This window comes from Peromyscus maniculatus, chromosome 20 (genome assembly GCF_049852395.1).
Source record: "Peromyscus maniculatus bairdii isolate BWxNUB_F1_BW_parent chromosome 20, HU_Pman_BW_mat_3.1, whole genome shotgun sequence".
Taxonomy (NCBI): domain Eukaryota; kingdom Metazoa; phylum Chordata; class Mammalia; order Rodentia; family Cricetidae; genus Peromyscus; species Peromyscus maniculatus.
Window position 1 is genome coordinate 72,491,169 of NC_134871.1, and position 71,477 is coordinate 72,562,645.

A 71,477-nucleotide genomic window follows, 5' to 3' on the forward strand; every position below is an offset into this window, starting at 1 on the left:
TGTAGACCAGGCTGGCCTCGAACTCACAGAGACCCACCTGCCTCTGCCTCCTGAGTGCTGAGATTAAAGGCGTGCACCACCACACGCTGGACGTTCCACTGCAGCTTTTTCATACATGTGTATCATCATCTGTTCGTGTCACCCCTCCCACCCCCAACAGTGCCCCCCATTCTGCTGTCATGTCCTATGTGTATCAGTGTGTTTGTAGTTAAATCTAGGTTCTGCGTAGGAAAGAAACATTTGATATTTGTCTTTCTTTCCCCGTTACCCTCTCTTGTCCCCTCCCCCTCTTCTCTTCAGTTCCCTTGCTTCCTGCAGTGAGTCTCCTGCCTGCCTTCATGTCATACATGCAGTTAAGCCCGGATTCTACAAATGAAAGGAAATGTGATCTCTTCTGAGTCTGGCATATTTTGTTTAATATGATGATCTCCAGTTCTACCCTTTTTTTTTTTTCTGAAAATCTCATAGTTTCATTCTTCTTTATGGCAGATTAGATCATGTATGTATACCACATTTTCTTTATCCACTCATTTCTTATGTGCATCTAAATTAATTTAATATTTCAGGCTATTATAAATAGTTCCCCCAGGTCTGGGGAAATGGCTCAGCAATATAAGAGCACTGCCTGTTCTTCTAGAGGACCTGGACTTGATTTCCAGCCCTCACAGGTAGCTCACAACCCCAGTTCCAGGAGATCCGATGTCCTCTTCTGCAGGCACCAGGCACTCAAGTGGTGCACACACATACATGCAGACAAAACACCCATGCACATAAAATAAAACAAAACTGAATAATAGATAAGTAGTGCTTCAATGCCCAGGAATGGAGCCGCTTACCCTCTGTCTTCTCAAGGTCAGCCCTTGACCCACTTCCCTCTGAGGACTGGAGTTTGAACAGTAAGCCAAGAGACTTGGGTCTAGCAACAAGTGCCATCAGAGGCTGTGCTGCTGTCACACTTCAGGCCCCCAGGGTGCATCACGCTTACACTTATGTCTGGGAAGGAATGGTGTTGAGAGAAGGCATTCTTCAGGACATTCCTGCTTGCCACCCACCGCACTCCTGTCCCTTTATTCCTTTGCTCCTGCACCTCTTGTTTTACGCAGCGGGTGAGGAACTGTCCACTTAGGATGAGCTGTTTCCAATAGCAGGTGCCTTTCTGCACATCTCCCTTGAAGTCTGTTCTCAAGGAGTTCACTGTACTTACCCCTGGCAGCTTTGCTTTGCACAGTCTCTGCAAAGACCTCCACGGCTTCAGTGTGTTACTTATTTTTCTTGGCATTGTGACAAGATTTGTGTCTTAAACAACTTAAAGCAAGAAGGATCCATCCTCGTTCATGATCTCAGGGATGTCAGTTCATCATAGTTGGGAGGGCATAACAGAGCAGAACAGTTCACATCTCTGCCAGAAGGCAGAGAAAAGGCCCTTTAATGATTTGCTAGTGAAAAGTTCTTTCATTTTTCATTTATTTAGAAATGTCTCTGGGCTCAGGTGGTCAAGTGCTTGCCCTATAAGCACAAGAACCTAAGGTCCCTATGGCCCATGTAAAAAGTCAGGTGTGTGTCCTGCTTACAGTCTCAGTGCCAGAGAGTGACAGACAGGAGTCCTGGGCTTTCTGGCTAACCATTGTTGTCTACTAGTAAGCTTCAACCAGTCAGAGGTCATGTCTCAAAAAACAAGGTGGAAGAAGGCTCCTGAGGAATAACAGGCGCATGCCTTTAATCCCAGCACTCCGGAGGCAGAGGCAGGATTTCTGTGAGTTTGAGGCCAGCCTGATCTGCAGATCTACTTCCAGGACAGCCAAGGTGTGATGATATTTTGTTTGTGCTCTAACAAATAAATCTTGCCTGGAGATCAGAGTGCGGACCTAGCCACTAGTAACCATAGAGGCCAGGCAGTGGTGGCACACACATTTAATCCCAGCACTTGGGAGGAAGAAGCAGAAGGTCAGGAGTTCAAGGCCACACTGGGCTATATGAGATTGATCCAGTCTAAAAGAGAAATAGAGCCAGGCAGTGGTGGCACACACCTTTGATCCCAGCACTTGGGAGGTGGAGACCGGAAGTGATAAGACTAGAGAGGAATATAAGGCAGGTAGAAACAGGGGGCAGGGCTCCTTCAGGCTGAGGAATTGGTGAGGTAGGAGGTGGTGGCCGTGGCTTGCTCTTTTGTCTCTCTGATCTTTCAGCATCTACCCCTATATCTGAATCTGGGTTTTTATTATTAAGACCAATTAGGATTTGTGCTACACCAAGGCTATAAAAAAGAAAAAAAAAGTCCTGTCTCAAAAAAAAAAAATCTACTTTAAAGACTTTGGGACTAAAATCATGTGCCACCATGCCTGGCTAATGTTTTTAATTTTTCTTTTAATTATGTGGGAATCTATATTTTCTTTGCATGAATGTTTTCAAACATTCTGTATTATTTCATGTTTATGCCCACTGAAGTCTCTGCTCAGTGAGCTTGGTGGTCAATGACTTATTTCACAGAGATTTCCTTAAATGCCCAGAACCAAAACGTCACCCAGTCTCTGCCAAGGGACTCAGTACTTGTTGAGGCATGCTTTCAACTTCCAGCCAGGTAGTTTATGCTACTTCACTTCCTGCCTGGGTAGAGCCTCGTGTTTGATCAATGGTAAGAAAGTAAGAATTCCTCCTGTCTTTCCTGCCCCCCCCAGCCCTGAGGATGCACATACCTAATGTATCTGTATGTTCTAGATTCCCAGGAACACCCCAAAACTCCAAAGCCCCATACAGACACCACACTCCCTAACTTTTCCTTGTAAGCAGTTTACTTAACTTATCCTTTGTCCCAGTTGTTATCTACCACCACAGAATGCCAACACGTTCAACAGTGGCCTCTCATAGTTTAGACAAATGTCTCTGCCATGTCCAGGTCAGTGAGGGAATGAAGACAAGACAAGCACACACGTGGGAAATCTGGAAACTGGTGGGTTGGGTTCTGTGATGAAAGAAGCTCAACATGTTTATTATATTATATTATAATATTATATTATATGTATATAATATATTATATACAGTTGAACAAGGAAGCAGAGTACCACCTGCAGATAAACAAGGAGGCAGGGTTTATGGTGTACAGCTGGATCCAGGAGGAAGGTTTAGCTAATCTCTGTAGTAGCAATTTCTACAGGGAGCCGTCTTTAGGTATTGAGTCTTGCAGGGGTTTTGAATCTATAGTGGACATTTTCTGCAACACTATCAGCATGTACATATGGACCAGAGGAAGGCTTCCCGTTCTTCTGAGCCAGGATGGGGGAGGTTTTACCACAAGTCTGAGGCTATGGGGTCCTTGACATGGCTGTACCTCATGTCAGTAACACACATTTACTCAGGACTTCCTCCACTCCCCACAGTCCCTAAACAAAATCTGTTCTCTGCAAGCTGCAAGTCAGCTCAAATAAAGATGGCCTTCTCTTTTTTAGACTTCACGTGGACTCTTTTCTTTGGCTTGTTGTATTTGGACGGGGGGTACACAGGGTTATTGGCATGAACTGGCATGATCCAGAGTTGGTTTTGAAAGAGTTACTTCGGCAGCTGGCATGGTTACTGATCTGCATTCTTTTGGAACAACTCTGCCAGCAGGGCCGGGTTCTGCCCCCGTTCCAGTCTGTATTGCTGTTGCCGTCCATATGGCAAGAAGAGGAAGAAAGCAGTTCCAGTCTAACACAGGATTGCTGGAGGTGTTATTGGAAATCAGGTGTGTATTTCTGGTGAGTCTGCATTGCCACCATTTGCCAAATGCTTCCAAGCTGGAGGTAAGTGACTCGGTGCATTTTTAGCCAGTGCAAACAGCACAGAGCTGAAGACAGAAATGTGGCAGTTGAAGCCGCTGGTTTGGTGAAAACTGTTTCAGAGCTGCAAAGAACACTGAAAGGCAGCCTTACGTACGATCTTCCAAGAAGCCACTAAATGGATCAAATAATGAGTTTGCTGTGAACGTGGCTTCACAGCACGTTGAAGGAACTTTGAGCCCATTCTGTCCCTCACAGAGCTGCCAAGCTGCTGGCTTTCATTGTATCTGCCACAGGATGTTGGTTTCCAAGGCTCCTACAGAACTTTGGAGGAGGGAAGAGGAAAGGATGTTAACCACCGGACACACGCCTTTAATTCCAGCACTCAGGAGGCAGAGCAGAACCAGGCAGATCACAGTGAGTTCAAGGCTAGCCTGGTCTACAGAACAGATCCAGAACAGGCACCAAAACTACACAGAGAAACCCAGTCTTGAAAAACCAAAAAATAAAATAAAAAAGTGAAAGGGATGTTAATCTTGGCTGGTCTTCAGAATGCCTTGGAATCCTGAAGAAGTAGGTCTTCCCTCAGGAGCAGGATAAACCTGCCATAGAGAGAGGGGCAAGCAGGCAAAAAGAAAAAGCTTCTGTCTAGTTAGGTTTCTATCGCTGTGACAAGACACCATGACCACAGCAACTCTGATAAAGGAAGGCATTTAACTGAGGTGCTGGCTTACAGTTCAGAGGTTCAGTCCATTATCATCATGGTGGGGAGCAAGGCAGACATGGTGCTGGCTGCATCTTGATCAGAAGGCAACAGGAAATGGACTGGGACACTGGGATTGGGGAACTCTGAGACCTCAAAGCCCATCCCCACAGTGACACATTTCCTCCAACAAGGCCACACCTACTTCAACAAGGCCACACCTCTTATTACTGGCACTCTCTCTGAGATTATGGGGGCCAATTTACATTCAACTACCACACCTTCCTTTTCCTTGTCCTTTATTTCACCCGTGGAATGTGTCCAGGATCACCGGCTCGTCACCAGGCCTCACCACTGGCGTTGCTGCCATCCCTACCTACACCACAGTTCTCTAGTCACTTAGCACTTTCAAAAGAAACCTTCCCTTCCCTCAGACTGCCCTCCGTGGTCCTTGATATGGTTCCGCGTGGTTTGAGTACATCACAAAAAAAGGTTCATGTACTAACATCCTGGTACTTAGGGGATGGTGAAGACGGTGGAACCTTTGAGAGGAGAGGCCTCAAAGGAAGGTGATTAGGTCTTTGGGGGCATCACCCTTGCAAGAGATTGACATAATGATCACGGCCCCTTGCTAGATAGAACCTGTCTAAGCCTGATTTCCCTTCAGGTCACTGATCTGACCTGAATGACATTCCCTGACCACCCTACACTTCACATCTCACCACTCCATTTTCTTCATTGTGCCTCGTTATTCCTCAGCACTCACGCTATCCGACATGTTGTATTTGCTAATGTCCATCTGTCTCCTCACATCATAATGTAAGCTCATGAAGACACTCTGTGGTTTTATTTGTAACTACCTGGAATTTTGACCTCAGGACAGGAAGAACTGTGCCATTATTATCCCAGGTTCTCCTTAAAGACCACTCCTATATCTTTGTAAGCGTATCCTTCCTGCTTGATCCTAACTTGACATCTATTCATTTTGAAATCTTACTTAGCATAAACAAATAACTTTTTTTCCTTTTTGGTTTCTCGAGACAGGGTTTCTCCGTGTAGTTTTGGTGCCGACATTTGCCTGAGATTGAACAGCAGCTGGTTACTAACAGAGCCAAGGTTTTACCTTAAAAAAAAAAATGTGGTAGAATATTTTAATGATAGTAGGATAGAGAAAGATCCTAAAACAAGAATAAAAAATAATATTCATGGACTGGGGCGTCTATCTCAGAGCACTGGCCTGGCATTCATGTGGACAGAGTTCCCCAGATGACTTTAAAAAGTCATAAAGGAAAAAATGGAAAGAGTTGAAGTTCTTTGCATCAAAAGATACCATAGGACCCCAAAAGATAACTCAGTTGGTAAATACTCACCACACACCAAAGAGAGCCTGTTTCATCCCTAGCATCTACATTAGTTACATAAAATAGGCATGGTGGCACATGCTGATAACACCAGCGTGGGGGAGTGGAGGAGGTTGGGGGAGTCAGTTGGGAGACAGAAGACGGCTCAGTGGGTCAAGGCGCTTGCTGCCAAGCCCGATGGCCTGGGTCTGATGGAGGTCCCACAAGGTGGAGGGAGAGAACTAACTCTTGTGAGTGGTCTTCTGACCACTATGTGTGTGCTCTGTCACACGTGCATCCAAACGCTTACACACAGACAAACCAATGTAAAAAAGGACGCATGGTAATGAGATGGCTTGGTGAGTAAGGGTGCTTGTTGCCAAGCCAGAGGATGGGAATTCAAACCCAGGAACCACCTGGTGAATGAGAGAACTGATTCCCACAAGTGGTCCCTTAGCCTTTGCGTGAATGCCATGGCATGTGCAAAGGGCCTGAACATGCACAGACACACAGACACACACACAGACACACACACAGACACACACACAAATAAATAAATAAATAAATAAATAAATAAATAAATAAATAAATAAATAAGCAAACAAATGTAAAATCAAAATTTAAAGAGAGGGGAGGGGCTGGCTAGATAGTACAAGAAGTACTTGCCTCTCAAGCCTGACAACCTGAGTTTGATCCCTAGGACCCACATAAAGATGAAAGGAGAGAACAACCCCCCCAAAGTTGTCCTCTCACCTCCACTTATGTGCATGGCATGTGTGCGCTTGCGCTTGTATAGACATACACATGCTAGTAATAAATAAATATATATATATTTGAAAACCTAGATGGATGGATCCTGAACATGAGGTTGACCTCTGACCTCCACATGCCTGTGTGTCCCAACATAAGATAGAGAATTTACAGAGGAAGAAATTCATGTGGTTATATATAAAAGCTGCCTAGAGATGAATGTTTTCCACAGTACATGGTAGTAGAGTACTTGCTTGGGCATGTGCCAGGTTCTGGCTTGGGTTCCCAGAAACCCCTAAAACTCAGCAATTAGGAAAGTGGAAGTTTAAGTACGAGATCCTACAATGTAATATTTGGCAATAAAAACTGTCAGGTATAGTAAGTGTTAGAAGGATGCAGCTAGAGGAATTATTAATTCAGCTATTTTGTTGCTACAGAAATTAATGACAGCCCATAAAACCAATGCTACACAAACCACACACCATATTACCTAGTTATTTTCCATGGAGGACTCCTCCCCTGAGAAACGTTCATATGTTCACAAGCAGACATGCAGACAATGTTTATTGCTTCATTTCAGTATAATAAAAGAAATAAGAAACCATCCAATGTTTCTCACTAGGAAAATGGTCTCCCTTACATATGCATTTATCTACTTGGATCCAGCTCAAAAACACAGCATTAAGTCAAAAAAGCAAGGTGATAAAAAACAAAATATTGGTGCTTGGTGTGCTTGGTGGGACACTTGTAGTCCCAGGTACTGGGGAGACTGAGTTGGGAGAATAATATGAACTATGAGGTGTTGTGAACTAGAATATTTGTTTAACTATGTAAAGATGTGTTACTGTTTCACCTTGCCTGCCTAAGGCACATGATTGGTCTAATAAAAAGCTGAACGGTCAATAGCAAGGCAGGAGAAAGGATAGGTGGGGCTAGCAGGCAGAGAGTATAAATAGGAGAAATCTGGGAAGAGAAAATTGAAAAGAAGGAACAAGAGGAGGAAGAGGACCCTAGCAGCCAGCCACCCAGCTACACAGCAAGCCACGGAGTAAGATTAAGATTTACAGAAGTAAGAGAATGGGAAAGCCCAGAGGGAAAAGATAGATGGGAGCCGGGCGGTGGTGGCGCACGCCTTTAATCCCAGCACTCGGGAGGCAGAGCCAGGCGGATCTCTGTGAGTTCGAGGCCAGCCTGGGCTACCAAGTGAGTTCCAGGAAAGGCGCAAAGCTACACAGAGAAACCCTGTCTCGAAAAACCAAAAAAAAAAAAAAAAAAAAAAAAAAAAAAAAAAAAAAAGAAAAGATAGATGGGGATAAATTAAGTAGCTGACTAGAAACAAGCCAAGCTAAGGCCAGGCCGTCATAATTAAGAATAAACCTCCATGTGTGATTTATTTGGGAGCTTGGTGCCCCCCCCCTCAAAAAAAAAAAAAAAAAAGAGAACCAAAACAACCAACAACACAGTGAGGGTTTTTTGTTTTGTTTTATTTTGTTTTTCGAGAAGAGTTTCTCTGTGTGCCTCTAGTTGTCCTGGAATTCAAGCTGTAGACCAGGCTGGCCTTGAACTCACAGAGATCCGCCTGTCTCTGCCTCCCTAGTGCTGAGATCAAAGGTGTGCGCCACCACCACCCGGCTGAGCTGTGAGTTTGAGACTCGCTTGAGACTAGTCTGAGAAAATAGCAAGACTCAAAGCAAAACAAAAATGGTATAGTTATAATTATTGAATAAAAGTATGCAGAGTGATATGTACTTTACAGAATTGTAGTTTATGGATTTCACATATGTTGTAAAAATGTAAAACATGCACAGCAATGGTAAGCATCAACTTTAGATGTCAAAAGGAGGGGAATGACTAGTGGATAAGGCTGTGCCTAAATCTAATTAAAATTACTTATTAATATTTTTATTTTATATCCATTTAAATCCTAATCAAAGTATATTTTTTAGATCTATTGAGTTGTAATTGATAAAAATTAAACTACATCTATTTGAAGTATAAAATCTGATAGGTTTAAAAAAATCTTTTAGTTTTTGAGATTATATCTTTTTCTCCTTCCAAACCCTCCCATGTCTCTCCTTCCAAATTCATGGCCTCTTTCTCTTTAATTGTTGTTACACATATATATTCCTAAATACATAAATATAACCTGCTCAGCCTGTATGATGTTACCTGTGTGAATGTTTCCAGGGCTGACCATTTGATATTGGATAACTAATTGGTGTGCTCTTCTCTGGGGAAGACTGTCCTGCTCTCAGCTTTCCTTAGTTGCCTATAATTCTTCATCTATGATTGAAGCATCCTGGGCTTTCCCCCGCTTCCACTTTAGCATATTTATTGGTGTTGTCCTTGTTCAGGTCTTATTTAGACAGCCATGTTGGTGAGTTTCTGACATTTCTAGGAGAGACAATCTCACAGTAAACTCACTGTTCCTCTGTCTCTTACAATTTTTCCACCCCCTCTTCTGCAATGATCCCTGACCCTCTGGAGCAGGAGCTGTGTTGTCTTAGCTGGGGCCGGGCCCCACAGCTCTTCATTTTGATCTGTTGTGGTCTGCTAGGTTTTTATGTGTGTACACTCATGGAACTTTGTTGACCATTATTCCTAGAAGTGAAGTAGATAGGAAGTCTACAAAAATATCTTTTTCAACTTTGTTTATTTGTGTGTACCGTGGCACACATATGGAGGTCTGAGGACAACTTTTGGAAGTTGGTTCTCTTTCTACCATGTAGGGCTGTGAGATCTCAGGTCATAAGATCTGGTAGCCCACACTTCTATTTGCTAAGCCATCTTGCCAGCGTCCAAAATCCAGATCTGTATCTGTAGAAATGTTCTAGATCAAATGAACAGAAGTCTAGCCTGAGTCATTTAAAAGTCACAGCCCCCCAATTAATTTCTAGACCTGAGCCAGATGATGGACCCAGAAACCCTTGAATGATGGAGAGTCCCCGACACTAACAAAAATCTATGCTTTTGACCTTTGACCAGGGTAACTATACATAGAGGAAAGGGGAATAAGAAGACCTTTAGAGAATTCTGCACACTGTTTCTGAGCTGACACTGATTGAAGGAGGACCAAATGTCACTGTGGCCAAGCAGTCAGAGTTAGAGCTTATGGAGGTCAGGTGATCAATGGAGCTCTAAAACAGAGGTCTCATGTGTATCTAGGGTCATTAAGCAAGGTAGCAAGCTTACTTACCTAACAAGCCATTTTATTTGCTCTCTTTCTTTGTTTTTGAGACAGTCTTATTTGTTTGTTTTTGGGTTTGTTTTGTTTTGTTTTTTCAAGACAAGTTTTCTCTGTGTAGCCTGGCTATCCTGGAGCTCACTATGTAGACCAGGCTGGCCTCTGACTCAGATCTACCTGCCTCCACCTCCCAAATACTGGGATTAAAGGAACGTGCCACCACCACCTGGCTGAAACAGAGTCTTATGTATCCCAGGCTGGCCCCAAACTCACTATGTGTCCAAGGAGGGCCTTGAATATCTGATCCTCCTGTCTCTGTCTTTGGAGTGCTGGTGAGAACACTGCCATTCTCTGCATCAGAAGATGGAGTGGGATGAAGTCTTCCAAGACTCTTTCTAGTACTAGACTCCAGAGTGGGTCTCTAAAATGGTCTTCTGGTTATTTTTCCCCATTTTGAGGATGTGTAATTAGAGCAGATATTCTTAGCAGCTGGAAGGTCAGGTTTCCTGACCTGTGAAGTGAGGACTGTTATGCTGGGAAAGGTGGAGTGGAAAAGCCGGGGATGTAGTCAGATGATAAATCACACACTCAGAGACCTGAATTCAAACCCCAGAATACACACACACACACACACACACACACACACACACACACACACACACACACACACACGCCAAATGGAAGTCACAAGAACACAAGAACTGCTTTTGTTCTAAAAAAATCACAAATCAAATGTAGCACCATACTTCTAGAAGGATTATAGAGATTGGTGCCGTCAATCAAAAGCAGTTGGCCTCTGCAGAAGAGAATGGATGATCTTGCAGAATGACAATGGATGGCTGCAAGTTTAACCAGGTGTAGACGCCAGTTGTAGCTGCTATGCCAAATACAACTTCATTGTCTGGGAAAATGAAAACTTATCTGGAACCTGTGCAGCTACTGGCTTAGAAAGAGGATTGATTGCAAGGTCCGTAATATTCTCTCACTGTACTTCCTCAGGGGTAAATTGTAGGGGCAAGTGAAGTCCTGAGTGAATGTGTGTTGTTGACATGGGCACAGCCATGTCAAGGACTCCATTGCCTCAGCCCCATGGGAGTGGCAAATCCTTCCCTGGGTGAACCTCAGAAAGATGGAAATGCCTTCTGGTCTGAGTGCAAATGTTGACAGTGTGTGCAAAAAACGTTCACTGAAGCTTTCTCTGCCTGGATATTTGTGTCCAGAAGACTGCTGCCCTACTGAGATTAGCTAAACCTACATCTTTGATTTCGTTGTGTACCTGAAAGCCTGTCTCTTTGTTCAGCTGTATTCAATAACCCCACCTCCCTGTTCAACTAACTGTATATAATATACACACCATGTTCCAGAGTACTGCAGTTTCTCTATCAGAGAGCCTAGTCCACCAGATCCAAGCTTGTCTGTATGTCCTTATGTTTTCTTTATTCCCTCATTGTCCTAGTCGGGTCCATCCCTGGAGTGCAGCAGGATGTAGTAGTGTATGAACTTGTATACCAGCTTATCCTTGGACTTTCTTAGGAGCACCAGCTACCAAATAATGACATGGAGGCTTCTTATTATGAAAGCTTGGCCTTAGCTTAGGCATGTTCCCAAATAGCTCTTATAACTTAACCCATTTATGTCAGTCTATGTTCTGCTACATGGCCCCTTACTGCTCCTCTATACTGTAGGTCCAATTCCCTCTGCATCTCACTGGCAAATTCTCCACCTCTCTTCTACCCAGAGTTCCTCTCTCTCCTCAGAAGTCCAGCCTAGCCTCTCCTGTCTAGCTATTGGCTATTCAGCTCTTTATTACAGTCTCAACAATGTTTAAAAGTCCAAAGTTCAAAGTCTCCTCTGAGATTCATGCAATCTCTTATGGAATAAAAATTTAAAAGCATGTCAGATACTTCCAACATGAATGGCACAGGATATATATTACTGTTCCAAAATGTAGGGAAGGGAGCATAGTGAGGAAATACTGGACTAAAGCAAGACCAAAAAACCAGCCGGGCAAACACAAAACTTTGCATCTCCACGTCTGAGGTCAAAACGCTCTTCAGACTCCAACTCCTTTCAGCTTTGTTGACTGCACCACACTTCTTTCTCTTGGGCTTGTTCCGCTCCCTGTTAGCAGCTGTCCTTAGCAGATATCCCACGACTCCAGCATCTCGAACACTTTGGGGTCTCTAAGGCAATCCAGGCTTCAACTTCAGAGCTTCGGGAAATGGCCTCCCTAGGCCTCCATTCAGGGACACCTTTGACACATGCCTGGCCTCAGGGGCTTTCCTTAGTCACAGAGGTAAATTCCATAGCCCCTTTCTTTTATCCTTAACTCCAGAACCATGTGGCCAAAGCTGCCAAGTTCTGCTGCTTACTGGAGCTGGAACATGGTCCCCTTGTTCAACTACATCTTCACCAGCTTTCTGTCCTTCACTACCTAAGCTTGGCTGTCCTGAAACTGGATCTCTAGACCAGGCTGGCCTCAAACTCAGAGATCCACCAGCCTTCCAAGTGCTGGAATTAAAGGCATGCACCACCGTACCCAGCTCTAAGCTTTTCTTTAGCTCCTTGTCACAAGTTGGAAACTTAGCTGGGTGGGATCTTGCCTTGAGATCACCACTCCCTTTATTCCTTTTCTTAATCCGTTTATCTCCTTGACCACAGGATTTAGCTCTATTCTACTTCCTGGTGCCGCTTTTCTCAATCTGTACATTTTGTATTTTTATTTGCTCAGCTGGCTCCTACATCTTTCAGGCAACAGGAAATGGTCTGAGGATCACACTGAACAAAGCTTGAACAAAAGAGACCTCAAAGTCCGATCCCAAAGTGACACACTTCCTCCAACAAGGCCACACCCACTTCAACAAGGCCACACCTCCTAATAGTGCTACCTGTGAGCTTAGGGGGGCCAATTGCATTTATACTACCACAGGGGCCTTTTTTAAAAAAATGAAGCAGAGCTAAAGGTTTAAAGGTATTTTAATATAGGCTTAAGCCTGAGGGTTATGACAAAGAGAGGTGCTGAGAAGAAAGTGAGACGTACCAGAGAGCATGAGTGTGGATTTCTCTGAGAAAGAGTCACAGAAAGTCAGACATACCCAAACGTAGGTACTGGCTCTTTAAGGGAGAGTCATCAGTCCTCAAGAATGATACCACCAACTTCCCTGGGGCTCCAAGTTGCAGATGGCAGATTGTAGGACTTCTCCGTCTCTATAATTGCATAACCTACAGCTTATTGTGTTATATTGCACAAGCTTTTGCTGGGGAGATGAGCAAATGCCTATTCACATGCCGTGACAGAACACCAATGACAGACCAAAGAAATGATTCCACTCAAGGGTGGCTTGGTGAATCAGCGAGTTTAACTGAGGTTACTTACAGGAGCGTGAGGGGTTCACCTACAAGGTGGGTGTGGTGACAGCACTGAAGGAGAATGTCTCTGCCCTCCAGCACGTGATCTACCTCAGGACCCCTTCTCTGCCATAGGACTTTAGAGGACTCAGCCTTGTCCAGGGGAAGGACAGCTGTTCCACACATGCCGGGCACCTTCCTTGTTGCTGTGTTCAAACACCTGACAAAAAGTAGCTCAAGGGAGGAAGGATTTGTTTTAGCTCACACTGCAGGGAAGTGAGGTCCACCTGTGTTTCAGTGAGGGTTTCTATTGCTGTAGAGAGACCATGACCACAACAACACTTATTAAGAAAACATTGAATTGGGCTGGCTTGCTTACAGTTCGGAGTTCAGTTCATTATCATCATGAGCAGCATGCAGGCAGACATGGTGCTGTAGCTGTAGCTGAGAGTCCTACATCTTGCAAGCAACAGGAAGTCAACTGAGACACTGGGTGGAATCCTGAGCATAGGAAACCTCAAAGCCCGCCCCCATAGTGACACACTTCCTCCTACAAGGCCAAACCCTACTCCAACAAAGCCATACCTCCTAATAGTGCCACTCCCTATGAGATGATGGGGGCCAACGGCATTCAAACTACCACAACCTGCAAGGGACGGCATGGTGCCAGGAGTGGGAAGTGTCTCAGTACATTGTGTCTTATAGTCGGGAAACATGAATGTTGCTGCTCCCCGGCTTCCTTTCTTCCCTTTTTATTCAGTCTGATACCAGCTGTACTATAGTGCCCCCTACATAAGGGTGGGCCTTCCTCCTCAGATGGTTGTGAGCTGCCTGACATGGGTGCTGGGAACTGAGCCTGGGTCCTCTGCAAGAACAACAGTTGCTCTGCTAAGCCAACCCGCCAGCCCCTTTTATTTATTATTTTTAACTGCGTATGTGTGGGGGTGGGGGGTGGGGGGTGGGGAAGTTATGCACATGTGTGTGAGGGTGACCAAGGAGGCCAGCAGCATCAGATTCCTGGAGCTGGAGTTACAGGCAGTTGTGAGCTGCCTGACTTGGGGGTTGGAACCCAAGCTTGGGTCCTTGGCAAGAGAAGTATGTATGCTTAACTGCTGAATCATTTCTTGACCTTGTTTTTTGAGACAGGTTCTCTCACTGATTGGTTAGGCTGGCTAGCCATCAAGCCCAAGGATCCTCCTGTCTTTGCCTCCCCAGATCTGGGATTTAATGCATGAGTGTGCCTGGCTTTTTCTGTGGGTGCAGGGGATCTGAACTTGGGTCCTTAAGTTTGTGTCACAACCACTTACTAACTGAATCATCTCCATAGTCCTCTTTGTGTTCTCTTTAAGAGATCTTTGCCAGGGTCAGCTGTGTGGCTCAGCCATAAAGGCCCTTGATGCCAAGTCTGATGACCCGAGTTCCACATGGTGGAAGGAGATAACTGACTTTATAAAGTTATCCTCTGACACTCACACATGTGCCAAATGTGTGTACATGTGTGCACACAAGCACACCTCTTCACACAAATAAATAAACAACACTGCCAAACCCAAAGTTACTAAAAGTTTCAATGTTCTAGCATCTTTACAATTTAATTTTTACCTATATTTGTGTTTAATCATCTTTGTTGTTTTGGGGGGAGGTGTGACAGTTTTTCTATGAAGCCCTGGCTGTCCTGAAACCATAACAGAGCAGGTTGGCTTTGAAGTTTCAGTGACCCTGCCTCTGCAACCTAGGTCTAGGGTTATAGGCATGTGCCACTCCGCCTGCACAGTTTCTTTCTTTCTCTTTCTCTTTTTCTTCATCTTTTAGACAGAGTCTTGATATATAGCTTAGGAGAGCCTTGAACTTAGGATCTTCCTGCCTCAGCCTCCCAAGTGCTGGGATTACAGGCATCTGCTGCCACACCTGGCCCCATCTTGACATTTTGAAATAACTTTTGTATATATCATGAGGCACACAGCAAGGTCATTTCATTTCACATATTGCTCCAGAACCACTTGTTGAGAAGCACATTCTTTGTTCCATTTTGGACTGCTCTACCCACACATAATCAATTAAATTTCAGCAAAGGCAATTTAAACAGGAGAAAGAGAGGGTTAGAGAAGTATTATTGTTAAACACTTACCCAGCACGTTGGGTATTGGCTTCCCAATACCACACACACCAGTCCAAAATAGTGTTGAACTCAGGGCTTGCTCAGCAAGTGCCTTTACCCACTGAGTCACCCCACTGGCCTGTATTTAGGCCTTTAATGAATCACCAAGTCTTTATATATTTCATTGTGTTTTTTGTCAAATTCAATCCTAAGTACTTTGAGACAGGGTCTCATGTAGGCCAAGGGTGGCCTCAAACTGAATGTGTAGCTGTTTAAGGATGATGACCTTTTAAGCATGACCTTAAACTCCTGGTCCTTCTGCCTCTATCTCCCAAGTGACTGGGTTATAGATAGGTAGTACCACCATTTTATGCCTGGTTAATTCAGTGCTGGAGACCAAACACAGGCTTTGTGCAAGCTAACCACACCTAGCTCAGAAGTGATGTTCTGATTATATCCTTAACACTATAAACGATTTTGATAGCTGGGCAGTGGTGGCACATGCCTTTAATCCCACACTCTGGAGGTAGAGACAGGCAGATTTCTGTGACTTCAAGGCCAGCGTGGTCTACAGAGCAAGTTCCAAGACAGTCAGGGATGTTATATAGAGAAACTCTGTCTCAAAAAAACAAAAATAAATTGATGTGTCAGTCCCATTGCTGACTTTGATCCACAAATAATGTCCGACAAGTTTCTCTGCTATAAAATTACTTTTTCCTTGGTAATCAATGAATACTTTATGATAAAGTACTTTGAGACCCAGGTTTATCCAATTTGTCATCACATTTTCACTTACTTGGTTTAATATTTGTAGGTTTTTGTGGCTTCTAAGATTATGTTATTACTATGATTATTACTAAATGATGTATCTGTGGGTAACTATGTGCCTAATGCCCACAGAGGCCAAAAGTAGGCATTAGATCCCCTGGAAACGGAATTACAGCTCATGGTGAGCCGCCATGTGGTGCTGGGAATGGAATCTGGGTCCTCTGCAAGAGCAAACAGTGCTCTTAACCACTGACCATCTGTCCAGCCCCTAAACACTGTATTTGAATTCCACCGTCTCCAGTACATTGATTAGTTGTCACTTTAGAGGGGAAGCTTTATCTCCTTCAGTTTATCACTGTTAGAATGACTTACAGATTCCTGTGACGTCCTGTGGGTTATCATTGTTGACTGTCATTATCCCACTTGATGTTTGGATCATTGCAGGTTTGGTCAGCCCTCAGTCTGGCTCCTGTCTGGACATCGCCATTACTTTTTAAGTAAGTACTGTGCTATGTGGCTCAACCAGGTGTTCCAGGTTCACCTTGCATTTCCCACCCCAGTCTTGGAATCAATCTCTTTCAAGGGGCAATGCTTCTTTTTAATGGAGCAAGTGGTTTAGAAACAATACCAGGTGTGATGGATAATATTAAGGTGTTAGGATTCTTAAGCCCTCAGTAAACAGAATTAGAGGGAAGAAATGTATATTACATAGTATATTTCATTATATATCACATTGGTATTTCCAATTCTATTCTGACCTAAGAGTACATAGTTCATTCCAATTTTTTTCAATGGTTGAGATCTTTGGCAGGAAGAAATCTTACTTATTTGATCTTTAGTGTTCAGTACCCTCTCATGTGCAAATAGTCTCTTGATTCTCTTACTGTTGCCCCTTCCCCTGCCGTAGATGTCGTTCTTCATCTCTACCCACAAAGCCGCACGACCCCTACAACCCCCACATGCTGGAGCTAACCCCATAAGTATTTAGAAACCTTGCAGTCCTTCTCTGTCTCTGATACCCACACAAGTGAGCTTCTGTTGCTGCTCATCTCACTGGGCTCCTATATCCCTGATAGCGCGCTCTCTCTCTCTCTCTCTCTCTGTGTGTGTGTGTTGCTAGGGTTTGAACCCAGAGCTTTGTACATGCTAGGCAAACACTCTACTGTGGAGCTATATCCCAGATCAACCTGACGGCTTTTAAACTGAATTATTCAGGAGGGACAAAAATAGGAAGGGATAAAAGGAAGGAAGAAAGACAAGCAGATATGTTTGAAACTGTTCCTTGGTCAAAAAAAAAAACAAAAACATGGCTGGCTGGAGAGATGATTCAGTGGCTAAGAGCACATGATCTTTCAGAGAATCTGGTTCGGTTCCCAGCACCCATGTCAGGGCTGACATCTCTAACTCCAGTTCTAGAAGATGCTCTCTTCCGCCCTCCTCAGGTACTGCATGAACATGGGATAGATAACAGATCCATGCACATAAAATAAAAATAAACAAATCTAAGCCAAGCATGTTGGTGTGATCCTCAGGGTTAGTGTCATCTCGGTGTTTGTGATGCTAAAACAGAGGGTCATGAGCTGAAGACCACTCTAGGTCCTGGGTCACACAGTGAGTTCATGCCAGCCTCAGCTGTGTAGCAAGACCTTGACTTAAAACAAGAAAAAAACATCTTTTTCTTTCTTCTTCTAGGCTGGCCCTCCAAGGGCTAGGATTGAAGGCATTCACCACCATGCCCAGCCTCTTTTTCTTTCTTCTTTTGAAATCTATCTGTTCAGTTCATTTGCCTAAAACACCCACTTTTCCATTGCGATTGCCATTCATACAGTATTGCTGGCTACTGTTTTGCTCATGGTGGGGTAGAAGATCAGGGTTCATCATTAGAGCAGGTGTGGCCAGTCTGTGTCCATGATAAAATTTCCAGTAGCATACAAATTTGATAGAGAATAGTCAGACAAGACTGGCCTTTCATGAAGCCTACATTGAACATGAAGTAGGGTGATGTGACCAAGTTTATATCAGGGTCTGTGTGAGAAGGCAAACCCAGGGCTTTGAGCATAATAGGAACGATATCACTGAGCTACATCCCAACCCCTTGTATGCTCATCCTTTCTGATTTTTCATCTGCTTGTTTTGTGGTGCTGGGGATTGAGTAGAGAGCCTTGTCCATGCCAGGTGAGCATTCATGAGTTGCAGCCCCAGGCCTGTGTGTGTCCATGTTGAACTAAATGGTAAGAGGAAGCCTTTTCTTCCTTCCTCCCTCCCTCCCTCCCTCCCTCCCTCCCTCCCTCCCTCCCTCCCTCCGTCCCTCCCTTTTTTCTTATTTACTTTCTGTGGATAGGTAGGTATGTGAGCATGTATATATGTCCCATGGCGCTCATGGGGGAAGTCAGAGGTCAACTTATTTCACTATAGGAGGACTGAGAATTGAACTCAGTCAGGCTTGGTAACAGGCATCACTGAGCCATCACTATGATCCAAAAGTCTTTCTTTTCTTTCTTAAAATTAAGTGTTATTATGAATCTGTGTGTGGAATGTGTGGAGATCAACCCAAGGCCTTGTGCATGCTAGGAAAGTACTCTGTCAACTGAGCCACATCCCTAGTTCCTCAAAATAGTTTCTAAAAAGACATGTCTTAGGCTGGCAAGATGAGTCAGCAGGAAAAGGCACCCACCACCAAGTCTGGGGACCCAAACGCAATCTCTGGAACCCATATGGTGGAAGGAGAGGACCAACTCCTGCAAGCTGCCCTCTGACAAGTACACCATAGTACTTGCACCTCCCCTTAACACAGAATAAACACAGTCTTGGTGAATTCACACTACCTGATTTCAAGATTTAGAACAAGTTATAAGAACAAAGTCAGTGTGGTGTGGGCACAGGATAAACATTTATATCAATGGATGCATGTGGAGACTTGCATTTCGACAAAGTTATCAAACTAATTCAATGGAAAAAGACAATCTTTGCAAAAAATAGTGAAATAATTACATAACTGAATGCAAAGAAAAATCTTAATTCATACTTTGTTCAACATTAAAAAGGCAACTTGAAACTGATAATAGACTTACATATGAAATCCAAAACTACAAAACCTTTAGAAGAAAATAGAACTTAACTCTTTTTTTTTCTAACTTTTGTTTTGTTTGAAACAGGGTCTCAGTGTGTAGCCTTTGCTGGCCTAGAACTGTATATAGACCAGGCTTGCCCTGAACTCATAGAGATCCACCTGCCCCTGCCTTCCTAGTGCTGGGATTAAAGACGTGTACTATTATGCCCAACCAGAACTAAAAATCTTTGTAATCTCCAATAAAACAGGAATTTCTTAGAACACAAGAACATAAACCATTTTAAGAAATGGATATACATATGAAATTACTGTGCTTGAGAGACTAGGAATAACCTGGGCTACATAGTGTGTCAGACCTGTCACAAACAAACAAACAAAAAAACTATCATTACTTAATGATAAGACTAGCCTTAAGTATCAACAAAAAGATTTGAATAGACACTTCACCAAATTAAAAAGAAAAAACAGAGTGGATAATTATCTAAGAGGCTCAGAATGGCTAAACTTTAAAATATAGACCATCTAAAGAAGTGCTAAGGAAGGACCCACAGCAGCTGGAGCTCTCACATACCAGAGGTAGGAATGCAAAGTGATATACCCCGTTTGCAAAATAGTTTGGCAATCTTTTGTAAAGGTCCACCTACACTTAGCACATAAGCCAGAAATCCCAAGGGAAATAAAAACATATCCACACAAAGACTTGCACATGAATACTCATAGCAGTCTTGTAACAGCCTTGAATTGTAACCTGCCTGAATGCTTATCAACTGATGACCAGAACAGGCGTTACAGAGGACGGACGGTCCGGTGAGATAGCATTTGCAATAAGGAGCAATGCATGCAAAAACATGGATGCATTACCTTTCCATGTATGACTTTCAAACACCTTTAAGAAAGAAACTTCAGGGACAGAAATTAGATCGGTGGCTACTGAAGGCTGTGATGGGTAGGATGGGACCGCTACAAAGGGCTTCGAGGGAACTTGTTGGAATAAAAATGTCTAAATTTAGCCGGGCGGTGGTGTCGCATGCCTTTAATCCCAGCACTCGGGAGGCAGAGCCAGGCAGATCTCTGTGAGTTCGAGGCCAGCCTGGGCTACCAAGTGAGTCCCAGGAAAGGCGCAAAGCTACACAGAGAAACCCTGTCTCAAAAAACCAAAAAAAAAAAAAAAAAAAAAAAATGTCTAAATTGGGGCTGGAGAGATGGCTCAGTGGTTAAGAGCACTGGCTGCTCTTCTAGAGGTCCTGAGTTCAATTCCCAGCAACCACATGGTCGCTCACAACCATCTATAATGACAGCCAGGGCTACACAGAAAAATCCTGTTTCAAGAAGAAAACAAAATAAACAAAAAAGTCTAAATCATACAGTTGTGATGGTAACAAGACCTGTGTGTATATGTGTGTATGAGTGAGTGTGTAAGCGTGTACACACAGCTCTTAGATTGCAGATGTGAACTGCTACGTGTCTGGCTTTTTATAGGAGTACTGGGGATCCAAAGGCAGCAGCTACCTTTGCTTATCCTGTAAGCATCTCACCAAATGAGCATCTCCCCAGCCCTGTCATTGGTAGCTTTATTCTGAACCACACAATTTTGCTATGAGTGATGGCTGTACTAGGGAGCAGAAATGGACAGAAGCAGGGAGACCAGGAGGGAGGGTATTACAGTACCATGTGAGTGAGAGACTACAGTGGCTGGCAACCCACATGGCTGGGTAGAGTGAGGAACCGAGGGTGCCTGCTGGATTTCATTTGAATCTCTAGAACGAGATAAGTATGAGAGGAACTGACTGGGAGAAGTCATGGAGGGAAATGAGACCTGAAGGAGCATGTGGGTACAATGTGGAGGAAGGAGAGGGACTTGGGGTTTGTGGTGACTGGACAAGAGAGTGAAATGAAGTAGACAGAAAAGCAGCAAGAAAGAAACCCCTTGGAATACCACTATTTCCCGCTAAGAGGTACCTGGACTTTGTAGTCTATTTTGTCACTGGAACTCATTAAGTGATTTTTCAGTAGGAGGGTAATTGATCAAGTTCATGTTTCCAAAGATAATTAGAAGCAGTAATATGGAGTGTGGATTGAAGAAGGGAGGCCTTAGAAGTCAGAAGACCCTGCATAGTTGTCTGGTTTTAGGAGACGGTGGAGTGCAGTGGATTCAGCTAAGCGTAGACCTTCTCATAGCAGATTACCACTCATCATGGATTGACCTGCACACACTTCACAACTCATATGTTGACGTATTAACCCTTTGTGCCTCCAAATGTAAGTGTACCTAGATAAGCACTCGGGAATGATCTATGCCAGACGAAGACGTAGACCTACTACTGCAACTGCCAGTGTCAAGGGTGATGGCACCTAGAAATCACAGGGTGGACAAGATGACCCAAGAATCCCCCTCTTTCATTTTTAGTTTTTTTGTGTCATGGTCTCATGGAGTCCAGGCTGGCCTCACATTCGCAATGTGAACTCCTCTTCCTCCTGTCTCTACCTCTAGTGCTAGGATTCTAGGTGTGCGACACCACGATCAGCTTCGAATCCCCTTTTATTGGTAGACTCCTTAGGGGAACCCTGGCATCATTTGCTCTATCAACAGTTAGTGTTGTTTTTGGGGGTGGGGAGGCAGTAGTGAGGTGGTGATGTTTGAGGCAGGGTCTCTTGCAGCTAGGCTGGCTTCAAACTCTCTAGGCAGCCAGGCCTGGCCTTGAACCTCTGATCTTCTTGCTTCTGCCTCCTAAAAGCTGGGATTGCAGCCACCGTGCCCAGCAAAGACATAATTTCTTTTGGGATTGAACATTAGTAAAAGAACCAAAAGCACCCTCAAAGACAGGAAGATGGAAGTCAACTACACTAACACACTGTACTGGGAGGAGGGTCAGAAAGACGGCAGTGGACAAAGCTGGAGAATGTGCCAGAAGCCTCTGGCGGGCCTCTCCCCAGCTACTTCCTTAGGTAGAGGCTTTAAATCGGGGATTGTCTTCTTCCCAGGACCACAAGGAAACCCGACCGAGGCCTCACCAGTCCTTCCAGGCAGGGAGTCCCTTGCCAAAGCAAACAATCCCAGCTCTCCGATTGTGCTCCGCCTGGGGTAGGGGAGAACAAAGATCTCTTTCTTTTCTTCCCCAGTGCTATGGCTGCAGCCAAAGACGCTGTTTACACAATCTTCCCTGGTGAAGAATTTGTTCCTTTTCTCTCTAAGTTGCAGCTGGAAAAGATTGAGTTCCTCCCTGCCTGTTCCTTATTCCCGTGTCCCTGGGCAGGAAAAGTGCCCACACTTGACCTTCCCACCCCTAGAGATGTCAGCACGCTCAGGAATAACTCTAGGCCTTTTATGATATGATGGGGAGTTCAGTTCTAGTGGCAGAAAGCCTTTCTTATCTGGCTGGGAAAGGGGGTGGGGGAAGTCGGAGGACTCAGAAGCCCAGCTTCCTTCCCGGCATTCAGATTCTCTTGATTCCATCCTCTTCCATTCCCTAGGTTTTCTCAGGCACATTTCTACAAGAGGTCAAATCATCAAAACCCAGGGCAGATTTGGATTATTTTGAAAAGATGATTGCAGGTTGGATAAAGTGTTTTCTAGAACGTTTTCTTTGGTCTGCAGCGTATTACTAACTAGATCTGGGAGGGCAGATGTCTCTCCCACATCCCCTAAACAAAAGCAAGAAGGGAAAAGAGGAGTGCTAGAGTCTAATTTTAGTACTGGCAGAGAATCCTAGTGTTAAGTTACTCTTGGTAAATTGGTAACTAAGAAACAGCAGAGAGAGAGAATTTACAGTCTAGCTTTCCAACAAGTCATTTTAAAACCTAAATTTGTGCTGGGGCTGTAGCTCAGCAGTAGGACATATGCTTAGCATGGGGATGCCCTGGGTTCAAGCTCCAGAACAAAAAATTAAAACAAAGCAAAATGAAAAACAGATTTAAGAAAATACTACTAATTTCATTTATTTCTGTGGTATCACAGGGAGGCAGATGCAATCTCATTTTACTAGGAAAGGAACACGCAGCACATAAAGTTAACCAAAGCTCAGTGAGTAACCTGAACCCAGGATTCTGGAACTTTCTATCCAGACTATTCCACAGGGTCAAGCTATTTTCTGAAAACAGTGTGAGTCTTTTATGGTTTTAGTTTTCTGCATTTCTGGGGACTGAACCCAGGGCCTAGTTCATGCTATATAAGCGTTCTACTACTAGAGAAGTCCCCTAGCCCTTGAGTCTTTTATACTGGGTAAACTTCCTCTGCTGTAGACTTTCTCAAATCCCTATTGACTGCTCCCCTGTTGCTAAGGGAGCGGGGCTAGCTGTTTGTTACTTTGCAGCTATGTTTTGGAAACTTGAAGTTCCTGCTCCAGGTGCTGGAGATGTGGCTGGAGAAGCCATGGGGAGTGGAGAGGGGCCACAGGTCGGCCTAACTCAGAAACCATCCCTTCACAGTATACAAACACCTCACTCCAGCCAAACCCCCACCCCGCCCCGCCCCCACCTCAGCAAGATGTGCAGAGTGACTGCTGTAAAAGCAGCTTTGCAGTTCCTGGAAGGCCATAATCCACGACGGTTAAAAATATCTATCCCAGGGTCAGAGCTGTGCCAGCTGCACTGAGCCTGCTCAGAACCCCCAGACAATTATCAGTGTGGTAAAACGGACCCAGGAGCAGGGAAAATGTTTGCAAGACAGCAGCGGGGACAGTGGATTAGGAGACGCTTCACTGCGAAGCCTCAGAAACTACCCAGACTTCTCTTCCTTGCCTCCAATGACTTCCTACAGGCAGAGGTGTATAATGCAAAGACAGGCATGTGCCATCAAGCCTGGACAAGTCTTGATTCTTAAACACCAAAGAAAAAGTACCTATGTCACACAAATGAAAAGGCTCTGAAGCATGCATGCATGCCCCTCTGGGTTAAATGTCATTTCTGTTCGGCTTTCCTGAGCTCCGTCAGATCCGATGAAGTTGGACGACAGCTTGCTGTCTGGGCTGGGCCTTTCTCTGGAGATTCTGAGAAGCAGGAATTTGATTGACGTGTTGACAGAGTCTCTTCTTGAAGTTGTGAGATGAGTTCTCTGCTTCTTCCATCTGCTAGTTAGGATGTCAGTCTAAGCAGAGACTACTTTCTATCTTTGCAAATGACTCTCTCTAGCTACAAAGCAGCAACAGTCCATTAAATCTGTTCTCAAATCTCATTTCCTCTAACGCTCACAATATGAGAAAGCTCTCTGCTGTTGATGCCATTGGATGTGGCCCATCCAGTCTCCCAGTACCTGAGTCAACAGTGCCACGCACCCTAACCAGGGAGTGTCAGGTCTTATAGCAGGGCATATCTTATTTTGAGGTACTGGAGACTGGAACAAGGGGCCCTACATTACATACACTGTATACTTACTCCACCTCAGAGCTCCATTTTTGAAGCAGGGTCATACTATATACCCTAGGCAGGCCTCAAACTCAAGATCCTTCCATTTCAGCCTCCCAGTGTGTGCCAGGACGCCTGGCTTAGCTCTTTTTAAAGGTTCATTTAAAAGAATTTTGCTTAGGGCCCACAAGATGACTCAGTGGTTAACCGAACACCTTTGATCCCCAGAACCCATGAGGAACAGCTGGATTCAGGAAGATGGCTCAGGGATAAAGACGCTTGCTGCCAAACAAACTTGATGACCTAAATTCCATTCTAAGGCACCACATGGAAGAGAGCAAGTTGTCCCCTGACTCCCACATCGGTACCATGGTACACACTTCTTCCTCACCACCGCATTCAAAACAAAACAAAAAACTAGTAGTAGCGTGCACCTTTAATCCCAGCTCTTCTACAGCCTGGAAGCTTGAGGGCCAGCCAGACTGGAGTGCAGCAGAGCAGCACAACAAGAGACATGCTGCCTCAACAAGGCGGAGGGAGAGAACCGAGACTCCACACGCGTGCTACAGCAGCACCTAAGTGCACACCCACACAATGAAAATGTAAAATTTCTGCCTGTCAAAGCAGTTATTCAAAAGATGAGAGAAGCAGGACAGTGGTGGCGCACGCCTTTCATCCCAGCACTCGGGAGGCAGAGGCAGGCAGAAGAGCTCTGTGAGTTCTGGCCAGCCTGGGCTACAAAGTGAGTTCCAGGACAGGTAGGGCTGTTGCACCGAGAAACCTGTCTCAAAAAAAAAACAAAAAACAAACAACAACAACAACAACAACAAAAACCCAAAACAACAACAACAAAAAGAAATAGCAAAAGCCATTTAGAATCCCAGGCATGAGGCAGGACTTGTTTGGTCTTAGTATTCTAAAGTGAGTTAGAGATGCTTCATTCCCATTTCTTCCTTTCCCACAGGGATCATTCTCTCTCTTTGCCATTTCTTTTGTGGCCACTAGATCATAATGTACTAATAAACACCGTGTTTTGAAATAAATGTTCAAAAAAATAAGGAAATTTTAAGGAATGCCTGGAAACTAAAAGGTTTTCTCAGACTTTAGTCTTCTCTTACCAAATGGTGAGAATACCAGGTAGACGGACCAGTGGTGTGTACTCAGAACACAGATTGGGAAAAGGCAAGGTATTTTGAGATATGGCTCAATAAAAAGTTTTATTGCTCAAAACTTGGAGGACTACAACAGTGAAATTCCCTAACTACTGCTGTTCTTTCCTCTTACAGAATTCAACTAGAATGTTCTTCCTCTCAGCTCCCTGGCAGAAGGTCACACACAGCTGCCCTAGCCTCCTGGATATCACCTCAAGCCAAATCACAGTGGTGGTGGTTGGTAGTTTTCTCACGCTGCCTACCTTGACAGGGTCTTACACTGATAAAGCCACCCTGAGACGGGGTGGGGGCGTGGGGGATGGGGGGTGGGGCTCCTCCTTACTGCTTTGTAGCATTTGGATGGTTTACTTTCTCTCTCTCTCTTTTGAGACAGGTTTCTCTGTGTCGTCCTTCCTGTCCTGGAACTCACTCTGTAGACCGTGCTGACCTCAAACTCAGGGATCTGCTGGTCTCTGCCTACTGAGTGCTGGGATTAAAGGCATGCGCCACCACCACCCAGCTTAACATTTAGGTGAGTTTCAAAGGGCATCATTTACTTCCAATTAGGAGGGCATAAAACTATGATCCTCCTCCCCTGGTGCTGAGGAAACACAACTGACTCTTGGAAAAAACGAGGCTTTAAGAACAGGAAAGCAGGTCTCTGCCTTCAGCATCTCTGGGTTCACTCCAGGAGCTTTTTTTTGCCAGATTAAAAATTCCCTTCCTTATGCCAACCAGAAGGGAAAGCTGCCTAGAAAATGGCTTAAATAGACGGAGGCCCGTGAAGAACGAGAAAACAAATTAAAATCAACATATATTGTATTTTGACAATGATGTCCTTTCTGAATACTCTGAGTATCTTTATATGTCCTTACATAATTTCTGGGATGAGAACGGCTACTCCTGTTTACAGATGGGAAAAACAGAGTCCTGGAAAGTTACTGGTTAGAACTGGTTAGTGTTGCAGAGAAAGCGGAGTTTCTGAAGCTTCTTGATTTCAAATCATGGGCGATTTTAAAAACCAGGCCAAGCAGAAACCAAGGTTGGAAAGATCTTCAGAAAATCTGCTCTTAAATCTGTTTCTCCACTAAGCACAACATGCCTTCACCCCAAGTTGCTGGCAACTTGGGGCGCCAATCAGTATCTCGTGGGGCCTCAGCTGAGAGGACCCCGTTGCCTTGACTCCTTCTGAATAAATCTGCTTCCAGGCATCTTACAGAACCATCATCACTCACCTTAGAAAAGCACACATGGGCCACCAAGCTTTGCGCTCTCCAAATGGTCAGCTCAGCTCAGTTCCAGGATCAAGAAGGGAAAAAAACCATTTACCCAGTGACCCCAAAGGGAAGGTAGGACAGGAGCTCCTCCCACCAGGGTTCTAATTCCAGGGACCAGAGCAAAGGGAGGGCTCTTGCTCACTTCTAAATATGCAGACACTACTGGTCAACTTTTGGTTGGACAAAAGTCAGGTCCTGTAGTGGTTTGAAAGAAAATGCTACCCCCCCCCCCTCCAATGGCACTATTAGGAGTGTGGCCTTGTTGAAGTAGGTGTGGTCTTGTTGGAGGAAGTGAGTCACTGTAGGGGCAGGCTTTGGGGTCTCATATATGTTCAAACTATGCCCAGTGAGTCAGTCCACTTCCTGTTGCCTGAAATCAAGATGTAGGACTCTCAGCTCAGTCTCCAGCACTATGCCTGTATGCAGGCCACCATGTTTCCCTGCCGTGGTGATAATGATCCAAACCTCTGAAACTCTAATCCATCCAATTAAATGTTTTCTTTTATAAGAGTTGTCAAGGGCTGGGTGGCGGCGCACGCCTTTAATCCCAGCACTCGGTAGGCGGAGGCAGGCGGATGGATCTCTGTGAGTTCCGAGGCCAGCCTGGGCTACAGAGTGAGTTCCAGGACAGGAACTACTACTCCAAAGCTACACAGAGAAACCCTGTCTCGAAAAACAAAACAAAACAAAAAACAAACAAACAAAAGAGAGTTGCCAAGGTCATGGTGTCTCATCACAGCAATAGAATCCCTAAGACAGGTCCATAGCCCAGAAAATAGTCACCTGCACAGTGTAGTCCTTTGGAACCAATCCTGGGATAGATTCCCCTCAGCTGTTGAACACAATATCAAACTCAAGGATGATGGGAAAGGATCTGCTGGTGGCCTTTTTGAGTACACTTGTATGTACACGCATGTAGAGGCCAGAAGACAACATCAAGGATTGCCCACCTTAGTTTCTGATACAGGTCTTATGTAGCTCAGGCTAACCTCAAACTCCCCACCCACATAGCTGAAGATGGCCTTGAACTGCTGATTTTCTTACCTCAACCTTCTGAGTGCTGGGATTATGGACCTGCAATACCATACCTGGCTTTCTGCTTATAGGCTTTAAACCAGACTAAAAAGTAAAAGCATTGTGGTCAACTAGGTTAGCATTCCTATTAAAAAATTACTTGTGTTGCATGAACACATAAGTAAGGTAAAAGTCCACATGCACACAAATCCACAACTTAGCACATTTAAGTATTATAAAGGGGATATGTGTGTTCTATAGCCCCTTATAGGGGTTCATGCTCATCTGACTAAGAGTAGATGGAACAGGAAACAACTTCATAGAGAAGGGAGCATTCAAGCCAAGTCTTTCATAACACAGCAAGTTTGAAAAAGAGGAAATTGTGCAAAGATCCAAAAAAGCAGAGATGAGCAGAGCAAGGGCAAGGTGTGGGAAGGCCAGGAAGACATTTTAAAGCACACTTGAGTCTAGTTCAGGGCTAGCTTGGGCAATGTGGCAAGACTCACCATTGCAAAAAACTAAACTAAAAAAAAAAAAAAAAAGAGGATGGGGATGGTAGATCACACCCATCGTCCCAGCACTCAGAAGGCAGAAGTAGGATTATTATGAGTTTAAGACTAGCCTAATCTACAAAGAGTTTCAGGCCAGTGGGGTATGTGATGTGTATGAATTTTGAATTGGTTTTTGAACTGGTAAATGACAAAATTGGTCCTGTCCTGAAAGGAAGATCTACATGGCAGTCAGTGTAAGTAAATGTTGGAAGAAACTGGAAGCAGGCCACCAGTTAAGAGGCTTTACACCAGGTAGGTGACAAGGAGAGCCTGAGCCAGGACTGTGGCACCGACAGGTAACGAACCCTCTAGTAATCATTTTAAGCACTGACCCCAATCCTCCAAAGTGAGAAGGTCATACCATGTGATAATTACTGAAAAATGTACTAGGCTTTTTCCTTTGGGCCACCAACCAGCTCCCAAATCATGATACAGAAACTTACTAATTTTGAATGCTTGGCCTAGCTTAGGCTCCTTCCTGGCTAGCTCTTTTGACTTGTTTCTCTTTATCCACCTTTTGCCTAAGGGGCTATTACTTTCTTGCTTCTGTGTATCTTACTTTCACTGCTTCACTGGCTGGCCTGGGCATCTCCCTCATTCCCTCCTCCTCGAGTTCTCCTGTTTATTCTCTCTGCCTGCCAGCCCTACCTATCCTTTCTCTACCCAGCTATGGCTGTTCAGCTCTTTATTAAACTAATCAGGTGCCTTAAGCAGGCAAGGTAAAATAGCTTTTCATAATTAAACAAATGCAGCATAAACAAAAGTACCACACTTTTACACAGTTAAAGTAATATTCGGTAGCATAAACAAATATAACACATCTTTGCCTAGCAAAATAATGTTCCACACCAGAAAAGCACAGCTATTTTGAACAGAACTTTCCTAAAACAAAGAATTAAAGAATGAACCCAAGGACTGGAGAGATGGCTCAGCAATTAAGATCACTGGCTGCTCTTCCAGAGATCAATTCCCAGCACACACATGGTGGTTCACAACTGACTGTAACTGTAATCTCATGGGATCTCCTGCCCTCTTCTGGTGTGCAGATGTACACACAGACAAAACACCCATGTACGTAAAATACATAAATAAATAAATCTTAAAAGAATGAGCCCGTCAGATCCCTGCAGAGTTTAGGCCATTACCACTGGGCCTTGTTCTCTCACCAAGGCACTCAGCCAACTGTGGAAAAGAAATACACACAGGAGACTCAAGAAACATCTTATTAATACAGTATTTATTTGTCTTCTCTCTGTCAAACCCTGAGCCAAGCACTTTCCCCAGACTTCCTGGGGAGGTACAGGAAAAGGAACACACAGGGCAGACGGGACATGAAAGAGCTATGGGAGGTGGAAGTGGAGACAGCTGCTTCACATGGCGAAGAGGATGAGAAAGGCCACCATTAGGCAGAAGAGCCCCATGGCCTCTGAGAGGGCAAAGCCCAGAATCGCGTAGGAGAAGAGCTGTTGCTTCAGAGAAGGGTTCCTGGGGAAAGAGGAGATAAGTCTGAATTTGTAGTCTACACAAAGAAAAGGCCAAACATCTAAGGTGGACTCTCAGAGAATTCACTTCAAGTTTATGTTATAAAAAGGTCCATCTAAGAGACCCCACGGTACCCATCTTCTCCCACTAAGATTTCAACAGGGGGTAAACAAGGTAGAGGTAGACAATCTACAATGCTGTCATAGGCCCATGTGCAAATATTACCTTCACAATGGATCTCTCCTACCATCACAGTAACTTAAAACCATAGGCCTGGATACTTAACATTCAGGGCCAGAAGAGGAAGGAGGGGTACTCAAAAGTCACAGTCTTTTTCAAGTATCAGAACTCTAACAGGACACAGAAGCAAAACTGCTGATGGGCTGTGGCTCACACACTCAGGGTCCCAGGACTCTATGGGTATAACACTGTTCCAGAAAGCAGGTATGAATCAAAACAGAACAGCATCCTAACTTTGAACGTCAACATAAACTCTTAGCAGAACTGTGGACACAAAAGTAATCAAGCTTCTTGTTTAAAGCAAATTCTGAAAGGGAAAAAAAAAAAAAAAAAAAAAAACCAAGACATTTCCCCAGACATTAGCATAACTTGCTGGCCTCTAGAGGATTAATTTAGCTCTTCAGTGACTTGTCCACAGGTAGTGGAGACCAAACAGTCCCAGGTGCTAGGGACCAGGATGGTTGGAAACAGAGGCCACTGTCCCAGGAGCAACAGAGGGAACTCCCAGAGATGGGGAAAACATCAGTGAAGCTGCCTGAGCTCTAGCCCAGGGATGGCCAGAGGGTTTTCACCTAAGGCTTTTTGGACCACAGAGTCTATTGTCTTAAATTTATTTATTCTAGAGTGCAAACAAAACTATGCATACAGTGGAGCACACTGTAAGAACACGGAAAACTTCTTGTTGCTTTGAAAATACTTTTTTTTTTTTTTTTTTTTTTTTTGGGTTTTTCGAGACAGGGTTTCTCTGTGTAGCTTTGCGCCTTTCCTGGGACTCACTTGGTAGCCCAGGCTGGCCTCGAACTCACCGAGATCCGCCTGCCTCTGCCTCCCGAGTGCTAGGATTAAAGGCGTGCGCCACCACCGCACGGCCTTGAAAATACTTTTAAAGAATATAGAAACTAGGTGGTGGTCCCATGTGTAATCCAAACACTAGGAAAGCGGGGAGTTTGAGGCACCCAGGTCTATACAGTTAAGATACTGTCTCAAAATCTAAACAACAAAGTAAAAATCATTTTTAACTCAATCATAGAAAACCAGGTTGGGGTCCACTTATAGCCCTCAGGCTTAGACTTGCCAGCCCTGCTCTATGCTACAGTGATGGGCATGTGCTGTATCTGCACTGTTAACTAAGGTTTCGTCCAGCTTCTAAGCACTAGAAATTGCAAGACAAAGGAACTGAAAACTTCAATTTTATGTTAAGACAGGGTCTCATATAGCCTAGGCTGGCCTGAACTCACCATGTAGCCCAGGCTAACCTGGAACTAATGACTATTTTGCCTCTGTCTCACAACTGTTGGCATGTGTCATCATACCCAGCTTGTATTCTTTTATTTAAAAAAAAAAAAAAAAAAAAGTTAAAACAGTGTGTGTCTGTATACGCCTTTAATGTTAGCACTCGGGAGGCAGAGGCAGGCAGAGCTCTGTCCATTCCAGGCCGGCTAGGGTGACATAATGAGGAAAAAAATAAGTATTTATTTAGGCATGGGTGTGCATGCATGTGTGCCACCACATGCATGTGGAGGTCAGAGAACACCTTATAGAAGCTGCCCACTCCTTCATCATGTTGTCAGGTGCCTATACCCACTAAGACATCTTACTGGCCCCAACTTTTTTCCTTTAGTTTTTCAAGAAAGGGTTTCTCCGTGTTATCTCTGACATCCTGGAATTAGCCGTATAGACCAGCATAACCTCAAACTCAGAGTCACTTGCCTCTGCCTCCTGGGATTAAAGGTGTGCACCACTAGGCCCAGCTAAGATTATATATTTTTTTTATTAATTTATTTTTATGTTATTGGTGCTTTGCCTGTATGTGTATCTGTGTGAGGGTGTAGGAGCCTGGAGTTACAGACAGTGTGAGCTGTCATGGGTGCTGGGAATTGAACCCCAGTCCTCTGGAAAAGCAGTCAGTGATCTTAACCGTTAAGCCATCTCTCCAGCCCTTCGCTTGCATTTTTAATTAATTAAATTTTGAGGCTGGGCAATAGTGGCACACGCCTTTAATCCCAGCACTTGGGAGGCAGAGCCAGGCAGAACTCTGTGAGTTTGAGGCCAGCCTGGTCTACAGAGTGAGATTCAGAACAGGCACCAAAGCTACACAGAGAAACCCTGTCTCGAAAAACCAAAAAACAAACAATTTTGAATAAAGCCAAGCATGGTTGTATGCCTTTGATCCCACCAGTCAAGAGGTAGAAGCAGGTAGATCCTGTGAGTTCGAGTCAGCCTGGTCTACACAGCAAGTTCCAGGCTAGCCAGGGCTACTTAATGAGGCTCTCTCTCAAAAAAGAAAAACAAACTAACAAGCAAAATGACAGAAATTTAAATAAAAAATAACAACACACAGCTGGTGGCCTCTGTATAGGACATGCAGTTCTATCCCTGACCTGGAACATACAACAGAACCAACAGAGGCCCAGGTAATCTTACCTGGCATACCCAATGATGAGGCTCCCAAAAACAGTCCCAATGCCAGCCCCTGACCCAGCCACCCCAACTGTGGCGGCCCCAGCCCCAATGAACTTGGCGGCTGTGTCGATGTCCCGGGAAATGACGCTGGTTTGGAAGCTGCGGCTAGGGATGACTGAGGTCAGAGGGCGAGGGACCGCCAAGCTGCTGGGGCCCTGTGAAGAGGAGGCAGATAGAAGGCAGGGTTTTTGTTATCAATCTGCTGTTTTGCTTTGGAAACATTTGTACTATTTCAAACGGATGGGCCGTCTAATCTGATGGTCCTCCCTCAATATAACATCATTTAATTCCTTGGAAACCTCCCTAAAATGCTGGCAGAAGAATTTTTTTTTCCAGATCTATTTATTATGTATACAGTGTTCTGCCTGCATGTGTCCCTGCACTCCAGAAGAGGGCACCAGGTCTTACTATAGATAGTTGTGAACCACCATGTGGTTGCTGGGAATTGAACTCAGTCTTCTGGAAGAGCAGCCAGTGCTCTTAACCACTGAGCCATCTCTCCAGCCCCCAAAAGAATTTTTTTTTAATGTAAGAGGTGGAGTTCAAATGCCTTCACGATTCAGGTATGGTCTAGAAGTGTTAAGTCTGAGACATGAGCCTGTCCTTGACCCCCAACATCTGGACAGCAGACTAGGCCAAGTAAATGGACCAGGATTCTACGCAAGAGCAACAAGTGTTCTTAACTGTTGAGCCAGTGCTTCTGCCCAGGCTGAGTAATGGAAATTGACAGTGGCACACCAAGGCAGGAACTGCCAGTGGCAATCCAAACATACAGAGCATTAACTGCCATCCATCTCTACCTAAAGAATTTCAGTCTGTGGTGACTGTCCTCAGCACTCCCCCTACTGGTTCTGGGAGGCAACCCTCTTCACCCCTTACCAGCAAACCACAGTCCCAACTCCACCTCAGGGTACCTCATCTGTCCACGTCTGTGGTCGGTTCAACTGCACTGCAGACAGCGGGCGACTCAGCAGCTGAGAGGTGCTCCTGATCTGGTGGAATGACATGGCAGAGAAGGTCAGGGAAAGCTGTGGAGTGACTTTCAGAACCATGCCAAGTCACTGCACACAGTAGGACATTCTCTGGTGCTCTTTCCATTCTTTCAAAATTTAGTCAGAACCTTGAATCATTCTTTTAACAAATTTTGTTCGTTTGAGAGACATGCAGAAGGCTGGGCGGTGGTGGCGCACGCCTTTAATCCCAGCACTCGGGAGGCAGAGCCAGGCGGATCTCTGTGAGTTCGAAGCCAGCCTGGTCTACAGAGCGAGATCCAAGACAGGCATCAAACTACATGGAGAAACCCTGTCTCGAAATCTACCCCCCCCCCAAAAAAAAGACAGGCAGACACCTCGAATCCCAGAACTCAGGAAGCAGAGGAAGGCAGACCTCTATAAGTTCCAAGCCAGCCAGGGCTACATAGTGAGACTATCTCAAAACAATAGCACAAGGCACACATGTGGTACACATGTCATACATGCAGGCAAAAAATACATAAAATAATTTTCTACAAAAAACCCCCAAATATTTAAAAACCCCAAAAGAAACAAAAACCTTGCTACATTGCCGAGCAGGTCTTCGAAGTCCCAGGCTCAGCAACCCTACTGCTTTAGCATCCCTAGCCCTGGGGCTTCATGAACACAATGCCATCCTGACTTCAGCAAGTTTTGAATTCAGGAGCCACACCATCCTCTTTTCAGGTTCTACCTTAAGGAAAGACAGTGTCGGGCTGGAGAGATGGCTCAGCTGTTCAAGGCTAGGCTCACAACCATGAATATAAGGGAAGACAGTGTCCTCCCTTGTAGGAGTCCACAACTGCTGTGTTCTTTTACCTTCTTGAGAACCAGAAGCAATCTACGCCCCAGAAGCATCTCCTTCACTCAACAAGGGAGGTATTTCCTGATAATAACCAGTTTATAAGAAGAAAGCCAAGGATTAGGATAGTCTTCCCTGAACATATATATCCTTCTCTGAAAATGAACATGAAGAACCGTGTTCAAAATTCACCATATGCAGCTGGGCAGTGGTGGTGCACACCTTTAATCCCTGCACTTGGGAGGCAGAGGTAGGCGGATCTCTGCGAGTTTGAGGCTAGCCTGGTCTACAAATAGAGTTCCAGGACAGCCACGGCTGTTACACAGAGAAACACTGTTTAAAACAATTAACAACAATAAATTCACCTCCTCCTGGTAACCTTTTTTGACCAGCCCCAAGACAGTGTCTCCAAGATACATGATAGCTAACAGCCAGGCCTTTACAGACAGAATTAAGAGGCATACATACTTTTTCTTTTGACAGGATCTCACTGCAGCCCAAGATGATCTTAAATTTGTGCCAACTAATCTTCCTGCTTTATACTCCCAAGTTCTAGATTACAGACATGTACCACTACGTCTGGATTTTTTTTTTTCTTTTTTTGTACTAGGGATTGAACCCTGGGCCTTGTACAGGTTAGGCAAGCATTCTCTACTAAGCTATGTCCTTAGCCTTCTAACGTTAACTTCCTTTTGTGTGTATTAGTGTTTTGTCTACTTGTATGTATATATACCCGTGGGTGCCTGGTACTCAGAGGCCAGAAGAGGACACTAGATCCCCTGAAACTGGAATTATGATGTTGTGAGTTGCCATGTGGATGCCAGGAACCAAACCCATGTGTTTTTGCAAGAGCAACAGTGATCATAACTGTTGAGCCATGTTAAACCCAAATGTTCACTTTCTACCAGGGATGCAATATGAGGGTTAAGTTACTTAAAGGTCCTCAGCCTATTTCTTCACCTGTCAAATGGGAACAATCTCTCAGGGGTCTGAGGAATAGATGGCAAATGTAAAAACTGGTAAACAGTGTGAGGCACACATTAGTAACTGGCACTTACTAACAGTATCACATCTTTTCACTTACGGATGAATGAACTGCCTCCACCATCTTATTAGTTTTAAATTTGTTACATCCTGCTGCTTCTAGGCCCAACACCTTTCCAGAGTGTATTTGAGCTTCTTTCCCAGACTTATATCCCCAGAATAAAGTCCTACCAAGGCTCACTTAAGACAAGAGCCCATATACAATGTACGCTCTGTCGGAGCTATGTAACAGTATTTTTTACCATGTCCCCCTAGGTTCGAGTATCACAAACACACAGTAAAATTACATGACCTAGATAAAAATTAACTGGCCTCCAGAGAATATGGACCAGGGGAATGCCTAGCAAACATTCACTCCTGCCAGCAACCATAGCAAAAGGTCTTCTCTTCCAGAGACTCACCTTCCTCAACCCATCTGAGAAGAACAAGGTCTAACAGGCATGTCCAACCTATGGCTGGCCACAGGCTGCAGACGCCTCCGGGTAGCTCTGAAGGCAGCTGATACATTTACATATGACAATGTCATGTCCCCATATCAAAAGGTTGGAAGCCCCTGGTACTCTCCAACACGAAGAAACAAGGTGTCCTCCTTTTAAGATCCTTCCATAAAATGTACTCACCAAGGAGCGAGTAGAGATGAACTTGGAGCAGGCATACATTTTCAGGGGTGAGGGGCCAAGGCAGGAGAGCTAGAAATAAGAAGCAGCATTATAAACATACTGAACTTCATCCTTATACCTAAGAAGGAGCTCTAGGAAGCTTAATTAGCTCAAAGAACAGAATGATGGGTTTCAGGCCATCACTACAAGTGATGTCAGAATCTGGAAATGAAGTGACTTTCTCATGGCCTGGACAAGCAGTCACTTGCTTCATGTTTTAAGAACCACCATCCAGCCGGGCGGTGGTGACGCACGCCTTTAATCCCAGCACTCGGGAGGCAGAGCCAGGCGGATCTCTGTGAGTTCGAGGCCAGCCTGGGCTACCAAGTGAGCTCCAGGAAAGGCGCAAAGCTTCGCAGAGAAACCCTGTCTCGAAAAACCAAAAAAAAAAAAAGAACCACCATCCCACCATCCAAGCCAGGTGGTAGTGGTGGCGCATGCCTTTAATCTCAACATTCAGGGGGCAGAGGAAGGTAGATCTCTGAGTTAGAGGCCAGCAGCCTGGTCTACAGAGTAAGTTCTAGGATAGTCAGAGCTATGCAGAGAAACCCTGTTTCAACACTCCCTCGCTTACACCCTCCCCAAAAAGAACCACCATTCATTCCCACAGCCTCATGATTTGGGCTTGTCAAAATAATTTTCCCAGTGTCCTTTGCTTATATGTCGTCCCTCTTCCCCTGTCCCGTTCCCCCCCCCCCCCCCCCCCCCCCCCGGTTCAAATTCATCTCTTCCTGGTCTCAGTGTCTGGGCCTAGAAAAGACTGGAGTCCTAGCAGTGTGTGATGGTTCTAACACCTGTAACCCCAGCGCTCAGGAGGCAGGGGCAAGACTTCCAAAAGTCTGAGGACAGCCTGGGTTACAGAGTAACATCTTAGACATACTAACCTAGTGCTGGCTATAACTCCAGCCCCTAAAAACTAGAATCCCATACTTTTGGGAGAATTCTAAGAAGACAAAGGCACTGGAAGTTTTCCAACAACCTTTTTATTGATTATCTGACGGCTCTGACTGCTTAAAACACTGACTTCTATATTAACAAGATGCAGCCAATCAATGAGGAGCACTGGCATGACTCTATTAGCATCAGCTGTAAACTCATTTCACCACTCCATTAAGGGGTATTAGATCCAAAGAAAGAATAGGTGAGTTAAAGATACAGGACAATGTTTTCCCCCAAATGAAGGAAGAGCCCACTTGAACCAGAATTACCGGAGAGGTGGTATATATATTAAAAGTGCAAGTCACTGGGCCAGCAAGATGGCTTAGAGGGTAAAGGCACTGACAAAATAAGTGATTCCTGGAGTACACGTGGAAAAAGGTACTTCTAAGAGCCGTCTTCTGATTGCCCAAGTGCACCACGGTGCACACTCACACACAACCAAACAATTTAAGACACACAATAAAACAATTTAAGACTTTTTAGATTTGTAGGTATGTGCACCACATGTATGCTTAGTGCCCAAGAAGATCAGATGAAGGGCCTAGACTCCCCGGAACTGTGGGTACAGGAACCAAACCTAGGGCCTCTGGAAGAACAGATGCTCTCAACTATAGAGCCATCTCCCCAACCCCTAAAAACAATTTTTAAAAAAAATGTGTGTTCTTGGCTCCCCCTTAGATCTCTGGTATGTTTTAAACAAGTTTTCCGATCATCGTTCTATTGAAGGCACACAACGGCGTGGTCTCAACACTGGAGGGCGTCAGTGGCAGAGGAAGGACTGTAACTCTGTAATCTCACTTGTGTGTGTGTGGGGGCACGCTGGAGGTCTACCCAGAACCTTAGTGTACTCGGTAAGGTGGTCTACCACTGAGCTACATCCCCAGCTCTTTTTCTCAAGTTTCTGAAGTCTGAGTATTCCACAAACTGAGATACTCAAAGTATAGATAGGCCTGTTAAACACTACTCCCTTAGGTAAACTGGACTCAACCCGTCCAAGGGTAGGTGCACTACGAACAAATCCTGAATCATATTTGTAATGTTTATCAGTCTTGTTCTACCTAAAACTTTGCTTTTTGTTGGACATGGTGGAACACACCTGTGATCCCAGCACTCAGGAGGCAGAGGCAGGCAGATCTCTATTAATCCTAGGCCAGCCTGGTGTACATAGGGAATTCCAGGCTAGTTACACTGTGTGACTCTGTAACAAATAAAACAAAATTTTGCCTTTTGTCTTTATGCAACCTAAACCCAAATTTGCTGCCCAACTATTCAGGTTCTAGAACACAGGGAAGCTTGAGCTGGGGTGATGGCTCAGTTGATATGGTCTGCCACACCAGACTGCATGTAAGAAGCAGGGGCTAGATCATATCAATAGGCCCCAGAGTAGATACCTGAAGCTCACTGGCTTGCAGTCTAGCTGAGTTGAAGAACTTCAAGATGTCCTGTCTCAAGGAGTGGGGTGGAAATGTCCCTCTATATTGACTTCTCAGCATGCACACGTGCTTACACACACTTGGATAAAGGGAAGTCTGCAGTTAGGCCTGGTGGTGCATGCATGTTATCCTGGCACTGGGGAGGCTGACGCAGAAGGATCATGGGTTTGAGGCCAATGTGGGCTATTTATAGAGACAGTCTTCAAGACACCAAAATAAGCCTGGCAGTGGTGGTGCATGTCTTTAATCCGAGTACTGGGGAGGCAGAGGCAGGGGGATCTCTGTGAATTCGAAGCTAGCCTGGTCTACAGATCAAGTTCCAGGGGAGGTTCCAAAGCTACACAGAGAAACGTTATCTCGGAAAAATAAAATTAAATAAAAGGGAAGACTTTTTTAAAAAACAAAACAAAACAGTAAAGCCTTAACGTTATTTGCTCCACCCACGACCTTTCAGCAAATACCACTACATGCTATCCCTTACAAAAATGTAGTTCTGGCAGTACTCTAGTTACGCCTGCTTGCAGTGTACTCCATAAACTATTCTATAAAAGAGAGAAAAGAGCTCTAAGAGGATTAAAGTTGACAGTTTACAAATCAACATATGTAAATAGTATCATCATCTGTTGCTGGCAAGCAATAAACCCAAGAGTATCTTCAATTGCTGAGCCCTTCCAGCGGCCACCTAACCTGGGCAGGCCCACACTTGGGCCAAGAAATTCTCCACAATCACAACTCCAAAGTGATCCCCTTTCAGTTAGAGGGGTATCCACCTAACTATTCCGTACTTTAAACCCTTCTGTCTTACAGGCAAAATCTGAGCGTCATGTGACAGGAAACCTGGCAGGTAGCAACTCTTAAAGGCGCGGACCTCTCCCACCTTCTGGGCGTAATGCCTAACAGAAACCTCCATTTCTAACCCAGCATTACGACTCTATCACTAGCATGTCGGGCTTTCACGGGAGGCAGGTACTGGGTCACAGCCAGTTTCTGGGGAAACAGGCCCCTCGTCTGCCCCGGCTTTCCCAAGTCCGTCCACCGGGCCCTTCTGCCTGTTCTGTGCCTTTCTACCACGCTCGGTTCACTCCAGACCGAAAGGCTGGAGGTGATGGGAGCTTTGGACGATGAAACCGGCTGGGCCGCGCCGAGAACCACAAGTCCCGAGGTTCAAAGCCCGCAGGCTCCTAAAACACGGAGGCTACTCTGACTTCGGGATGACAGGAGGGAGCCGAGGGAGGGAGGGGGGACGGTGGGGTCGCGCCAGTGGAGAGAAGGCGTGAGGGTGAGCAAGGCGCGCCCGCACCGCCCGGCCGGCGCCCGCACAGCCCGGCTCGCACCCGCGCGCCCGGGATCTGCCTCCCGCCGGCCGCGGGGCCCCCAACCCCCGAGAGACACCCAAGATGGCGCCAGGCCCGTGCGGTTAGAGGTCACGGGCGCGGGGAAGGGGCCGCTCCCGGGACGGGCGTGCGGGCGGCCGCGCGGGTGCGAGGGCCCGGGTGGGAGCTAGCGAGGTCCGGGCGGCCACGCGTCCCGGCGAGGGACACTGCCGAGCGCGCCTGCGCGCCACGAAGGGGACGCGAGGCCTCAAGGCCTTACCTGCTCCCGGGGCAGAGAAGACAGAGAGGGGCGGGGGCGCGGGAAGCGCGGAGAGAGAAGGCTCTGCGCATGCGCGGCCAGAGCCAACGAGTTTCCCCCCCCCCCCCCCCCCCAGCCGCGGATAGAGAGAACACAGCGAGCAAGGAGGCCCGGTCCCGGCTCCACAGCTCCCCCTGCCAGGTTGGAGGTGCCTTCGGGACGAGCTCGCCCCCTGGCGTTCAACCCGAGGAACTACAAAAGGAGCCCCGTCCTGCGCCGAAGAGCGGCCAACTCAGCCCGGAAAAGCCGATCGGCAACGTGGCGGACGGGGTCGACTGCACCGCATTTGGAGTCCTGTGGACTCGAGTCCCCTTTCCGAGCATGCGCAGTCGCATTGGAGAAAAAAAACAACACCCCGAGGCTGCTCGGGAATTGCTTGTAGCATACAGTAGGGATTGGGGTTCAGTGCCTAAAATTTAGCAGGGAGGGTGTGTGTGTGTTGGGGGGGGGATAAAATCACGGAACGCCTGGCTTCTTGTCGTCCTGGGGACCCTGGCGTCATTGGGTGGGAGATGCGAACTGGCCCGATGGACTAACAGCAACATGCCATGGCTGTTCTGCTGGCGCTAACTTACTTTCTGTTGTCCCTATCTCGTGGATGAGCATGAGCAAGCCAGCTTGAGCGAGTCAGAAGATAAGGGGTAAACACGGCCTGGAGCTCCCTCCTGTGACTCCCGGGGCAAACCAGGTGCACCCGTGACCGCAGCAGGGGTGCGAGGTCACCCCAGGTGACCGCTTTGCCTCTGCCGGGCTTGCTCGGAGGGGAGCTGGAGCGACCACTCGTCCCCCAGGGATGATCACTCGTCCCCCAGGGATGATCGTTGTGAACCCTAACTAACACAGTGCTCTCCCCAAGCTCCTGCTTCCTGCAGCGCCCTTTCGCCCGTCCCTCCCGCCCCTGTGGGCGGGGGCTCCCACGGCAGGCCTTTGTGTCCCCGCAGGAACAGACGGGCCTAGAAGAGGGCTGCGAGGCCGGCCCAGCCCCGAGCTCAGCTGTCCGGGCAGGGTGCTTGGACGCCGCGCTCGAGAGACGGGAAGAGCTCACCAAACCCACATAAAAAAAAAATAAAATAAATAAATAAATAAAGAGAGAGCCGCGGCTGTAAATAAAGGCAAATCCGCCACCCTCGGAGGGGCCGTTTGTCCTCCCCTCCTTGGCCCCGTCCTTCCAGCCACCCCCTCCCGGCCCCCGGCCCCGCGGCGCCCCGGCCCCGAGCTCCTCCATTTAATCGGATTTGGGAGAAGGGGAGGATAAATCACGGCAGCAGCTTTACGGTCCCGGAGGAGAGGCGAGCCGCAGCCAGGCACACCCCGGCCGGCGATAAAAACCGCCGCTGAAAGCCCACGGAGCAATTTCCCGGGACCCCGAGCGACGCCATTACAGGAATGTAATTTTGCCCGGATGAGGCCCCGAGTTTAATTATCCTCGCGGAGGAATTTCAATGCGGCCAATCCATCTTGCAGGCGGGCGGCAGAGGGATTTATATGGGCCCGTTATTTCACACCGATCCTCCATCTGCATTTTTATGGCCCTGAGCTCCTGAAAGGGAGGGAACGAGTGGGGAGAAATGGAAGAAGAGGGTGGGGGGCCTCCCCGCCTTTCCTAAACCCTCCATTTCAGCTGGATTAGGAATCTCACAGGTTCTCCTGAAGCCCCCAAATCTCCCTCCAGTGCCAGCTGTTGACCCGGGCAGGGGCGGGACCGGGATCTTTAGGAATCAACAGGTATTTTCCAAGTACTAAGTAGTGTGAGATGCTTTGTGAGAAAAGGAAGACAGGCTAGCAAGGGCTTAGGAGTTGATCCCTTGAGGTTCCCCGGACACCCCGCCCTGCTAAAACTGCATTCCTTTCAGCTCTCAGCTTCATACCCTAAGAGGCACAATCCACAGTTCTTAAAGCCGCCACCGCCAAATGGTGTTGCAGCTGTTGCTTGCGACAATTTAGAGAATCTCCTATATCTCTAACAAACTCTCAGAGGATGCTGTATCAGAAAAGGGGCCCGTGAGGGGCTAACCCTGGCCCCTCCGAAAAGTGACTGCAGCCTGCAGTCTGGTATATCCTTACTTAGCCCCAGTGGTGGGCTTCAGACAAACCTGGGTTCCCAAATCGCGTGTGACCTTGGGCAAGTTGTTTAACCCTTTTAAATCATTTTTTCTCTCCTTTTAAAATTGAGTATAATAACAGCGTTTACCCTGCAGCCAATATTGAGATAATAATGTACAAGAAGCTTTTAGCAAAGGGCTCGGTACTCAGTAAAAGTTCAATAATCGCCATAATCATTATCGTCAGTATTACAGCTAGGATCATTGCAATTCAATTCTTCCCTGCTCCCGTGAGGCTGTTTATGGTCCTTGCACAGTATCTCCTGAAAGAGAGTCAAGTATCACAAAACTTTTCCAATCACATAAATCATGCAAAACCAGTTAGTTGACATATTGATGGGTGATCTGTGAGGAGGATGAGAATCCTGGGGGCTCCTGCAACAAGGTTTGAAGCAAGAAATTAGATTATAAAGAGCAGGGACCTGACCAAAAAAAAAAAAAAAACAAAGTGGATTGAGGGATGTGAGGAAGGGGTGATTCCAAAGATTAGCTGAGGGTCTAGGGGTTTTCTTAACCCTGGGGTTGGGAAGGGTCGGGCTTCACCACAGCGAGGGACCTGTGGTCCAGGAAGGAAAGGGTGTGGAGCCAGAACCATCCTTTCCAATCAGTCCGGGTCTCTTCCGACCAGGCCATGTAACAAGGTTGGCCTGATTGGCCAGTTTTCCTAATGACTTCTAGTGGCAGATTCTAACTGGTTAGCAGCCTCCCTGCACAAGAGTGACGGAGAAATGAGATTGCTCTTTCCTATCCTCGGATTGGTTAACCACCCTCAGGGGACAGAGACTCTTTTTAATTGACTGGTAGGCTAGAAGGAGGTTTGGCGTCCCTCATGTCGAAATTCCATGAGTTCTTTTCCACAAAGGTCACCAAGAAAGAATCTTGATTGGCTTGAATATATTTGCCTTTGGCTAGGAGACACTGTAGTTTAGAGAAGAGAAATCAAAATCAAAATCGTACAGGCATGCCACTGTTAAATATGAAACCTCAGAAGGATTCACAGGAAGAAACATAAAAGAGACAGAGCAAGGAAAATAAGTGTTGTCAAGTGATGAGATGGGGAAAGGTAACATTTTGATCAAAGGATACAAAGTTTCAGTTAGAATGGCGAAATAAGTTTTAGTAATCTATTCCACTTGGTGATGACTACATTTAATGTGTTGGATATTTCACGGCCGCTGAAATAGATTTTTAAGGTTCTCTACACACACACACACACACACACACACACACACACACACACACACACACACACACTGATTGGATAATGTTTATGTTATTAACTTGCTGGATAGAATCTTTCTATAATGTATATGTGGATCAAAACATCACATTATGTCCATAAATATGCACCTTTTTGTTTGTTTTTTTGAGACCGAGTCTCTCGACCTAGTCCTGGCTGTCCTGGAACTCACTTTGTAGATCAGGCTGGCCCCAAACTCACAGAGATCCATTTATCTCTGCCTTCTGAGTGCTAGGATTAAAGGTGTACAGCACTGTGCTGGGTCCCTGAAGTCTAATCCCATCCCAAATACTCTTTTTGAGACAGGGTCTCTTGTAGCTGAGGCTGGCCTTGATCTCCTGATACCCCTGCTTGTACATCCCAAGTGCTGGGATTACAAGCAAAATCTAATTTGGAGATGTTATTAATTCATTGTGTGACTCTGAGAAAAACACATCTCTGACTTTAGTTTTCTCATTTGTAAAACAGAAAACCAGCAAATGATCACTCAGCTCCTTTTCATCTTTACATGTATGTTATAGAGCACAGGATTGACTTCTCATTTACCCTTGTCAACTGTGACCTTAAATGACTAACTGACATTTATTGAACACCAACTTTGCAATGTATTGTTCCACCTATTGTGCATGGATATTAAAAAAAATAAAATGTGCTGGGGTGGTGGCACACGCCTTTAATCTCAGCACTTGGGAGGCAGAGGCAGGTGGATCTCTGAGTTGGAGGCCATCCTGGTTACAGAAGAAGTTCCAGTACAAAAGTTTCCTTTTGAAAAGGAAAAAGAAAAGAAAAGAGAGAGGAATAAAGAAATAAAATGGAGGGCTGGAGAGATGGCTCAGGTGTTAAGAGCACTGGCTACTCTTCCAGAGGTCCTGAGTTCAATTCCCAGCAACCACATGGTGGCTCACAACCATCTGTAATGAGATCTGGCGCCCTCTTCTGGCCAGCAGTCATACATGCTGTATGCATAATAAAATCTTAAAAAAAAAGAAATAAAATGGAATACCTTGTCTTTATGGATTTATAATAATTAGGAATCACTCATTCATGTATAATATGCATAGGATATGCTTATTATGCAAGAGAGTATATGGATAATAGAAGTTGAGAAAGTAGAATGAATTCCAGCCAAGATGACCAAGTGGAAATCATGATTAAAATGGGCTTTTTGCCTTCTTTAAAAAATTATGAGCCAGGCATGACTGCCTTTAATCCTACCACTCAAGAGGCAATGGCAGGTGAATCTCCATGAGTTCAAAGGCATCCAGCCTGGTTTACCTAGAAAGTTCCAGGCCAGCCAGAGTTACATAGTGAGACCTTGCCTCAAAAAATTATGAACTATAAGCCAGGCTAGGTTGCTCGTGCCTGCAATCCCAGAGCTCGGAAGACCGAGACAGAAGAATTGCTGCAAGTTCAGGGCCAGTCTGTGCTGCAGAGTGTGGCTTTGTCTTTATAAATCACAAAGAGAATGCAAACTGTATCTATTTATTTATTCAACAGATTATTTTTGGCAGTACTGGAGATTGAACTGAAGGCCTCATAAATGCTAGGCAAGTTCTCTGTCCAGCACCTCAAACACGCTTTTTTCATAGCATCTACTATATCCCAAGTATTGTTCATGGTGTTTAGAACACAGCTGTGAACAAAGCCAGACAAAAAAGAAATCTTTGCCAGTGGCTGGGAATAGGCTTAGGGGTAGGGCACCTGCCCAGCATGTGTGAGGACCTGAGTGCAACTCACGGCAGCACCACCACAAAACAACAACAACAACAACAACAACAACAAAACAATCCTTGTCCATCCAGAGAGCTGGCATTTTATACAAACTATGAGGCATAATAATAAAATGGAACGGGCACCTATAACCAATCCTTGAGCTTAAGAAAAACAAACCAAAAAACCCATCAACTTGCCGGTCCCATTGAGTGTCCTGTGTTTCTTTCCTGTAGTGACCCTGAGTCTCATAGTGAGCATTTCCTAGTCATTCTCGGGTCCTTACTGTATTTATTTCCTTCTTTTTTGTAAACCTTTCTGAGTGTGACATGCATGCAGTGTTTGTAATTTACTCTTTTCATTCCACTCTGTATTTATAAGCCTCCTCCATGTTGATGTAGTTAGTTGTACTTTATTGATTTCTTCTGTTGACCGATATTTAAATTCATTCCCTGATTTTTGCCCTTACAAATAATGTTGCTTTTAGAGTTTCTGTACATGTCTCCTAGTACACATGAAAAAGAGTCTTTTCAAGGTGTACAGTTTTGCTGGGGATGTGGCTCAGTGGCAGATAATTTTCCTGGCAGGCTTGGGACTCTGGGTTCAATCTTCAGCACTAACTACAGATGAGGAGTGGAGCCTTGGGGCACAGACCAGGCATCCCAGTTACTGCGAAGGCTGAGGCAGGAGGATTGAAAATTCAAGGCTTCAGGGCCGGGCCTGGTGGCCCACACTTTCATCTCAGCACGTGGGAGGCATAGGCAGGCAGATCTTTGAGTCTCTGAGTTCAAGGCCAGCCTGGTCTATAGAGTAAGTTCCAGGACAGCTAGGGCTACACAGAAAAACCATGTCTACCAAAAAAACATAAAGAAAAAAGATGCTATGTGCAATCCCCTGGACCACCAAAAACAAAACAAAACAACAACAAAAAGTTATTTTTTTAATTTAACTTTTCTAGCTAACCTTATTTTGTTTTTCAATACTTATATCTTTCAGAGTATAAAAGAATTTGAGTTGCTATACCACCCATGTCAACATTGGTATTTAATCAATTTATTGTGCATAAAGTGGGATTTCATGCTGGTTTGAATTTATATTTCCTTGACTATTAATGAGATTGAGCATCTTTTCTTGTATTTCTTGGCTATTCATGTTCTATCTTCTGTGAAATGACTAGTCATGTATGTCTTCTGTACATTTTCCTATTGGGTTATTTGTCTTCTCCTCACTGATTTTTAGGAGTTAACCAGATCATGAAGGATCGTGTGTGTGTGTGTGTGTGTGTGTGTGTGTGTGTGTGTGTGTGTGAGTGCCCTGTGTGCACATGTGCATGGAGGCCAGAGGACAACCTTGGGTGTCATTCCTCAGTCGCAGTCCACCTTTTCTTTGTTTTATAAAGATTTTTTAAAAAATCTTATGTGTCTGAATACTTTGTCTGAATGTGCGTCTGTGCAGCACATGAATGCCTGATGCACAAAGAAGGCATCTGATCTCCTGCAGCTGGAGTTACAGACGATTGTGAGCTGCCATGTGGGTTCCAGAAACTGAACCCAGGTCCTCAGGAGCAAAAACTGCCCTTAACCACTGAACCAATTCTCTAATTTTTTAATTTAAGACAAGGACTTTCTTTGGCCTGAAACTCATGGAGTAGGCTAGGCTGGCCAGTCAGCCAGTCCCAGGATCTCCTGGTCTCTACTGCCCTAACATTGGGATTGAAAGCATCATGTGGCTAGTTTTGTTTGTTTGCTTTTTTTTTTGTTTGTTTGTTTTGTTTCTTATTTTTGAGGGGGAGGTAGGTCCAGTTTCGGTCTTCTGTTTGTAAAGCAAGCACTCTACCACCACACTAGCTCCCCAACCCTTTCTGTTGTCTCCTGAGACAGGATTCTTCTATGTAGCCCAGGCTACCCTTCCACTATGTAGCCTAGCCTTTCCTCAAAGCCACAGGCTTCCTGTCTCAGCTTTCTAAGTGCTGAGGTTACAGGTGTGAATCACTGCTACACCTGATTTAGGAGTTAACTAGATCAGGAAGGATCATGGAAGGTCTTTCTATCACCTATCCTCTGTCTGTCTGTCTGTCTTTTAACTCTCAGTACTGATCCTTTGTCTGCTTTAGTTTGCAGGGAAGTTAGGCTCTTAGTAGAGTCTACGGGTGGATAATTTCAGTGCCAGCGCTCACATCGCATCCTTTTAGTTGGATTAATTCTTAGTTTATTCACTAGCTATGTATTGAATGTATAGCCTGAGACTGAGTATGCAACACATCCTAATTGTGACTACCCCTTATTACTTCCAAAATCTAATTTGGTCCAAATCGCTGACATCTCTTGCTGGACTGCTTCAATAACAGCCTCATAGCTGATTGCCTGGGGTCCAGCACAGCCTCCTCGATAAGTAGCTAATCTAGTCTCTCCAAATAAAGCTTAGATCATGCAACTAGCCTCTTAATGGAGCTGAGGCCCTGGATTCAATCTCTAGCAACACACACACACACACACACACACACACACACACACACACACACACATAATAATAATAATAATAATAATAATAATAATAATAATAATATAATAAGAAAAAGAAAAAGAATGAAAAGTTTTCTGCCAAGCAAACACAGACACAAGCAGACCAGGGTGCAGCTATAATGCCTCAGACACACAGAACTAAGGGATCTGGAACATTCTTCCCTGCTCTCGTCTCAAGGATCACCTCTCCAGAGTTTCCCTGTCTAAATAACCAACACTCTTCCCTCTCAGCCCCCTTATAAACTCCTTTGTTTTTCTTTTTAACACTTATTAGAATTTCATAAATTTTCTTATCTGTTGTTTTGTTTTCTTTTGTTTCACTGAGGTAGTGTCTCACTCTGTAGCCTTAGGTTGGCCTCGAACTCATGGATGGTCCTCTTGCCTCAGCCTCCCAAGTGCTGGTATTATAAGTGCAAGCCATCATACATGGCTTGTATGTTTTTATTGTAGTGCTGGAGACTGAACACTGGGACCCTGTTCATGCTAAGCAAGTGCTCTACCACTGAACATACTATCAGCCTTTATTTTATTTTTAATTTTTAAAATTTATGGCTAGGCAGGGAGCACAGGCTTTTAATCCCAGCACTCAGGATGCAGAGGCAGGAATGTCTGTGAGTTTGAGGCTAGCCTGGTCTACAGAGTGAGTTCCAGGACAGCCAGGGCTATCTATGTAGATAGACTCTGTCTCAAAAAAACAAATGAAAATTTATGAGCATATGTGTACAACTGAGTGTATGTGTATGTATCACATGAGTGCAGGCACACATAGAGGCCAGAAGTGGGCATCAATTCCCCCTGGAACTAGAATTTACAGGCAGCTCTAAGCTGCCTCCTATGGGTTCTGGGAACTAAACTCAGATTTTCTACAAGAGCAGCAAGAACTCACAACCTCCAAGTCAGCAGTTCTCAACCTGTGGGTCACAACCCCTGGGGGAGTCAGACACCCCTTTCACAGGGGTCGCCTAAGACCATCAGAAAACACAGATATTTATATTCTGATTCATAACAGTAGCAAAATTACAGTATAAAGTGGCAAACAAAATAATTTTATGGTTGGGGTCACCTCAACATGAGGAACTGTATTAAAGGGTCACAGCATTGGGAGGGTTGAGAACCATTGCTCTAAGCCATCTTTCCAGTTCCTTTTTATTTTTGTAATTTACTTAGGCTTGTGTGTGTGTGTGTGTGTGTGTGTGTGTGTGTGTGTGTGTGTGTGTGTGTGTAGGTCAGAAGTCAATATCAGATATTTCTCTGGCTTGCTCTCTACTTTCTTTTTTTCTCTTATTTATTTTTTTTTAAAGACTTATTTACTTATTATGTATACAGTGTTCTTTCTGTCTGCATGTATCCCTGCAGGCCAGAAGAGGGCACCAGATCTCCTTACAGATGGTTGTGAGCCACCATGTGGTTGCTGGGAATTGAACTCAGGACCTTTGGAAGAGCAAGCACTGCTCTTAACCTCTGAGCCATCTCTCCAGCCCTTTATTTATTTATTTTTTTCATGTGACAGAGTCTCTTTCTAAGCCTGGCGTTGACACATTTAGCAATTGCCTGGCTGCCTGTCTGCCTCCCCAGAGCTGGGGTTACAGTTATGCACCATGTGCAGCTTTCTTCCATGGTTGTTGGGGATCCTAACTCAGGTCCTCCTGCTTGTGTGGCAGGCAAACCACACCTACTGCTTCTGTTCTCATGCTTATTGCTCTTGTTCTGTACTGGATGATAAGATCCCCAGGGCAGTGACCTTGTTCACATTGTTTTTCTACTATTAGAGTAATGCCTGGTGCTTACTGGACAATCTATCAGTTGAAGTTTTGTGAATGATGACTGTTGCACAAAATAGAGTCTATTTCTCTTTCATTTTTGCTGTTTTGCTTTGTTTTAGACAGGGTGTCACGATATAGCCCAGCCTAACCCGAGACTCAAGACTGATCTATCTGAATATCCTGAGTACTGGAATTGTAGGAGTGTGCTAGCACACTTGGCTAGAGTTTTTATTACGGTATAGTTTATAATCTCGGGCCAAGGATGTTTGTAGTTCAGTTAGTAGAGTGTTCAGCTAGCATATGAGAACCCCTGGGTTTGAGCACAGTCACCACAGAAGCTGGTATGGTAGCACCTGCCTCTGACCGCAGCATTTGAGAGGAGGAGGCAGGAGGCTCACGAGTTCAGATTCATCCTTGGCTACATATTGAGTTGCAGGTTGGCCTGGGGTCCATGAGACCCTGTCTCAATATTTAAATAAACAAATAAACAAACAAACAAATAAATGTTTGTGGTTTTGTAGGGGAATACAGAGATTGGAATGTCTTTTTCTTTTCTTTCATTTTCAAAGAGGGCATCTCTCTGCACTGCATATCCAAGACTAGCCTGAAACTTGTTTTCTGAGTGTTTGTTGGAGATCAAGAGCGGAACCTTGAGCACACTAGGTAAGCATTTTACCACTGAGCTATAACACAACCCTCAGACTGACGTTGGAGAAAGACCAGAAGACAAGTATAAGAGCAATAAGAGGCTGTCACCATATCCAGAAGGGAGATGATGGTGGCCTGACCTCTTGATTCACAGCTGGATGAAGAGATATAGGCAGAGCCCAGGCTTAAAAGGGAGGACCGACAGGCCTCAGTGACTCGTTGTGCTGGAGGGTGAAGGTGATGTGCAGTTTCTGACCTGGGCCACTGAGTGGTGCCATTCCCTGACTCTCCAAGCCTCGTCCTCCCATCTCCAAACTCTTAAGAACCACAGGCTCCACAACCTCCTGAGCGCCTCTGCTGAACTTCTGGTGTTTCGGTCCCATTGCCTCTGCATTTGTCTGATCCTTTCTTCACTCCAGTTTTTCTTCCTTTTGAATGAAATTGAAACCCAGGCTAGACGTCCCTAATTTTTGTCTGTTTTCCCAGTCTTCCCGGAGTCACTATGCACTGCTTTATAAACCTGACTGGGAGCTCAGCTGAGAAAAAGGATCTAGCACTTGGGAGACAGAGGCAGCAATCTGGCAGTCTCTGCGAGTTCTAGGTCAGCGTGGTCTACAGATCGAGTTCCAGGGCAACCAGGGCTACCAAGAGAGACTCTGTATGGAAAAACGAAACAGACCAAACAAAGACGCAGGGCTGGAGGTTCAGCTCAGTGGTAGAGCATTTGCCTAATGTGTTCAATCCCTAGTATTAAAAATAAACAATACTCTCCCTCCTAAAACAAAACAAAACAAAAACGGCCCTAAGGATCTTCCCACAGACAGAGTATGGCTCAAGTGAGCTACCAATGAGTATCCCAGGCAGCCCCAAAATTCCGAGACCTAACAGAAGAACGGGCCGGAGCGGTGTGCTGTAACTTACACACATCTTCTTCAGGTCAGGATGGCAGAGGTCATAGCAGCCAGTGAAGGTCAAAGGGCCAGCGGGGAGAAGTCAGCAGCAGCCCATGAGGTTCAGGTAGACGATGGATCTGGGGAGCTATGAGTTTGAAGAGGAGGAGATTGCTTGGCAGCCAGGTCTAAGGAGGACGGCCCATCCCTGCAGCAGAGTGAGCAAAGGACAGGAAAGAAAGCCGTGAGACGAATCTGCTCACCCCTCATGTGAGCCCAGGGGAAGATAAAAGCCTAGGCCTACAGGACAAATGTCTGAGTGTGCGAAGGCTGTATATCACACAGCTAAGGAGCCGTTAGAGAAAATAGGTTCTTGCTGCTGAACCTGTCAGTGTGAGTTAGCTCCCCAAAGCCACATGGTGGGAAGAGAACTGACTCCTGAAAGTTGTCCTCTGACCTCCACATGAGCACCAGTGCAGGCACACACTCCCTGCTACCCCCACTCACCCAATAAATTAAAAATGTAAAAGAGAAACCGACTAAAGAAAACATGTCCTAGCTTACTGACACCCACATCAATGCCAACTCGAAGGTTTGTATTTAGGATTCTAGAATCTCCCCCCAGCCCTTTGACTCACAGGTTTTTATTCCATTCCTTCTTGGACAGAAGCATGTGTTCAATGTAACTGCACATCTGAATGCCTTCCGCTCTGGCCAACGGGACCAGGCTGTGCTCCAGAAGCTCTGAAAATGAGTTCCCAGCTGCTAGGCAACAGAGATTCTGATAGCTTAATCATGGTCCTGAAGAGGGGAAGTATGAGCTCTGCATGGACATATCCACTTGGCCTAAAGTTATCCTCACTGTGGAAGGGGCAGAGGCCTCCTAAGACAGATGCCAGGGTACTCTCTCTGGCCAGGTGTAAGACATGGACTGAGGCATAGACCTGTGGTGGTATTGTGTCCCCCAATATATTGTGCACCTTAATAAACTTATCTGGGGTCAGAGGCAGAACAGACGCTAGATAGACATAGAGGCCAGAAAATGGCGGCACACACACCTTTAATTCTAGCATTCTGGAGGCAGAGATCCATCTGAAACTCTGTGAGTTCAAAGCCATACTGGAAACAGCCAGGCATGGTGACACAAGCCTTTAATCCCAGGAAGTGATGACAGGAAGCAGAAAGGTATATAAGGCGTGAAAACCAGGAACTAGAGTCTGTTAAGCTTTTAGGCTTTTGAGCAGCAGTTCAGCTGAGATCCATTCAGACGAGGACACGGAGACTTCCAGTTTGAGGAAATGAGATCAGCTGAGGAATTGGTGAGATGAGGTTAGCTGTGGCTGGTTCTGTCTCTTTGATCTTTCAGCGTTCACCCCAATACCTGGCTCCTGAATGTTTTTATTAATAAGACCTTTTAAGATTCATGCTACATGGACCTGGTTAACTCTCTGTGCTGATACTTTATTTCTTCTTCTTCTTTGAACCAGGCTCTCTGAACCTCAGCTTCCTTACTTGTAAAATAGGAATGATAACACCGACCTAACAGTTATTATGAACATTAAATCATTAAATAAACGAATGCACATAAAGCATCTGGCATTAAGCAGCCCTGATGTGGGGAGCAGATGAATTTCTAAGTGAATGTGTCTTGTTGACAGGATCTCATCAAGCAAAGGACCCCAATGCCCTTGTGGAAATGGCAAAGCCTTCCCCCAGTGAGGCTCAGAGGAATGATAAAGTCTTCCTCTGGTCCAAGTATGAGTGTTTACCAAAGACCATTGTGTGCAAAAACTAGCAACTGCAGCTTTTCTCCTCTGTGGGGAATTGCAGCCCGAGACTGCTCCCATGCAGAGCCCATCCACATAGTGACCCTTCCTCCTTATGCCGTATGTAAGAAAAGCCCTGAGTTTCCAGTTGGCAGAGATCCCTTCCATCAGACTGAGCATGCCCCACCCCATCCTAGCTTTTCTGTCAGTGTGTCTGTCATTCCTGAGTAGCCCCAGTAAGGTTTCTAGGACTCAGCACGTTACTCAAGCCTCATCTCCTCCTGTTCCTATCCTTCCCTCAGACTAATCATGTTAAGATGAGGGAAAAAGGAGTTTTTCTTTTTCTTTCTCTCTTCTTAATTTTTTTATCTAAAAAATTTTTAGACTTATTTTATTTTTATTTTTGTGTTTATGTGTGAGCCTGTTGTACATCAATGCCTGTAGTTCACATAGAGTTTTTTTTTCTTTGTAAGTTGAGACTGTCTTGAAGGAGGGTGTCTGGAAATAAAAAAAAGCATTTTAAAGGGAGACAATAATAATTTAGACATCAATAATCCTAGCTCAGACTGGAGCCATGTGGGACAAGGAGGAAGAGGAAGTCATCTTGGATGCCGACAAATGAGAAGTGGTGCTGGCACAGCCCACGGAACGTAATTGCTTTTACAATCTGTTTGCTTTGCAGAGGGGAGCAGCTGGCTATTGTTTTCATTCTTGCTTTTCAGATCAAGATAGAGTATGAATAATCTAAAATAAGCAAATCCAAATGTCATCTTTTTTTTTAAATCTTGATGTGTGTGTGCAAATTTGGAATGTATGTGTGCATGTGTGTGTGTGTGCATATGTATGGGATGTGTGTGAAATCTGTATTTGTGGAATGAGTGTGTTATGTATGGGGTGTGTGCGTGCACATGCTTGCATGTGTGTGGGGTGTGTGTGTGTGTGTGTGTGTGTGCATGCACACCCTCACAAGTGCTATAGTGTGCAGGAGAGGTCATAGGGCAACCTTGGGCTCTTTGTTGTCCCCTGCCTTGTTTGTCAGGCTAGCAGGATTTCGAGCTTCCTTCTTGGTGATTCCCCTGTCATTGCCTCCCATTTTGCCATAGGAGTCCTGGGATTGCAAACACAGGCTACCGCATCTGAATTTATGTGGCTTCTGGGATCTGAACTCAGGTCTTCATACTAGTGTGGCAGGCGCTTTACTGAGCCATGACACGAGCCTGTCCGGTGACCAGCAGCACAGGGAAGCATGTGGTTCGAAACACCTGGATCCTGTTTTCAAGGTCACTGTGGCGCCTGCTGCTGCAATGCTCTTCTGTCTCCGAGACACTCCAAGGCCTGTTTAGATCCATTTCTTACACGTCAGCATCCTCGCCCAACGCAGATCCTGTTTCTCAGTATTTATTATTTAGAACTCTGTCTGTCTGTCTGTCTGTCTCTAAGGTCTCACTATTGACCCTGGCTGGCCTGGAATGCACTGTGTAAACCAGGTTAGCATCACACACAGAGATCACCTGCCACTGCCTGTGAAGTGCTTGGATAAAGGCATGTGCCACCACACCTGGAAGAACTTATGTTTTTAGATTTATTTTACACGTATGCATGTTTTGTCTGCATGTATATGTATGTACCACATATGTGCCTGGTACCTGGAGAGGTCACAAGAGGGTGTTGAATTCCCCCAGAAGTGGAGTTATAGACTGTTGTGAGCTACCGAATGGGTGCTGGGAATTGAACCTAGGTCCTCTGTAAGGGCAATAAGTGTTCTTAACTGCTGAGCCAATTCTCCAGCCTGGACATATTTTCTTAATGTGTTTGTTTTGGGGGATTCTCGATATTGAACCCGGGATCTTAGGCATGTCAGGCAAGTACTCTACCACTAAGCTATAACCTGAGACCATATCTACTTAATACAGTCTAAATGTGTTCAATTCTATTATTCTTTCTTTTCATGTGTATAAATCCACGGTGGGAGTTTAAGCTTATTAAAGCAGTATATATCTAGTTCCAGCTAATTAGAAATCTGAGATAGGAAGGTTTCTTGAGTCTGGGAGTTCAAACCATATTGAAAAACATAGCTTGACTCCTGTCTTAACAAACAAACAAAAAGAGATATATAGACTTTGGATCTGGTTAATTTTTGTATGTGATATTTTTTATTTGCAAGTTTATTTAAAATAGTAAAGTTTATTTAAAATACATAAGTAAAAATACATGAATAATAAAAGGGGACCTGGAGAGAGGGCTTAGCAGTTAAGAGCACTTGCTGCGTTTGCAGAGGACCCAGGCTCTGCTTCCAGCACCCACACAGCGGCTCACAACCATCTGACTCCAGTTCTAGGGGATCTGATGCCCTCTTCTGGCCTCCTTGGGCACCATGGACACATGTGATACACATCATACATGCAAGCAAAGCACTATTGCATATAAAATAAATAAATCTTTAAGAAAAAGGCAGGAACTATATTTCTAATTATTTTCTAATTTTATTTTAGTAGTGTTTATGCGTATATTCAATAAACACATTCCCATGTGCCTGAACCACATTAGCTCCTAGGAATATAAGGAAATGCCACCGAGGCTGCGTGTGATGGTGCACGCCTTGAATGCCAGCATTCGGTGGGCAGAGGCAAGAGGATCTCTTGAGTTTTAGTCCAGCTTGGTCTACATAGCAAATTCCAAGATAGCCAAATTCTAGGACAGCTAGGACTACACAGAGAGACCCTGTGTCAGAAAACAAGACAAACAAACAGTAAAAAGAGCCACTATCAGAGTTAATGAGGTCATGAACTGGTGGTTTCATAGCTGCCTATCAGTGTTGAGCACGCAACGGGCCTTCAGTGTGGGTTTGATGGACCGATGAACCATGCTGATTTTCAAATAGATATTCTATGAATGAATTAATGGATAGCTGAATAACAAGCCACTGGTGCAGATGCAGATGCCTCCTGTATGAACCTCAACCTGGAAGGTTATGAAGTGGGTACTATTGTTACCAATACGTGGCAGAGGAAACTGGGAGAAAGCTAGGACGTGGAGGCAAGATGGAACCCAGGAAGTCAGATTCTACATTATGCTGTCTACTCGACAGACCAGGAGTGGAGAATGGGGGCCTTCAAGGGGCTCTGCTGTTCCTCACTACGTGACATATAGAAGTCATTTCAACTTTCCGGTCTCCCACCCGCTCTGATGACAGAGGGCAGTGCAGGAACTGAAGCTAATTCCTCTGAGTTCAGGTCCAGGACTCCCTCCACCAACCTCAGTGACGATCCCCTAAGTCTCATCTTTCATGCCCCAGTGGCATCAGGGACTCCTTCTGTGTTGTCTCTCATAAGATGGGTGTCCTTTTTTTATTTATTTTATTTTATTTTTTTTGAGAGCAATATATACAGACTGAGATTTTATGCAAGGCTTCACTGAGGAGAATGGAGAAGAGCTACAGGCCAATCTCAGATGGACCCAGACTTCTCCCTGTGGCTTCCCCTCTCAGTTCCTTGTTTAAATGAAAGTATTTTCTGACATACAGAATGCTTGCCATCAAAGGTCCATTCAGAAAGCACGTAACCCAAACCAGGCTGTGACTGAGAGACAGGTGATGGGATCAATTTCTTTTTAATCGATATCTTCGGGAAATTGAGAACAGGTCACTAGAAAGAGCAGAGAAAGCTAACTTCCCGGAGGAGCCCCCACATGGAAACAAAAGCTGCCTAAATCCTCTGCACTGTCCCTTCGTAGGCAGAGTATTGCCTCTCACTCACGCAGACAAGGGACGATTATCTGAACAAGTGCGCACGGCTGACTGGCACCAGCCGGTGTTTTAAACGGCTTACACAGAACCCGGCCTGCCGTTCTGTACACGCTGTTACCTGGCAGCAGCTGTCCATCCCATCAGCTATTTCCCTTGCTTGAATTTCAAGGGTCAAGGCTAGCCGCTTCTGGATGCTGGCTCCGGCAGGGTCCTCCTGGTTATTTCCCCCTAGGCTTTCTTTACTTCAGGCAGCCTGGCCAGGCAGCCTTTGTGAGCCTTAAATTTGATCTTGTCTTTTTTTTTTTTTTTTTTTTTTTCCTGATTGGCTTGTAAACTTCTACCCTCTCCTCCCCTATCCCGGGATAGATTTCTACCGACAGCATAGGGGAAGGCATGATTGAAACCAACGGGTCTGTGGTCTCTTCTCTCTCCGTCTCTCTGTCTCTCTCTCTGTCTGTCTCTCTTTCTCTGTCTGTCTCTCTTTCTCTGTCTGTCTCTCTCTCTCTGTCTGTCTCTCTCTGTCTGTCTGTCTCTGTCTCTGTCTCTGTCTCTCTCTCTCTCTCTCTCTCTCTCTCTCACACACACACACACACACACACACACACACACACCAGTGGCCAGATGATTTCCTCTCAGGTCCTCCTGACAGTGCCATGTTCCCCAGTATTGAACACAAGTTTGCTTCCCTCCTGGGAGACGGGCCCAGCCTTTTGAGAGGACGCCCCTGAAGTTGCGGGAGGACTGGATTTTTGTGGCCTCTAATTGTCAGGATGCAGCAAGGTGCCTGGTGACCAGCAGCAGTCTGGGTCAGTGTGCGTGTGTGTGCATCTGTGAAGGCATTTTCCTTAAACAACACACTTTCGTTATAGGTCAGGATCTAAGTACATGTGAGGGAGTGAGGGAAAGAATGACTTCCACCAGTGGGAGTGGGGATTCAAAAAGAAGGCTCGATCCCTGTCTTCCCGGGAACTCTCAGTATTTTGTGAAAAAATATCAGAGATCAGATGGGGTGAACCAGGGGCTCACAGGAGCTTGGGGAGACAGAGGCAGTTCATTTACAAACCTGCATACAAACGCCCTGTAGATGCGTTCATGCTGGGACACCTAGGACGCTGGACATGTGGTGCAAACCTGTGGTGGCACAGGACAGGCCTTAGCGAGCGTTGGGGACTGCGCTAGAGGACAGTGTGCTCGCAGGTGAGCTGCGAGTCTTAGGTGGGCACCGGCACCAGCTGAGGCGCCTTTCAGGGGCTGCTGCAGAGCGGAGCACAGGCGAGCTGGGTGACGGATCCGGACAGGCCTGCCTGGCTCTCCGGTCCCTCCACAGCCTGACCCGCGGGCCTCGGCGCTCGCCTCCGCTGCGATCGCAGACCCCCAGCAACCGCTCCCGCTTCCCCTGGATAATCTTCTGACATCTCTTCAAATCCAATTATCGAATTAATTGACGTGCGACGCGAGAGGCAAACAGAAAGGGGCGGCAAACTCCACGAGGCTCAGATTTATCCTCCGGCCTCCGCACGCCCCGGCCGGCGAGATTTACTGGGCCTCCAGCACGGCGACAGTTCAGACCTTTGATTAATCATGTTTTTCTCCCGTCCCTATAATTTAGTTGCTCTTTTTCCGTCCCTGCCTTTTTTATTTTTTTATCAGTAGAAACAGAGACGGAGTCCTCATCAGCTTCAATTACTAATATTAAGGCCCCCGGACAGCGCTTTGACAGAGAGGCGGCCGGCCCGGCTCTGTCCCGCCCCCCTAAATCATCGCCGAATTAACATCACAATCGGCGGCTGGCGCGCGTTCAGACTTAAATGGTGGCATATTGTTCGCGCACGGCCGCGGTCAGACCCGCGGGCTCGCCCGGCTCCTCGGCTCCTCCGCTCCTCCGCCCCTGCGCCACGGTCCCCTCGGCCTCCCGGGGAGGCTGCAGCTCGGGGTTCCCCCCGTCGCGCGCCGTGCGCTGCGGCCGGCAGGGGGCGCTGCGGCCGGGGGTGCGCCCGGGTGGGCGCGGAGGCGCTGTGCTGGGGAGAGGACCCCGTGCGCTTGGTCCAGAGTGGGAGGGGAGGACGGTTTTATGCAAACCCCGTGCAGATGAAGGCTCAGAAGCTGCTGACTTGGGAGTACCGCTTCCCAGACCTGGGGGGGGCGGTGAGAATCGGACCCCTCGCAGGGGTTTTGGTCGAGTGGTGAGGAGGAGGTCGGAGGAGCGGCATGGTGGTGAATATGGAGCACGATTTCTTCAATTCCTGATCATGTTAGAGAAAGTTGGGCCTAAATTGCAGCACAAAGGCTTGCAGATAAGCTTAAGGCAGGCCGGAGTGAAGTTCCCTGGGGATCTGTCGCATTTAGAAGGCTCTCGAAATAGCTAGATTTTTTAATGAAGGCTTTTTTTGGGGGGCTAGGGTTATACTTGGCTCTCCCACTCTAGAGAAGTAAAGGGACCGTCATTCTCCTGACCCTGTCAAATCTTTACGAATGAAAGAACTCAGGAAGGAAAAAAATGTCAATCCAGGAGTCTAGGTTTCCAGATATTTTCATATTCACCTGCCTCTCCAGTCTGGCTCGCATCAATCTCCAGGACCCAATTTTGCCTAGCAACATCTCAACCAATCAAGATGCAATTAAACCTGCCAAGTCAGCTCATCCTTAACTGGGATTGGCTGCTCGCAGTATGCGTATCCCAAGTTTTCATTGGCTGACGGCCACCTGTATGGAAATGAGAATTACCCTGGACTCTGAGGCCCTTCTTAGCGACGCAGACCTGTGGCTTACTGCACTGAAACCTGCAAGCTCAGAGCCGAACTTGTTTCTTGCCCTAAGCCCTTCTGCCCCACAAAAGAGATCTCTCACCGCCCCCCCTTTTCCTTCTGCGCTCCAGCTTGGGCCCAAATTCGACCAAATAACGCAGAAATAATGTGGATGTGCAGACTCGTGGCATCCTTTCCTCCTCAGTTCAGTGCTAGTGTTTGCCGTATGCCTCAATGCTGTCACTATTCCTGCTCCTTGTCATTCTTCCTCGTCCATCCCGAGGGTGGCTTCTCTCCACGTGGAGTACCTCGCCCACTAGCCACTGTTCTTAAGACCCTCTCTGTGGTTTCGGCTCTCCCAAGTTCTAACAGTCCCCTGCTTGCTACTCAAAATCCAGGCAGCTCTCACAACAATCCAGTTTAGGAGGGAGTTAGAGGGGAGAGGACACCCTCCCCTAAAAAAAAAAAAAAAAATCTCCATCCTCTTTCCCCATCCATTTTCTCCGAGGGAGCCGAGTTTGACAGCGAATTCATTCCGAGCGGGGAGGGTGATTTATTCTTCAAATATACCGACAAGTGCGGGCATGATGGAGCCCATTAAAATGTTGGGAGATTGTTTTTATGATTGAAGTCTGTATTACTCCAACCATAAAGAAAGAGAGCAAGGAGTCATTAGCATTTTCATGATGGTGTATTTCTGCTTGTCTCCCCGCCATCACTCATCTTTACTGCCCGTCCCTTTGCTCTCGCTCTGCTACAACGAGGAGAGACTGCAGCCCGAGTTGGGGTTGGGGGCTGCGGGGGGCGGGGGCCAGAGTCCCCCCCACCTACGCTCTGCCCTTCACGCCAAATCCTCACCCTCTCTGGGACGCAGATCCGGGGGTGAGAGGGACACAGAGGATGTGCCTCCACTTTTCCTAGCCAGCTGCCCCTGCCCCAGTGACGGCAACAGGATGTGTCCTGTCCAAATGGTCCTTGAAGTCCTGGGTGGGCTGGCATTGGGGATAGCGATGTACCCATCCTTTCCTGACCTGCACACCCCCTTGAAGCTCTTCAGAATCATCAACATGGGAGTCAGTTCGGGACTTCTTGTCAAAGTGCCTTGGGTTGGAGACACCAGGGTAGGAAAGACCAAGTAGAAGGAGCCCCCACGCCTCTGGGTTGGGGACTGTGTTGGTAAGAAGTTGGTAGTCTGGGCATTTGGTTTCTGATTCTGCAAGGGTCCTGTATCTAACTCAGTTCCCCAGTTCCCACTTCCCCCCAAATCCCTAAATCCTCAATTCTTTACAATTAGACCCTTTAGTACCCCAAATATCCTCTAGTACTTCCATGAAATAATGGAGCTCAAAAGAGCCAGTGCTGGGACTGGGAGGTAGGTCAGAGGAAGAGCACTTGCCTACATTGTGTGAACTCCTTTGTTCAATCCACAGCACCATTAAAAAAAAGAAACACAAATAACCGCTACCACCGTAGGAGCTTAGAGAGTGGGCAATGGGTGAATCGCTGCCTCCGGGTGCCCAGGGGTTGGTAGAGTCTTCTATGTTCACTCTTCTCATCAGATGAGACTCTGACGTGAAGAAACATTCATTTCTGGTTGGGTACAGTCTGCATGCATGTTGTAATGTCCCAAAGGGTATGACGGCCCTTGAATTGGGGGCTGGTTGTGATCAAGGCTGCACTGAAGGGTTGTGGGACAGAAGAGGTGTAAGTAGTGGGTGGAGAAATGGAACATTAGCTAGCAATACAGTAACAGTGCTTTGATAATGATTGCTGTTTGCTTCTGATGTCTCACATACTGAGACTTTTTGACCACTACTTCACAGATGAGGAAACCAAGGCTCAGGCTGGAAGGTGTGTTCAAGGTCACTTAGCTAGTGAAGAGAAGAATCAAGACCTGGACTTGGTCTGTCTTCACTACCTGATGCTGCCTAAGAGGGAATCCAGGTCCTCTGAAGTAGAATCAGGGTGAGACATTGCCCTACCAGCTTTATCTGAGTCCATACAATAATATGGGAGGCTGGTAAGAACTCGAAAATTCTAAGGAATTTTGCTACGAGTATTCTTTTGGTCATGGGTTTGGGTAGTTGGGCGGTGGTTAGCATTGCTGGAATTCATCCTCTAATCATTTAGGTAACATTTATTGAGCACCTATTATGTGTCTTTCGATTTATCACATCCTCTCTTTTCACACCTCGTCCCTTGCTGAGATGGGTACCTAAAAGGGTTGTCAGGTCCTGGACAGGGGTAACAGCCCAGTGGGAGAGGGGGTGAAAAGGTGAGAGCCCCCTCAGAGTCTGCACAGTGCCCAGAGGCTGCTGCAGCAGCGGCTCCAGATTTACAGCTGCCCTGGCGCTGATGCCATAAAAGCAAACGATCCTTCTCTGTACTAATTTCTGTGTAATTAGATCTCTCCTGGCATGGAAAGTGGGAAGTGGGGGCATCCAGAAGGGGAGGGTGCCAAGGACTCTTCACAGAGTCTTCCTTGAGAAGAGGCTACAGGACATACATGGCTTCACATGGAGTTGGATGCATGGATCTGCATGCACCATGACAGAGACAAGAAAGCAGCTAAATCTTGATGTGCCAACACAGTAAAGCCCCAGATAGGAACAGAGAAACCTTAGACAATGTACAAACATCTAGAAACCAGAAGAATGTCTCCTGGCTAGCCTGTGTGTGTACAGAAGGTATTGCAACCCCCAAAATGCTACACATATATAGCAAGACCTCTCCGAAGGCTTGAGCAGCAAAGAATTCCTTCAGAGCCACCCACATTTGCATCCACAATGCAACACACACACACACACACACACACACACACACACACACACACACACACTCCCCTGCATGAGAGCATATACACACCTCTTTTAATCAAGCAAAATTTGTAGGGCCTGCACTTAATAGGCGCTAAATAAATGTTCGAGTCCTTCACCCACTGCTTACTGTTCACTCATTCCTTCAAGGAAGCTAAATGACAAACAAGGCCCTTTCCTTAGGTAAGATTTCTTTAAGGCACTTGAAGATGGATCTTATGGAGAAAAAGATGAGGATTGCAAAAGAAATCAAGGCAAACAGGGATGGGTAGAGACAGAACGTGCCCAGACTCTTGCCTTTCCTTGGGAGGAAGAAAATCTTAGGAGAGAATGGCACTGTTATTATTGCTGTCTCCTCATGCCCACCCCAGAGTGACAGACAAGGACCGTGGCTACGGCAGGAATGCTGTTTGGAGCAACACTTGTGCTGTGCTGAGTATCCATCATCCTCTCAAGTATGTTTGCAGAGGGACCTCAGAGGGCCTCTTACCCAATCTCCCTCTGCAGCCCGAATCTCTTTCATGGTAAGCTTGCCCGGGAGTCAGCCAGCCCGTTTCAATATTCCTGCTGAAATGCAGCTCGGTACTTCATGCGCAGTCTGCCCCTGTCACTGGACAGCTGTAGGGGTGAGGATATCATTCGGTGGAATTGAAATCTGTCTTCTCTTTAATTTCAGAGTATACCAATTCTAAGTACCTGTCATATCTCTTTGAGTTATTTTAATGTTTTAAGACCGGTTCAATCTAAGCATTAATCGTCCCCCCACAATGGCAATAACAATTAGGTACCCATTGGAAAATCAGAGATTTTGATCTCCACAGATGACTGTCATGTACTTATCTTAAGCCCTTGTTCTAATGGGTAATTTCTGATTAACCTGAGTAATGAAAATGTATCACAATAAAGGAAGATTTGTCATGCCTTGTTATCACTTCATAAGGCCATCCTTCTAGATACCTGCCATAACATCGGGATATTTCTATCCCAATAAAACACGATCATGATGTGCGTGGCTAATAAAAGGGAAAACCGCCCTGTATTAAAATATGTTGAAAATGATTTGCATGAGTGGTATAAATATAAACTACCACCATCATCACGGTCAACATCGTCCCCCATTTATTTGCCTTTTGAAATCTCTGCCTGACCTTGAGGGTGGGAGATAGATAAAGGAAGAGAAAAATGAGCATTTATTAAATGCTTAACATTGTTAGGTGTTGTACTCAACACACCCCTTATGTGAGGAAACAGCTCAAAAACATCGTAAGTAACTTGCAGGTCACTGGGGTGGGAACCAGACAATTAGGACCTTAACCTAGTCTGTTTCTGTCCGAAGTAGGCGTTCTTTATTCTCTTTATGGACTGGTTAACGCAACTTGGACCCAGAGCCAGAGTGAATGGGTCTATGCTATTGCCGTGGCACTGTTGGTAGATAGGCTGGGCTCACTGATCTTGCCCCACACCCAGAGTCCCCTAGAGAGCAGCTGGGAGTTCAAGAGCTTGAAGTTCGTGGGTCTTCTGCTCATTCACACTACTGCCTTTACCCAGGGTGCCCACACACTACCATGCGCAGTGCCATGCACACTATTATATTGTACATCAATGCAGTCACAGACCGCTGTCACAGCCAAGTGATGCCCAGCAGGTCTCAGGAAGGCCCCCAGTACCTCCCTGGCTCGATGGTGGTGATTTGAGCAGCCAGCAGGGGTCGCCGGCACACCAGGAATTACTGTTTTCCGAGTCTGTCTCCTGCACCAAAAGGACAGGAATGTTTCTCCTTCTTTGCTCTTCTTCTAAAATCTCTGGCTGACCCCTCCCCTTTCTCGTCGCCTTCCCCTTCCAGCCTTTTACAGTCTTGAGATTTCTAAGCAAACAGCTGAGCAGTTACCCCTCAAGTACACACCCTACCTTCCTGATCCCCAATCCAGGTTAGGGGCCAGGGGAACCTAGCTATCAGGCCAGATGGCAGAGAAGAAACCCGAAGCCCCCCATTCTCCCGGTTCAGCCTTAGCTGAAGGCGAAGAAGGATGCTTCCCTCCTCTTGGTGCTTCTCCAAACCTGTCTTGGCATCATCCACTAGACTCAGCTTTGACCATCTTTATCTTGTCCCAACATCCACCTATCTCAACCCCCTCAAACCTCCACGGTCTTTCAGTCCCCTCATTTCTGGAGGAAATTTCATTTAGGATGGAGGGGCAAGTCTTTCAGGGAGTTATCTGTGGTCAGTGGTTCTAGATGGGAAGTCACCCATTGAGGGATAGAGGAAGAGGACCGGGCACTCAGCGTCACAGGGGATAGGGGGGCCAGGTGTCTGTTTTCTGCAGGAAAGGGGTTCAAAGAAGGGCTGCCTGTGTAGGCAGTTTTGGCTGTTTGTTGGGAGGGGCACTTCTCTGCTCTTTTCTGCTCCTCTCCCCTCCCTCGCTGTAGCAACAGAGCCCTAGCTACCCCCACCCCCGCCCCATCTCTTTGCTGATCTCCTCCCTTCAACTCTTTCAGCCCAGTGATTGGCGGCTGCCTGCTGCAGAACAGCCTAGGTTTATGGCTTTGCGGCAGCTGGTAAGAGAGCAAGGCCAGAGACAGAAAAATGAAATCAACCAAGAAAACAGAGAATGATGAGAGAGAGAGAGAGTGCTAGAAAAAGTCCCCAAGAATATTAGAAACCAAAATGCTGGGAGGCACAGTCTGAGGCAGAGATGCCGATACAAAGATGAAGAGTACACAGAGGGGTGGAGAGAAGAAGCCCCAAGGACAGGGATGTGCCAAGCTTTCCAAGGTGGGCTCGGAAATTGCCAGTAAGAGGGTCCTTGTGTGTATTTAAGGTCATTCCATGACAGAGACCAGGATGGAGGATCTTGCAGTGGATCCCACTTTCCCCCCACAAGGGTGCTCCAATTCAGTCATCTTCATGTTAGCCTCTTCCATGCACATCTTCTGGGGGTTTTAAAGCTACTGCAGAAATGTCCTCCTTGAGAGCAATTGGATTTAGTGTGGAAACATCTTGCTTCATGTTCCTTGAAATGAATAGGAAGCAGCCATGGTGTTTGGAGGGGTTTGGGTATTAGAGTCTCCCTTTGCTGAGCATGAACAACTTGCAAGGTTGTTAGGTGGCCTGGCGTGGCCTCCGCTGACACACACCGTGCATACCTTATAGTTACTTCTGTGATTTTGCTAAAACATAGGCTTCCTTAAGTACGATCACTGTCTGCCCTCTTTTGCAGTCTCTACAGAGTCTTGTTTTTGTTTATCAAGTGAACCAGTGAATGGTCCCTGGAGGGGTTTAAGTAGAGGTCGGATGACTGCCAATGAGGGATTAGTCCAAGGACTTTCTACAGTGAATGAGAAGCTGGGGATATGTCTGAGGAGCCTTTTGGCTTTGAGATTCTGTCCGTCCACTTACACAGAGTTGAGTTTATTCTGCAGCTTTCCTCACTTCTCTCAGCCTGCAGGGTGAAGGAGCAAAGTGAGAAGCCCAGAATTACAAAGGGTCTTCTGTGAGGCAAGCTCCAACTAGGAGCTTTGCCCATGTGATCTCTTTTATCTTCTCAGTGACTTTCCAGGCAGGTGGTGTTTGGGTTTTTTGCAGTGAGGGCTTACAGCCATGAGTGTTTTGTCAAGGTCACATGTTTAGGAAGTATGACATATCTGGACTACAGAAGTGTATCAAGAATGCAGCCTGAGACAGGTGTGGTGACACAGGCCTGTAATCCTAGCACTTGAAAGGCTGAGGCAGGACAATCTCAGGTAAAGTCAGGGAACTACAGAGTGAGCTCCAGGCCAGCCTGGGCACCTTAGTGAGACACTGTCTCATAATACAAAACTAAAACAAACAAGAAAAAAGAATGAAGCCTTGCATACTCCAGGCATTTGTCTTCCCGCTAGGGGAGACACTAGGAGTTTGGAGTGTGAATCGGAATCTGGGGGGTTTGGGCATGTCCAGGGCTTTAGAGACTGGGTCATTACTAGAACTCCTTGTTTCTACCAGTTTGGAAAATTTCCAGTTTCAGGAAGGGTGAAAAGTAAAGGAAAAGGGAGCTGAGAAATGGAGGGAACAGGGAGAACATGTTAACATGTTTCTTAAATTCAGTGCTGCAGGGACAATTATGGTCTATAAGCCAGGAAAACACGTGTGTGTGTGTGTGTGTGTGTGTGTGTGTGTGTGTGTGTGTGTGTGTGTGTACAAGATACTTGGGGTTTGTAAGACACTTGTACATGTTAGGTAGATGTAGCCACAAGTTTTCCTGTGTCCTGCCTGGTCTGCAGCCACTCAGACCCAAGTAAACACACAAGCTTATATTAATTAAAACTGCTCGGCCATTAGCTCAGGCCTACCACTGACTAGCTCTTACACTTAAACTCAGCCCATTTCTGTTAATCTATATGTCACCACGTTTTCTGTGGCTTTACCTGTGTGTCATTACATGCTGCTCCCTGGACAGGGGGCTGGCGTCTCCTGACTCAGCCTTCCTCTTCTCGGAATTTTCTTTGTCTGTTTATCCCACCTATACTTCCTGCCTGGCTCCTGGCCAATCAGCGTTTTACTAAACCAGTGGACAAAAGCGTCATCCCACAGCAGGCTGTGCTCCACCACTGCGCCTTTGTTCTTTATTTTGATACAGGGTCTCACAAAGTTACTTGCAATTTTCCTGACTCAGGCAGATTTCTGAACAGTTGAGATTAGACGTGGGTGTCACCACAGTTAGCTAAAACTCACTTTTGTGAATTAAGACATTTCTGTTCTCACCTGAGTAACAAACAAACGTGAAAAGAAAAGTCTGGGGGACCAAGATAAGAGAACTCCCAAGACAGCATATGGTAGATGGAAGTCTCCACCCCGATTGGGAGGTTGGGATATGTGGTTGAGGGGTGCGTCAAGACTGCAGTCTTTCGGGTTTAGGATGAACCTCAGTTGGAAAAGAACTTGAGTATGCAAGAAACTCTGATTTTTTTTTTTAATCTCTAGCACTACATAAAACCAGATGTGGTGATGTGTGTCTGCAATCCTGGTCCTCAGGGAGGAAGGGACAGTAGGTAAGAGTGCCGTGCAAATGTGAGGCTCTGAACTTGAATTCCTAACCCCCAGTAAAAGGTAATACCTGCCTGTACCCCCTAGCATCAGTGAATGCAGGCAGATCCTGAGAGCTCAGTGGTCAGCCAGCCTCACCAAAACAGCGTCTGGTTCAGTGAGAGACTGTTTCAAGGCGAAAAGGAGAAGATTGGTAGACAAAGACACCTGACATCCTGCTCTGGGGCCTCAGCACACAATAGTGGGCACATTTGTACACTTGCATGTACGACACACACACACACACACACACACACACACACACACACACACACACACACACACACAAAAGAGAAAAGGGATAAAGACTGTAGTCCTGGGAATTCCATGCATTTGTCTCCCTGCCAAGAAAGATGATGATAGCTTAGGGTAAGACTAGAGGACATGGGGAAGTCTAGGCATGCTCAGGCTGTCAGGGTCCTATTATGTGGTGGGACTTAGCCCAGTGCGGCATAGTAGAAATTTAACCCTAGACATATACATAATGTAAAATTTCCTAATGGCCTCATTTAAAAAGTGAAAATAGGGGCTGGAGAGATGCCTTAGAGGTTAAGAGCGCTGACTGCTCTTCTAGAGGCCCTGAGTTCAATTCTCAGCAACCACATGGTGCCTCACAACCATCTGTAATGAGATCTGGTGCTCTCTTCTGGCCTGCAGTCATACATGCTGTATACATAATAAATAGATAAACCTTAAAAAAAAAAAAAAAAAGGGAAAATAGCTGGGAGGCAGTGGCGCACGTCTTTAATCCCAGCACTCAGGAAGCAGAGCCAGGGGGACCTCAGTGAGTTTGAGGTCAGCCTGATCTATAGAACGAGATCCAGGACAGGCACTAAAACTACACAGAAAAACCCTGTCTCGAAAAAAAAAAAAGTGAAAATAATCCAGAGTAACGTTTGTTTATCAGCTCCAGTTGTCATCCACATAGATGAATGATTATTGTTATGGTTTGAGAGTGTGTCCTCTCAAAATGCATCATTTCAACCTGAAATCAGTGTGATGCTTTGAGACATTATTTTTTTTAAGTATTAAGTCTTTGAAATCTGTTACATACTTACACATACAGCATGTCAATGTGGACTGGCTACAGCTGAAGCATTCAGTAATGTAGCAATTGTGGCTGGAGCCTTCCCTTGTGAACAAAGCAAGACTTTAAATCACTCTAGCTTTTAGGCTTGGTCGTACCTGTAGTCCCAGACCAAGGCAGGAGGATTCCATGAGCTCAGGAGTCTACGGCCAGCCTGGCTGAACATAGCCAGATCCTATCTCGATCAAGAAAATTAGTCTGTGTTACACACCCTTGCTGGCAGGAGGCCGGAGAATCTCTGAGGTTGGAGTTCTAGACATTTTGATTTCTACTCCTGTTTTTTTCTTATGCTTTGGTTCAGGGGCCCTCATTTATTTTATTACATTAAAATTTCACTTATTCAGCTGGGCGGTGGTGGCGCACGCCTTTAATCCCAGCGCTCGGGAGGCAGAGGCAGGCGGATCTCTGTGAGTTCGAAGCCAGCCTGGTCTACAAAGCGAGTTCCAGGAAAGGTGCAAAGCCACACAGAGAAACCCTGTCTTGAAAAACAAAGCAAAACAAAACAACAACAACAAAAAACAACAAAAAATTTCATTTATTCTGTATATGTATATGTGTGTCTGCCTGTGCCATGGAGCAATTGTGGACATCAGAGGATGACTTACAGGAGCTGGTTCCTTTCCTTCAACTGTGTGGGTCCTGAGGATCAAACTCAGCTGGTCAGGCTTGGCAGCCAACGCTCTAAACTCCTGAACTATGTTGCTAGCCCAGCCCTCATTTTTTATGAGTCTGGGGATATTCCCCGTCCCTGCAGGTCAGAACTCTGTGTCTACTACAGGCTCTGTGGAGCCCAGCTGCAGCCACTGCCACCCCAGGGCTCTCCTCAAAGTCATCCTTCCCCGCTGCCAGTGACCCCGGCTGTCAGTCCAGTGGCTTCCAGGAGTCATTTTCCTGGTGTTTGTGCTGGTCCTGCTTCTGCTGGACCCTCCCCTTGACTCACCTCTCCTGAGTAGCTTTCTACCTCTCTCTGGTCCTTCTCCATGGTCCCCGTCACTCCGCAGCATCCTCCACCCACCCATGTTGATGTTCTCTGTTCTGTCCCTGACTCTCTGACCTTCATTCTATGCAAGGGGGCTGGAAAACCTTCCATGTTCCCATTGACTTTACTGTCACGGATCTTAATCTCTGTTCCAGCTCCAAGTTCTCTTAACCTGAGGACTTACATAACCACCCAATTGCTTACTGGGCCACTTTCTCCTTCAGAGATAACAGGATTCCCACAAGCCAAAATTGTATCAATCCATCTTTTCCTCATATAAATTTCTCTATTTATATTATTTATTTAGTGACTGGCATCATCAGCTACCTGGTCGTTTATACCAGAAACATGGCATCACTTGATTCTGTCTGCTCACTTCTCATATTTAATGATCACCAGGTCATATAAATTTTGGTCTGGATCGTTATAATGGGTTTTTACCTGGATTCTCTGGACCTTGATGACCCAGCAGTAGAGTGTATGTTGCAAGTGTGCGTTCCTGTTTTGTTCATATGTTTTTCTAACGCTGAACACAGCACCTGGCAATACTGGATACCCAATATTAACATTCATTGATTGAATATATGAGAAGTCAGCAGGCTACAGTTCAGCCTCAACCCCACATGCTAGGCTTATACCTACTCATCCTTCAAGACTTGGTACCTCTCTGCCACCCACAGGAACCTTTGTGTTTCCTGGGTTTGGTTAAATAGATGTCCTTTTGGGTCCCAGCACATGCTGTCTATGCTTCTAAAGTAGCATTTACCTTGTTTCTTGTATTTTCTGATTACATCAGTAACAATCTAAGGGCTTTTTGTTGTTGTTGTTGTTGTGTTTTGTTTTAAGAGACAGAGTTTCTCTGTGTAATCCTGGCTGTCCTGGACCAGGCTGGCCTATAACTTAGAGACTTGCCTGCCTCTGCATGTGCCACCATCACCTAGCATAAGGGCATGTTTTCAACTATTGTATCCACTCATAAAGAATGAACTCAGGGCTGAAGAAATGGCTCAGAGGTTAAGGGCATGGCTGTTCTTCCAGAGGTCCTGAGTTCAATTCCCAGCAACCACATGGTAGCTCACAAACATCTCTATAATGAGATCTGGTGCCCTCTTCTGGTATGCAAGCAGTATACATAATAAATACATAGTTTTTTTTTTTTTAAGAATTCGCTACAATGTTTCTTAAGTTAACAGAAACATCTTCAGTAGTAACTGAAGTAGTAACTGAAACCACGTTTTGTTTTTGTCAAGCAATCTATAGCACTTCAGTGGTGTAGTGATATTTGGCGTTTTAAAGCTGATTGGTGGGGACTGGGGAGATGGTGCTTAATTCTTAGAAGTTAAGAGCACTGGCTACTCTTCCAGTGGACTCAGGTTCAATTCCTGGAACCCACATGGTGGTTTACAACCATCTATAACTCCAGTTCTAGGGGATCTGAAGTCTTCTGGACTCTTCAGGTACCAGGTATGCATACTCACAGACATATGCAGGCAAACTACCCAAACACATTTAAAAGAAAGGAAGGAGGGAAGGAGGGAAGGAAGGAAGGAAGGAAGGAAGGAAGGAAGGAAGGAAGGAAGGAAGGAAGGAAGGAAGGAAGGGAAAATTAGCCAGATGTGGTGCCTCATATCTTTCATCCCAGCACTCAGGAGGCAGAGGCAAGAGGATCTCTGAATTTGAGGTCAGCCTGGTCTACAGAGAGAGTTCTAGGACAGCCAGGGCTACACAGAGAAACCCTGTCTCAAAAATAAAAATCCATAAAAGAAAGAAAATAAAAACTGGTTGGCGAGTTCAGTGTAATGCTCATTTTATTCTTTATGTGCTATTTTGCATGTATGAAGTGGCTTTTTTTTCCCACTATAATTTAACTGTGCCAGTTTCTATATTAGATTTTGGAGTCACGGGGATATATAAACTTAGAGCCTACCCTCATGTTACTTGCAAAAGGATGAAAACCTTGTGCACATGACAGAGAATGGGCTTTGTCTTTTCGCAGTGCTGGAGGTATGACCAGGATTTGCACAAGCTAGGCAAGGCCTGTGCTGCTGGGTTCCATTTCTAGCCCTTAGGTTGCCCCCTCCATTTTCTTCTTCTTCTCCTTCCCCTCCTCCTCCTCCTCATTATTATTATTATTATTATTTTCAAGGTAAGGTTTCTCTGTGTCGTCCTGGATGTCCTGGAACTCACTCTGTAGACCAGGCTGACCTCAAACTCACTGATCTTCCTGCCTCTGCCTCCAGAGTGCTGGGATTGAAGGCGTGCGCCACCACTGTCTGGCTTCTCTTTTTTCTTTTAAGGACAGGTCTCACTCTGCAGTTATGCTGGGTTGGGCCTTGCAAACATCCCCCTGACT

The 71,477-nt window shown here is 45.8% G+C and overlaps 1 protein-coding gene and 1 long non-coding RNA gene across 3 annotated transcripts; one reads left to right on the top strand and one right to left on the bottom strand.

The window, feature by feature from the left end:
- Positions 1-3,494: 3,494 nt before the first annotated feature.
- LOC121824465 (uncharacterized) lies at positions 3,495-26,326 on the top strand. Its single transcript, XR_006066354.2, has 3 exons — positions 3,495-3,718; positions 25,640-25,741; positions 25,899-26,326. It is a non-coding gene; the product is annotated as an uncharacterized LOC121824465 (long non-coding RNA).
- A 3,240-nt stretch (positions 26,327-29,566) lies between these two features.
- Positions 29,567-40,116, bottom strand: Atp5mc2 (ATP synthase membrane subunit c locus 2). 2 transcript variants are annotated; one of them, XM_016000376.3, is made up of 5 exons: positions 40,012-40,116; positions 36,008-36,076; positions 33,446-33,523; positions 32,493-32,686; positions 29,567-29,831 (listed from the first exon to the last, which is right to left on the bottom strand). In XM_016000376.3, exons 2-5 carry the CDS (start codon positions 36,044-36,046, stop codon positions 29,717-29,719), a joined length of 426 nt encoding a protein of 141 aa, XP_015855862.1. In that variant the 5' UTR covers positions 36,047-36,076; positions 40,012-40,116; the 3' UTR covers positions 29,567-29,716. The 2 variants fall into 2 exon arrangements, with proteins under 2 accessions (XP_015855862.1, XP_015855861.2); XM_016000375.3 differs by lacking the exon at positions 40,012-40,116 and adding an exon at positions 38,377-38,495.
- Between the last annotated feature and the right edge of the window lie 31,361 nt (positions 40,117-71,477).

What these genes read in the sequence shown, in the direction of transcription:
- Atp5mc2 (XM_016000375.3), bottom strand. Translation starts at nt 38,478, where the DNA reads ATGCTGAGAAGTCAATATAGAGGGACATTTCCACCCCACTCCTTGAGA. An exon ending in TCATCTCTACTCGCTCCTTG is followed by an intron (nt 33,524 to 36,007) that starts GTGAGTACATTT and finishes TCATTCCACCAG; the next exon opens with ATCAGGAGCACCTCTCAGCT. An exon ending in CACAGACGTGGACAGATGAG is followed by an intron (nt 32,687 to 33,445) that starts GTACCCTGAGGT and finishes TCCTCTTCACAG; the next exon opens with GGCCCCAGCAGCTTGGCGGT.